Source organism: Lactuca virosa, chromosome 9, assembly GCF_052849685.1.
Source record: "Lactuca virosa cultivar CGN04683 chromosome 9, Lactuca_virosa_CGN04683_v6, whole genome shotgun sequence".
NCBI classification, from domain to species: Eukaryota; Viridiplantae; Streptophyta; class Magnoliopsida; order Asterales; family Asteraceae; genus Lactuca; species Lactuca virosa.
The window spans coordinates 165,475,145-165,547,233 of NC_136434.1; the positions used below are offsets into that span (position 1 = coordinate 165,475,145).

Below are 72,089 nucleotides of genomic sequence, written 5' to 3' on the forward strand. Positions count from 1 at the left end.
TTGCACCCTATTTAAAGGATCATTGGCCTCCCCCAGCCTCCCCTTTACTGCTTCTTGTCCCTCTCAAACCCTAAATCGTGTGTGTGTGTGTGTTCTTTGGTGTGTTCAAGCTTGGAGGAGGAACTTTGGAGAAGGAAACACTTGGGGAAGCAAGGAAATCAAGGCTAGGAACTCGTGGGGAGCTAAGAGATTCATCAGTTGTCACTATCTGGAAGGTATTAAGCTGTTCCTTTAGCTCATCTCTCTTTTAACCTCTTTTGGATGGGTTTTATGAAAGGCTCCCCATGTTTAAGCTAAGATCTGAAGTTGAAACTTCATATCTGGACTCCCTTTGACCTCTAGATCCATAAAGTCATCAGCCTTGCCTAGTAGGAGCCTTCCCTCAAGTGTGAGACTCCATTGCAAGCTTAATTTTGCCATTTAAGGGTCTTAAAGCTTTGCATGCATGTAAAGTTTGCGACTTTACGTGATAAACATGCCCTAGAAGCTTGGATCTGTAATCTGGAACCTTGCCATGGCTTAAAAAGCGTCTGCATGGATAAAGGTCTGCAAGGACTCGACGAGTTGGATGAACAACTCGGCGAGCCCGTTGAAGATGGTCATGAACTCGACGAGTTGGATGAACAACTCGGCGAGTCTGTTGAAGATTGCCTTGAACTCGGCGAGTCATTCGAAGACTCGGCGAGTCGGCTAGGGTTTCTCCTAATTCTTGGACACGTATGAACTCGGCGAGTTAAAGGGGAACTCGACGAGCCAATCAAGGATTTCACGACTTCTCGAGTTCAGGAAGGACTCGACGAGTCGGTGAACTGCACTCGACGAGTCGAGTCAACATGGACTGTTGACTTTGACTGTGAACTTTGACTTGGACCAAGGGTTGACCAGTTGACTTCTGAGGGTATTCTGGTAATTTGGAGATTTATGAAAAAGGGTTTTATGGTAACTATAGGTGGAGGAGCTCGTGCTGGTGATCGGGAGTTTAGCTTTCTAGTTTCAGACGACAGTTACAAGGTGAGTTATCCTCACTATACTAAGGGGTCTAAGGCACCAAGGCCGACCCATTGGATGTGTTATCCTAGCAGTATTGGATGTTGCGTATGAGTCAGTGTTGCATGATAGGGGTTATTCCAGTTAGGTGGATCTGTAGGACTACCTATGATGTTATATGATAATTGCATGCTCAGTAGTTATGTTATGTGTTACATGTTATATGGGATGGGTTGAGGTTGTATTGCTCCGTGCGGTAGCCAACAAACCCTATAGTATTCCAGATATGAGCTGAGGTCCGGTAGGCATTCCAGACTCATACTGAGGACTCGGTAGCATTCCAGATACGAGCTGAGGGCCCGGTAGGCATTCCAGACTCATACTGAGGGCTCGGTGGCAATCCAGATGTGAACTGAGGGCCCGGTAGGCATTCCAGACTCACACTGTGGGCCTAGGGGTATTCCAGTCTGTAAAGCTGTGGACCCGTTACGTGTTATTCGGTTTCAGTTTGTTATGACATGTTATTACTGATATGGTTATGTGGACTGTATGTGTATCGGTATTTTGGGGGTAACTCACTAAGCTTTCGGGCTTACAGTTTCAGTTTATTGTTTCAGGTACATCAGGGGATCGCGGCAAGGCGAAGGCATGATCGTACAGCTCCTCATATTATGTTTATGTTTCTGGGAATACTCTGATAAATAATATTTTGAAAACAAAGTTGTAATGTTTTGATGAACTTGACATGTTTTAAAAGTTTAAATTTGTTTGAAATTTTTGGGTGTTACAAGTTGGTATCAGAGCCTTGGTTTGAGTGAATTGGAGGAACATTCATGTGAATCCAGTCTCAAATCAAGGAAAGATTTTCAAAATGGTTTTAAATGGTTTTAAATGGTTTTCAAAATAAGTAAAGGAGGATGCAGGGTGTACGATCAGCCGGAGCCAGTAAGTAGACCCCAAAATACCATACAGTTATTTGATTATGTGATATGTTAGAACAGCATGCTAGAGGGAGGCTAGGAATCTTCAAGAATTGAATGATAGAATTGCGTGATTATATGATGCCTGCTAGCCTAGGGTTTTCCTTATATGAAATTGACATCATTACTGTAGTTTCTCAGTGTATGCATTATGGTTATACATAATTAAGATCTTATAGCCTGAGAATGTTTGATTTAGCATTATGTTCTGTTCTTGTTTGATTGGGAGCTTAGGCTAGGGTTGGATATTCGAAAGTCTATAGGGTCCAGCATTATGTATGGCTAGCATACACTAGTGCTGCAGGGTTGGTGAAAGTTTCAGGGATAGGTGGGTTATGTGAGAGGCCGGTAGGCCATTTATGAAATATTTAGCATTCCTCTAGGAGTGAGGATTGAGCGCTCGCCATGTTGTGTATTCAGTTAGGGGGTTGTGGTGATACTTGAGACAAATATGGGTAGGTGTGGAAGGTAGTAGGGGCCCATACTACTGAAAGCACAGGACCCATACGCGTAGCAAGGAAGTCACAACCCCTAGGGTTAGTAGGGAGTTGGCTCCCAGTTATTTATATGGATTATCGGATATCTTGTGGTATGTTTCAGAATGGTGATGACGAGGCGCTTCGTGGCTGGATACGGTTCGGGATCAGGATCAGGGGACAGAGGCCAGGAGGGGCCGACAGCACCTGAGCCGGTGGTGCAGATGGGTACAGAGGAGTTGGATGCCAGGATTCGAGAGATCCTGCATGATGAGGTTGCTGCTGCATTCCGGGCTCAGTTACCGGAGATGTTCGGGTCGATTAAGACCACCATGGTGGAGTATTTTGATGAGCGCTACGCAGCCCTTGCAGAGACAGCCGCCGCAGCAGCTGCATCAGCTGTATCAGCGGCAGGGGAGGAGTTGGTAGAGGTTTTCAGTACAGGGACTTCGATAACACGAAGCCCCCTACTTTTGATGGGACGCAGGATCCCATCAAGGCTATGAGATGGATTTCAGATGTGGAGGGGTGTTTCTTCACCTGCTCGTGTCCTGCTGACCAGAAGGTCAGGTGTGCTCTGAACCTGCTTAGGTCGGGGGCCAAGGACTGGTGGAGACTTGCGACTGGGTCGTACACTGATGATCAGAGAGCTCCTGTTACTTGGGAGCAGTTTGGGGACATGTTCCACGCCCGCTACATTCCGCGGGTTGAGCGGGAACGTTTGGCGCATGATTTTCTGAGTTTGAGACAGGATGGGGAGTCGGTGACGGAGATCACCCGGATGTTCACTGAGAGGGCGATGTTTTTCCCGGAGTTTGCTTCAGAGCAGGCTCAGATGACCCGTTATCTGAGCATGCTCAAGACGGATATCCGTCAGTTTGTGTCTACCCAACGATGTGATACTCTTCTAGAGTTGCAGGAGGCCGCCAGACGGCATGATTTGGAGATTGAGCAGCAGTTGAGAGAGCAGCGGCAGGCCCCGACACATTCTCAGCCGGCGCCGAAGCGGGGGTCAGCAGAGCCGCACTTGTGGGAAGTGTGGCAAGGGTCATTCTAGTGTGTGTCGAGTTGGTAGTGGGTGCCACAGGTGTGGCAAGGAGGGGCATTACGCGAAGGACTGTCGCCAGGCCGCCCCAGTTCAGGGTATGAGGTTATGCTATCACTGCGATCAGGTTGGCCACATGAGGGCCAACTGTCCACTACTTGCCGCCAAGCCGGCACAGGCTCCTGCGCCGGCTACGTTGAGGCTTACCGATGGGAGGCAGGGCAGAGCAGAGCCTCCGAAGGCTCAGGGACGCGTATTTCAGCTTACGGCCGAGGAGGCCAAGGCAGCACCAGATGTGGTTGCTGGTATGTTTCTATCCTTTATCTCATTTACTATATCTGTTGTATGCTTATCTGTTGTACCTATGGTTAGGTACGTTTCTAGTGAACTCCTTGCCTGCTTTGGTTTTGTTCGACTCGGGGGCGAGTCGGTCTTTTGTATATCAGACTTTTAGTAGGGAGTTCAGAGTGCCAGTAGGCGAGCTAGACTGTCCGTTGCGAGTTTCTATCGCCAACGAACACGGGGTTTCTGCTTCTTCAGTTTATCGAGGGTGTGACTTGGAGATTTTCGGGGTGTCCTTTCCGATAGATTTGATTTCGATCCCCATGTGGGAGGTGTGCGTGATTGTAGGCATGGATTGGCTCAGTCGGTTCGGTGCTATGATTGATTGCGAGGGTCAGCGAGTGGTAGTTCGAACCCCAAGTGGGGGAGAACTGATTGTATATGGCGAGGGCACCAGAGTGGGATCAGGGTTTTGCTTAGCTGCCAAGGCTCAGCAGTACATTCAGCACGGGTGTGCGGGTTATCTAGCGTATGTGGTGGATACACGAGTCAGGGATCAGATTTCGTTTTCCGACGTATCGGTGGTCAAGGAGTTTGCATATGTGTTTCTGGAGGAGTTGCCAGGGATACCTCCGCAGAGGCAGGTCGAGTTCAGGATCGACCTGGTGCCAGGTGCGGCCCCTATCGCTAAGGCGCCGTACCGATTGGCACCACCAGAGATGCAGGAGCTGTCGTCGCAGCTACAGGAACTGATGGGCAAGCAGTTCATTCGACCTAGCAGTTCTCCATGGGGAGCGCTGATTCTTTTTGTCCGGAAGAAGGACGGTTCGCACCGGATGTGCATTGATTACCGGGAGTTGAATAAGTTAACGGTGAAGAACCGTTACCCACTCCCGAGGATAGACGATCTCTTCGATCAGTTGCAGGGCGCATCTTGGTTTTCCAAGATAGACTTGAGGTCTGGGTATCATCAGGTCAGGGTCAGAGAGGAGGACGTAGAGAAGACCGCGTTCCGAACTCGCTATGGACATTACGAGTTCGTGGTGATTTCGTTTGGGCTCACCAACGTGCCAGCAGTGTTTATGGACCTGATGAATCGGGTTTGCAGGCCGATGCTCGATCGTTCGGTTATTGTGTTCATAGACGATATCTTGGTGTATTCCAAGACCCGAGAGCAGCATGAGGAGCATCTGCGAGAGCTTTTGGGAGTTCTGAGACGAGAACGGTTGTACGCCAAGTTCTCGAAGTGTGAGTTTTGGTTACGAGAGGTCCAGTTCCTCGGACATCTCGTTAACCAGGAGGGGACTCTGGTCGATCCGGCCAAAGTCGAGGCGGTTATGCAGTGGGAGATTCCGAAATCTCCCTCAGATATTAGGAGTTTTCTGGGATTGGCAGGGTACTACCGGAGGTTCATACGGGATTTCTCCAAGATTGCAGTACCCCTCACTCGTCTAACGAGGAAGGGGGTGGATTTCCGGTGGGGCCCCGAGCAGCAGAGGGCGTTTGAGACCCTCCGTCAGCGTTTGTGTGAGGCACCAGTCTTGACTCTTCCGGAAGGAGTCGAGGATTTTGTGGTGTTCTGTGATGCATCCATCACAGGTTTAGGGGCGGTCCTCCTGCAAAGAGGACGAGTGATAGCCTACGCATCGCGGCAGCTGAAGCCGCATGAGACGAGATACCCTACGCATGACTTGGAGCTGGGGGCGGTGGTGTTCGCCCTCAAGATATGGAGACATTACCTCTATGGGGTCCGCTGTACCATTTACACAGATCACAAGAGCTTGAGACATATCATGGATCAACCGAACCTGAACATGAGGCAGCACAGGTGGCTGGATGTAGTCAAGGACTACGATTGCGAGATCCTTTACTACCCTGGTAAAGCGAATGTGGTTGCGGATGCTTTGAGCCGCAAGTCAGCTGGGTCTTCCACCCCCGCGGTATGTATGAGGATAGCAGTGGATTCTCAGCTTGTGAGTTTGATCAGAGATGCCCAGGTAGAGGGCATGCGACCGGAGAATTGGAAGCTGGAGAGGATCAAGGGTGAGAATACCCGGTTCGTGCAGGATAGTCGGGGACTATTGACCCGTTGCGGTCGGATTTGGGTTCTGATGTCTGGTGGGGTTAGGCAGACGTTTATGGAGGAGGCTCATAAGTCTCATTTCTCTATTCACCCGGGGGCCACCAAGATGTAGCGGGATTTGAGTTTGAGCTATTGGTGGCCGTGCATGAAGCGAGAGATCGCTTGGTACGTCGAGAGGTGCTTGACCTGTAGGATGGTCAAGGCCGAACATCAGAAGCCGCATGGCAAGCTGCAACCCCTGGAGATTCCCATGTGGAAATGGGAACAGATCACGATGGATTTTATTACCAATTTGCCGAGGACGGCGAAGGGGTTTGATGCTATATGGGTCATCGTGGATCGATTGACCAAGAGTGCCCATTTCTTGGCTATACGGGAGAGCTCATCGGCCGAGAAATTGGCCGAAGTATACGTTCGCGAGATCGTGTCTCGCCATGGGGCTCCCGTTTCCATTGTCTCTGATCGGGATGTCAGGTTTACCTCCCGCTTCTGGCAAAAGTTCCATGAGGAGCTGGGCACGCGGTTGCACTTCAGCACAGCGTTCCACCCGCAGACAGACGGCCAGAGCGAGCGGACTATTCAGACCCTCGAGGACATGTTGAGGGTGTGTGTCATTGATTTCGGTGGGAGTTGGGATTCTCACCTACCGCTTGCGGAGTTCGCCTACAACAATAGCTATCATTCTAGCCTTGGCGCCCCGCCATTCGAGCTGTTGTACGGGCGGAGATGTCGTACCCCGGTTTGTTGGGGTGAGGTTGGTCACAGGGTCATGGGTCGGACAGAGGTGGTCTTGCATACTACCGAGAAGATTCAGCAGATTAGGCAGCGACTGCAGACCGCTCAGAGTCGGCAGAAGAGTTACGCCGACCGGCGCCGCTCCAAGTTAGAGTTTCAGGTCGGTGACATGGTACTCCTGAAGGTATCGCCCTGGAAAGGCGTGATCCGCTTCAGGAAGAGGGGAAAATTGGGTCCCCGATATATTGGGCCGTTCAGGATCATTGCCAGGGTTGGCAAGGTGGGTTACAGGCTAGAGCTGCCGGAGGAGCTTAGTCGGATACACATCACTTTCCATGTTTCACAGCTGCGAAAGTGCATTATGGATCAAGAGGAGGTGGTGCCGCAGGATGAAATTCAGGTTGATAAACGCCTGAATTACGTAGAGAGGCCTGTGGCCATACTAGAGAAGAAGATGAAGATTCTAAGGAATAAGGAGATACCTTTGGTGAAAGTACAGTGGGAGCATCGGAGGGGGTCCGAGTTGACGTAGGAGACGGAGGCTGAAATGCGGGAGTATTACCCGGAGTTATTCGTTGCAGCAGACTTCGAGGACGAAGTCTAGTTCAAGTGGGGGAGAATTGTAACGCCCCGATTCTCAGGTATTGATTTAATGTGTGAGTTCTTGATTTCAAGGGCTACTCGACGAGTTGATCTCCCTACTCGTCGAGTAGCAGCGGGTTGGTCCACGTATTTTAGTGACCTACTCGCCGAGTCCAAGAAGAGACTCGACGAGTAGGAGCTGGCAGATGAAACCCTAAGTATCGGGGTTTTGCACCCTATTTAAAGGATCATTGGCCTCCCCCAGCCTCCCCTTTACTGCTTCTTGTCCCTCCCAAACCCTAAATCGTGTGTGTGTGTGTGTTCTTTGGTGTGTTCAAGCTTGGAGGAGGAACTTTGGAGAAGGAAACACTTGGGGAAGCAAGGAAATCAAGGCTAGGAACTCGTGGGGAGCTAAGAGATTCATTAGTTGTCACTATCTGGAAGGTATTAAGCTGTTCCTTTAGCTCATCTCTCTTTTAACCTCTTTTGGATGGGTTTTATGAAAGGCTCCCCATGTTTAAGCTAAGATCTAAAGTTGAAACTTCAGATCTGGACTCCCTTTGACCTCTAAATCCATAAAGTCATCAGCCTTGCCTAGTAGGAGCCTTCCCTCAAGTGTGAGACTCCATTGCAAGCTTAATTTTGCCATTTAAGGGTCTTAAAGCTTTGCATGCACGTAACGTTTGCGACTTTACGTGATAAACATGACCTAGAAGCTTGGATCTGTAATCTGGAACCTTGCCATGGCTTAAAAAGCGTCTGCATGGATAAAGGTCTGCAAGGACTCGACGAGTTGGATGAACAACTCGGCGAGCCCGTTGAAGATGGTCATGAACTCGACGAGTTGGATGAACAACTCGGCGAGTCTGTTGAAGATTGCCTTGAACTCGGCGAGTCGTTCGAAGACTCGGCGAGTCGGCTAGGGTTTCTCCTAATTCTTGGACACGTATGAACTCGGCGAGTTAAAGGGGAACTCGACGAGCCAATCAAGGATTTCATGACTTCTCGAGTTCAGGAAGGACTCGACGAGTCGGTGAACTGCACTCGACGAGTCGAGTCAACATGGACTGTTGACTTTGACTGTGAACTTTGACTTGGACCAAGGGTTGACCAGTTGACTTCTGAGGGTATTCTGGTAATTTGGAGATTTATGAAAAAGGGTTTTATGGTAACTATAGGTGGAGGAGCTCGTGCTGGTGATCGGGAGTTTAGCTTTCTAGTTTCAGACGACAGTTGCAAGGTGAGTTATCCTCACTATACTAAGGGGTCTAAGGCACCAAGGCCGACCCATTGGATGTGTTATCCTAGCAGTATTGGATGTTGCGTATGAGTCAGTGTTGCATGATAGGGGTTATTCCAGTTAGGTGGATCTGTAGGACTACCTATGATGTTATATGATAATTGCATGCTTAGTAGTTATGTTATGTGTTACATGTTATATGGGATGGGTTGAGGTTGTATTGCTCCGTGCGGTAGCCAACAAACCCTATAGTATTCCAGATATGAGCTGAGGTCCGGTAGGCATTCCAGACTCATACTGAGGACTCGGTAGCATTCCAGATACGAGCTGAGGGCCCGGTAGGCATTCCAGACTCATACTGAGGGCTCGGTGGCAATCCAGATGTGAGCTGAGGGCCCGGTAGGCATTCCAGACTCACACTGTGGGCCTAGGGGTATTCCAGTCTGTAAAGCTGTGGACCCGTTACGTGTTATTCTGTTTCAGTTTGTTATGACATGTTATTACTGATATGGTTATGTGGACTGTATGTGTATCGGTATTTTGGGGGTAACTCACTAAGCTTCCGGGCTTACAGTTTCAGTTTATTGTTTCAGGTACATCAGGGGATCGCGGCAAGGCGAAGGCATGATCGTACAGCTCCTCATATTATGTTTATGTTTCTGGGAATACTCTGATAAATAATATTTTGAAAACAAAGTTGTAATGTTTTGATGAACTTGACATGTTTTAAAAGTTTAAATTTGTTTGAAATTTTTGGGTGTTACATCGCCCCTATGCTGGGCTGAGGTGGGTGACACTCAACTAGCAAAAGGGAAATCACCGGCCAGTGCTCTTATAGGACCCGAAATCATCCGTGAAACGACCGAAAAGATAGTCCAAATCAAAGCTCGATTTCAAGCATCGCGAGACCGACACAAGAGTTATGCTGACAAGCGGCGAAAGCCATTAGAATTTCAAGTCGGGGATCGCGTGTTGTTAAAGGTCTCTCCTTGGAAGGGAATGATTCGCTTTGGGAAACGAGGAAAATTGAACCCGCGATACATTGGACCATTCGAGATTCTTGCCCGGATTGGTCCAGTGGCTTACAAGCTGCAGCTACCTGCCGAGCTCAGCAACGTACACCCAGTGTTCCACGTCTCGAATCTGAAAATGTGTCTATCAGATGAAACCCTTGTCGTTCCTTTGGAAGAGATTGAGATAAACGAGAATCTCCTGTTCTTCGAAGAACAACAGTCGAGATTATGGATAGGGAAGTGAAGCGTACAAAGCAAATACGCATTCCGATTGTGAAGGTTCGATGGAACGCTAAACGTGGATCGGAATTCACATGGGAACGTGAAGACCAAATGAAACCAAAGTACCCTCACTTATTCTTTCCTTCACAAACCTAGTTTCAAAAGAATTTCAGGACGAAATTCCCTCTAACGGGGGGATGATGTCACAACTAGCATTTTAGCTAGGAAATTCTATTCTTGTGTAATCATTCAACGATTGTAAAACATATACTCTAAGTAAATATCACCCATAGCTCATTTAAATGCACCTATCATGTTCATCAAAGAGTTTGAAACCCTAAGAACCTTGGTTTAAGTCCATATTGGACTAGGATTCCTTATTGGGCCTAATGGACCAATAAACATTCAACTCAAGTATTTTGGGCTTGGAAACTCTATTTGGATTCTAAATGGACCCAAATTCACAAATCTAAAACATTTTGGACCATTTGGGCCTAGAATGATTCATTCTAACCCTAATGGGCCTTATTGGGCCATAACTAATCCAATTAACCCTAGTAAGCCATAAATCCATTCTTTTATGCCATTTTGGGCCGTAAACTACCCTAAAGGCCCAATTGGCCTAAAACTTCTCTATGGGCTTTAAAATTTCGAGTGAAGACCAAGATTGGGCCCAAATTAATTCACTTCCTCCTTCCTAATCCAATTCTCGTCCCATCATCAAAAAAAAAAAAAAAAAAAAGAGAAATGGCTAATTATCCAAGCCATGCCACCTCACTAATACATGGAGGTAATCCATGCAAATTACCCTCTAAACAAATACCCAATCCCATACATCTATGCACCTATCACATCTTAATCTCTCTTCCCTCTCTTTTTCTTCCTCTCGACCGAAGGTAAGCACACACACACACACAACATCAAACTCTCTCAAACACTCACACTAAACACTCCTTCCTTTCCTCTCAAATTTTCGAAGATCTAGGGTTGATCAAGAAGATTTCCACCAAAAATCATCATTTTCTTGGTAAGTCCTTACATATCCAAGTTATATAACTTCATTCTCATGTTAGATCACTCCTTCTAAGCAAATTTTTGATGATCATACTCCTAGAAACCTCCTAAGTTCGAGATCCACTCAAGAAAGCTTGTTAGGACCAAAAATCTCTTCATCACTTCTTCAAAACTGAAACATCAAAGCAAAGGTGAGTTCATACCCCCTTGTTTTCGGTTTTTACATGATTTTTTGGGGAGAATACAAGTAAAATGTGTAGATCTATGTGTTATATGCATGTCTACTGTGATTTCTTAGTTTATTTTGTAAAAATGTGTTAGATCTTAACAAATCTCGACATCTTAAGTAACATTGAGTAAAGATCCATGAACTAAGACACCTTATACATCATATTATCAAGTTAAAAGTGTTTATATGTTGAAGATATAAAAATTTAAGGCAAAAACCTTATTAAGGGTCAAAATTGTCAAGAAAACAAAAGATAAGGGCAAAAAGTGACATTTATGTTTTTATAAGGATCAAACAGGTCCTACTGGTATAAAAATGAATTTTTATGATAAACATGCTTTCCAAAGGGGCAAAAATGTAAATTTTAGCTTAATGGGCCAAACATTTGGGCCTCACGGTTTTGGGCCCAAATTTGCGAAAAAATGAAAGTTTTGGGATTAAAAATGTTATTTAACCAAAGTTTGAGTCATAAGTGTAAATAAACCAAATTTAGGGGTGAAAATAACATTTATTTCTAAATGGGACCAAAAATGTAACTTTTATCAAAATTGGGCCGAAAGTGTCAATTTTTACAAACAAGGGGTTGAAAATGCACTTTTCTGCAAAACTGGGCCAAAAATGTCAAAATATAAATTTTTGGACTAAACCCATGAATTTCTAAACATTTGGGACGAAATTACAATTTTTTATAAATTATGGACTAAAGTGTTATTTTTACAAAACTTTGGGCCTTAATTGAAAATTTTGAGGCTTATTGACCAAGAACGTCGTTTTTACAAAAAGAAGACTTTATATAATCAATTTGGTAAACCTCGAGTTAAATATAAACAACGAAACAATAACGAATGGACGAAATACATCGATAACAATTTTATTGGGCCTAATATTCACATTACATGGCCAATGGGCCCTAAAGGCCCATTCAAGTGTATATTGAGCCTAATAATTTCCATGACATGTTTATTGGGCCTTGCGGCCCATTTACATGGTAATTTGGGCCTAAGCTATGGGTCACATGTTTGTTGGCCCTTGGTGGTCCATTTACATGCCTATTGGGCCTAAATTACCCTCTTACATGTTTATTGGACCTTAGTGGTCCATTTACACGCTAATTGGGCTTGGACTGAAAATCACATGCTTAGTTGGTCGTAACTATACCTTTACATAATTATTGAACTTCGTATACTTATATATGTACCTTTGGATATGAAAACATACAACATACACGTAAACATTAAACTTTGTGAAAAACGTAACAAACGTGAAAGGTTGAGAATCTAGTGAGACTTGTCGGTTGGCACCTTTGAGTGTACAATCGTAGCCTGTAGTTATAACCAGAGTTTCCTGGAGGGAGAGCGGGAGTTTGTGTATAGATCTATACGGGGTGACCCCCCACGCCTTAGCTGTTCGCTACAGCTAGACTAGGCCAGTCTAGGGCGACAAAACCTTGAGCAAATACCGACATTTGGAAAAATGCCAAGACAGGCAACCTAGTCATTATCATGTATGGTTATAACGGCTCATATAGAGATCCAATACCAATTTAACATTTCGAAGATTAACCCGTCGAATATGTCAATACGAAATAACTTAAATGAATGATCTAAGAACCTCGACATTATTATAAATCAGAAAATATCGGATTTTCTGGGGAAATACTATTATTCAATTATCACTTACTTACAATACAAAGAAATCTAAACTGCATTCATATATGTTACTACTACGAAATTCACACATGCATCTATACTTGATTTTCACATCATTTTTAGACACTTTACGGAAAATATCGGATTTTCTGGGTTTTTAGAAAAGATACAAAGACTTTTATCTAAACATACTCATGAACTCACCAACATTATATATGTTGACCGTTTTCAAAATAACTTGTATTCTCAGGTAATCGTTAAGCAGGAAGATTGTGTGTATGGATTTATTTTGTGTAACATCACTCATCGTACTATTAAGACTTTCAATTTATGTAATTTATAACAATGTACTTGATGTGAACAATGTTGGTTGTTATATGTAATGTTGGTGATGAATGTGTTATGTTTCATGTATATTCATTGTGATGATAATTCAATTGTTAGTCACACGAGCCCCCGGACATTTCCGCCGTCTGGTTCAGGGGTGTGACAAAGGGTCATAACAAAATCCTCACTGAAGGACCGAGATACGAAGGACCGGCTCGAACCAGAGTCGAAAGGCACAAGAGCATATATTGAACTCGCTAAGAAGGTACATATCTCATAAATGTAAGCATACAAAATTTAACTTGACAAAATAATGGATGAATACATACCAGTAACAACGTCAGGAGTTGCACTGGCCTCCTGTACAGTAAGCTGAAACGCATAACCCTTGTCCATCTGGGCCTCGGCTTTCCCCTGACACCCGTCTAAGATTCGAAGGGTAGTCGGACTGGTGCCTACATTGGCTTAGAAGCAAGCAATGGATAGTTGGCCTTCACATGGCCAACCTGATCTTAATGGTAACAAATCGTGGATCTCGGTGGCGGAGCCTACTGGCGGAAATCCTTCACATAATGACCCTCCCTGCCAAATTTGGGGCACCCAGTCGCTGATCGGCAATCTCTCTCATGTACCTTCCTGCACTTGCCACAAGTACGGCCCATCTGACCTCTAGATCGTGAATCGGCGGGCTTGAACCGCTTTGCTTGTAACACCCCGACACCCAGGTATATTTAAAAAGCTTTTTATTCACTTTATTGAAGGAACTCGACGAGTTGGAGGCTCCAACTCGTCGTGTCGAACCTAGTTATCCCACGTGGTTTCTAATTCCTACTCGACGAGTCGGAGGACCCCGACTCGACGAGTAGAGGTTGTGCATGAAAACCCTATTTTTTAGGGTTTGCCCCCTATTTAAATAACCTTAACTCCTCTCCCCAGCCTCCCTTATGTAACACCCAAAAATTTCAAGACAAATTTGAACTTTTCAAAACATTTAAAACCCACGGTTATTACAGACATGTTTTCAAAATAGTCTATATCAGAGTTTTTCCCAGAAACATAAATAAAACATGAGGAGCTATACGATCATGCCTTCGCCTTGCCGCGATCCCCCGATGTACCTGAAATAATAAACTAAAACTGTAAGCCCGAAAGCTTAGTGAGTTCCCCCAAAATACTGATACACTGCACATAACACATATACGAATAACAGCATATACTGGGTCCACAGCTTTACGGACTGGGTTACCCCCTGGGCCCACAGTGTGAGTCTGGATTGCCTTACGGACCCACATCTCACATCTGGATTGCCACCGAGCCCACAGTACGACTCTCCCTCAGCTCTTATCTGGAATGCTCCCGGGTTTGCTGGTTACCGCACGGAGCCGTATCTCCTCAACCCATCTCACATAATATGTTGACATATAACATAACTAATGCACATACAGATAATCATACAGAATCACAGGTAGTCCTAAAGATCTACCAGACTAGCATACCACTGGCATACATTACTAGCTCAAACTCAACATATCAATAACTACTAGGATATCAAATCCAATGGGCCGGCCTTGGTGCCTTAGACCCCTTAGTATAGTGAGGGTAACTCACCTCGCAAGTAGCTCGGAAGATAGTGTCAAACTCCTCCAAATGTTACTCCAACTCCAACACCTATATTCACCAATGTCCTTTGCTATAAATATCCAATTTACCAAAATACCCTCGGAAGTCAACTAGCTAACCCTTGGTTAAATTCAAAGTCAAAGTCAACTGCCAAGGTCAACAGTCCATGTTGACCTCAACTCGTCGAGTACCCTCAGCTACTCGCCGAGTTCCTTGCATAACTTGCCAACTCGCCGAGTCACTCGTCTGACATGCCGAGCCCAAGGCAATCTTCATCGGACTCGTCGAGTCACTCTACTGACTTGCCGAGTCTATGACAATCTTCATCGGACTCGTCGAGTCGACCATGCCACTCGTCGAGTCCCTTCGGTCCTTCATCCATAAAGATGCTTTTTAAGCCATGCTAAGGCTCCATACTACAAATCCAACTTCCCAAGGCATGTTTAACACGTAAAGTTGCAAACTTTACGTGCATGCAAAGATCTAATGACTCAAAATGCCAAAACCAAACTTGAAATGGGGTCTAACTCAAATGGAAGGTTTCATACATGACAAGGCTAGAAACTTTATGAACCTAGATCCCAAGGAGGGTTCAGATCTGAAGTTGCAACTTCAGATCCAGCTCATACTCAACAATAGCTTCATAACCAAACCAAAAAACCCTAAACTTCATCCAAAGAGATCTAGAAAGAAATGAGGCCAAGATCATGAATTGATACCTCAAATGAAGCTAACTGAGATAGATTTTGTAGATCCACACGAGTCCCTTGCTGCTAGCTACTTGACCTTCAAGCTCCCTTCACAAGTTCCACCTTCCAAAGCTCAAAAACACACTCAAATGAAGCTCTCACACGAAATAGGGTTTGATGGACTCTCTAAAGGCTGTAAGGGACTAAGGGAGGCTAATGATTCCTTAAATAGGGTGCAAAACCCCGGAAATTAGGGTTTCACCATCCAGCCCCAACTCGTCGAGTCACTCTTCCGACTCGGGGAGTTGGTCACTTAAACACGTGGCCCCAAACCCGCTGCTACTCGACGAGTCAGGGCATCCAACTCATCGAGTAGACCTTGAAACTTGAAAATTAAATCCATAATATTAATACCTGAGGATCGGGGAGTTACACCTTATCAGCCTATCATCCAGAAGCAAACCTTAGCAAGCTAACTCTCCATTTTTGAGTGTGTGAGGCTAAAAGAGTGTATTTTGGTGCATTTCTTGAAGAGATTTGAAGACTTAGAAGCTTGGAGAGAGTAGGAACCTGTAGATCCAGCATCCACTTCATTTTGGCATTCATTTGAAGGTAAAAAGTCTTTACCTTAGCTTTCCATTTCATAGATCTTCTCTCATGCATGAATATGGTCATTTTAGGGGCAAAATGGGGTCATTCTCGGATTTAAACTTGTCTAGAAGATATGGTCTCAGATTTGGACTCCTCTAGGTCCCAAATTCAGAAAGCTATTAGCTTTATCTAGTAACCCCTCACCATGACCTAAACCTCATTCTAGACTTGGTTGTAGTATTCTAAGCCTTTAATACCTTGCATGGACGTAAAGTTCGCAACTTTACGTGGAATATGTGCCTTAGGAAGCTAGATCTACAAGTTGGAGCTTTGGAGTAGCTTAAAAATGCATGAATGGGAAAAGGAATGAAGGGACTCGACGAGTTACATGGTCAACTCGATGAGTCCGATAAAGATTGACAGTGGTTGGTTTCTGCATGGACTCGGCGAGTCAGTAAGAGGAGTCGACGATTCAGTTAGGGTTTTCCCCGATTTTTGGACACGCATGGACTCGACGAGTTGGTTGGAAACTCGACGAGTCAATTAGGGTTTTGGTGATTTTTGAGTTCTTAAGGAACTCGACGAGTTGCTAGCTGCACTCAACGAGTCGGGTCAACATGGACTGTTGACTTTGACTTTGACCAATGGTTAACCAGTTGGACTTTTGAGGGTATTTTGGTAATTTGGGATTCTGATGGACTCGTTCCTATGGTGGTTATACGTGGTTGAGTTCGTGGCTACGATTCAAGAGTTTGACATTACCACTACAGTTCGACATATGTGAGGTGATTTTCCTCACTATACTCAAGGGTCAAAGGCACCAAGGCCGGCCCTTTTTGGATTGTTATCCTGATATGTTATGCTAGTATGATTTGTTAGATCAATATCCTAGTAGATAGGATGGTATTATGTTGCTATGATCTGTTTGATTAGTATCGTGGTAGATAGGATGATGTTATGCTAGTATGATCTGTTAGATCGGTATCCTGGTATATAGGATGTTATTATGCTGTTATGATCTGTTAGATTGGTTTGTCTGGCTATAGACTGATGTAATTATCTGATATATGTGCACATATTTGATTGGTGGTTGAGGCTTATCTGCTTTGTGCGAGAGCCAATAGACCTGGGCATTCCAACCCGATGGTTGTGGGCCGTGAGTATTCCATCCCGAGGATGATTGGACTCGTAGTATGAGGGCATTCCAACCTGATGGTTTTGGGCAAGGGGTATTCCATCCCGAGGATGATTGGACCCATAATATGTTGGCATTCCAACCTGATGGTTGAGGGCCTGGGGTATTCCAACTCGATGGTTGACTGGACCCACAGTATGCTGTTTGTGATTATGTGTATATTGTTGTGTGTATGGGTATTTTGGGGGAACTCACTAAGCTTCGGGGTTACAGTTTCAGTTTTGGTTTCAGGTACTTCGGATGATCGCGGGAAGGCGAAGGCGTGATCGTACAGCTCCTCACATTTTATGATTTTGATTTCTGGGATACTCTGACATGAAACTATTTTGAAAACACTTTGTAATAATTAATGGTTTTTAATTGGTTGAAAAAGTTTTAAATTGGCTTGAATTTTTATGGATGTTACATTGCTGATGGCTTAGTCTAAACTGGGGTGTGCCTTTTCTCTCTCGTCTAGGTCTAAATCTCAATATCCCTCCTCCATGTGAATGAATGCATCTCAGAAAGGGAACGGTAGTGTTGTGTCAACACAAAATCACAGATCTCCACCTTGAGCATGCTCAAGTAGCGGGACATATGAACCCACTCTGAAGCAGCATACTCGGGGCAGAAAAGAACTATATTAGTAACCATCTTGGTGATCTCCATCACCGACTCTATCGTCTGCTTCAACGACAAATACTCTTGAGCTAACCCCTCCCTCTCAACCAATGGAACATACTCTGTACGGAACATCTCCGTGAACAGCTCCCAAGTCACTATGGCCTTCTCCGTAGAAGAATAAGCACCGGTCACCAGCTTCCACCAATCCTTCGCCCCCAAACGAAGAAGGTTCAAGGCGAACTTGACCTTCTGGTCCCCTCGGCATGATCATGTGAAGAATCAATCCTCCACATCAGATATCCACCTCATGGAGGTTATCGGGTCCTTGACACCATCGAACTTTGGGGGCTTCATGTTGTTGAAGTCCCGGTATTACATCATCCTTCTCCCCTAAAATATCGCATCAATAATGGTTGTAGTGGTTGCTGCAGCAGCAGCCTCTGAAACGGCGACATAACGCTCATCGAATAGCTCAATCATCACGGTCTTGATAGACCCAAACATCTTCGGGATCTCCTCTCTAACTGTCATGGTCACTTGGGTGGTGATCATCCCACGAATCTCATCATCCATTAAACCTGGCCTTTTCGGGCCGTCAACTCCTGATCCTGATCCTCTCGTGGTCACCATACTGAAAATAAACCATAACTCATCAGAAAATCACATTATATTCCATCACATCACTACTCGACCACCAAATCCTTGGAATTTGTAACTTCCTTAATACACGTATGGGTCATGTGATTTTAGTAGTACGGGACCATACTACCTTCTACACCTACCCGTATTTGTCTCGTAAGATTACCATGAACATCTCGGCCACAAAGCCTAAGCAACTAGAATACACATACATCCTATATTCACTCTCTCAAGAGTAGCAAACCATTCCATACGTTGACTTTCTAACAACCATACCTACTCATGAAACTTCCACTAACCCTGCAGTTGCCTTGTGTATGCTAATCATACATAACACTGGATTCGATAGACAGTCGAATAATTGATTCTACCCTAATCCCATAACCAGACAAGGAATAGGAAATAAGGATAAATAAAGCATTCTCAGGCTATGAAATTTTATTTATGTATAACCATGATGTACACACTAGGAAATTGAAGTAATAATGTCAGTCCCATATAGCATATCAAGAAATCCCCTTGGGCTATCAAGCATCATAAATGAAGCAATTGTATCATCTAATTCATGAAGATCACTAGCCTATAACTAGCATGCAATTCTAACATATCATCAATATAAACAAGTGTGGGTATCTTGGGGAATAACTTTCCTTGGCTCCGGTTGATTGTACACATCGCATCCTCTCCTTTGATTTAAAATTAATTATGAAAATACATTGCAGATCCATAGTTTGAGTCCAGAATCACACAATGGTTCATCCAATTCTCTCAAACTAGGGTTCTGATACCAACTTGTAACATCCTAAAATCCATGACAAAATTTTCCATTTTTAAAAGACATTTTCATAAAAACCATAAACTATCAAACATTTTTTTTTCAACCAAAACCATAGAAATCAGTGTATCAAAATAAACTATCAATCCCAAAAATCAGCAGGAGGATGTGTATGATCATGTTTTCACCTTTCCTCAATCATCTGAAGTATCTAGAAACATTGAAATAAACAACTGTAATCCACAGCTTAGTAAGTTCCCTCAAAATACCCCACACAACAATACATATACAATGCATGCACACTAGGCTCACAATATAACACTGGATTGCCCCAGGGTCCATAATCATCGAACTGGATTTTCCCTGGGGCCACAGTCCTCAGACTGCATTGCCCTCGGCCTACAACACAAGACTGGATTGCCCCAGGTTTGTTGGCCTACAACACAAAGTCGTACCGCCTCAACCCAACTACACTATGTCGAGATATGCAGATAGATAATCAATAACCATCAAATATAGGTAATCACATAGATCTACCAATCTAAGAGATCACTAAAGTATAACAACATCCTACACACAAGGACACATAATGCAGCACAAAGTACAAAGAGAAAACTCACCTTGCAGCTTAGTAGAAACAGCACCGATCACATATCCAAAAACCAGCACTACAGGTCACATATACAGCGAACATGGACCACAACTCAAACTACATCCCCAAAACCCTAAATTTGACCTAAAGTCAAAATTGGTCAAAAATTCAATAGTCCAATCAAAGTCAACACTCCAGAGGTCATACAGTCGGTCGCCATGTTGTGAACACCCATTGGTCACGTCGTGGCATAATGAAGACAAAATAATCTCGGATCAGGCCCTCGTCAGGTCGTAAGGACCAAGTTATCACGTCGTTAGGAACGCTCTAGACTAACTAATGCCTTAAGCTCTTAATCCTTTAATACCATAAAAATCATAGATTTTTAGACGTGCATGTCCCAACACAAGATATGTCAAAATGAAGGGAAAATGATCTAATCCTATGCATGAAATCCAAAACTCACTAATATTCAAGATCTGGGACAACGGGTAGCAAAGAAATATGAGATCCCACCACTCAAACTTCCATAAATGATGAGAAAAGTGAGCCAAACACTAGATATATTAAGCTTGAGCTAAAAAGGCGAGAAATTAAGGACTTACAAGAGTCCTAATGCAACTCAAGATGGTGATGGAGTGGCTAGCAAGCTGAAATGAGGCACCAAATGCCTTCTCTTCTTCTTCGAGGGTTCAAATCACCAAAAATTGAGCTCAAATATCAATATTTAAATATTAGGGTTTTTGGAGGGTGAATGGAGGTGATGATGGTTGAGGGTGAGCAAACCCTAGTCCTCACTTCCATTAAATAGGGGACAATCCCCGAAATCAGGGTTTTGGCATGCAAGAGCTGTCATGTCGTGACCCACATGTAGTCATGTCGTGACAACTAAATGGGATGCACGTTTCCAAAGGCACGGTCACGTCGTGACACCCAAGTGTTCATGTTGTGACCAAGGTTTAAATCCTTATAATTATTGATAACTCAAAAGAAATGCTTACCTGGAACTGGGTGTTACATTAAGGTATCCATGACGCGACGATGGTCTTCCATAATGAAGAATAAAAGTAGATTGTTATATGATTAATTAAGGTGATGGATCATGACGTGGTAAAGATAATACCACAACGTGGTAACGAAGAGTGAGAAGATGAGACCACGGCGTGACGAGAAGCTTACTACGACGTGGTTCTTAATGGAAAATGATTTAGAGTCCATATAGATATAAATTGAGTAGCATTAGCAGAATAAATGCCAAGAGTATAAAATACGAGAGTATGAATTAAAATAATGATATAACTCCTAAGTAAAGATAGCATGAGAAACTATAATGAGAACTTTAGATTGAGATAAGAGATGATTATATTAGAGAGATAAGATTGAAAAATAAAAGAGAGTGCAAGAGATGAAATAGAGTACAAGAGTGTGAGTATGAGTGATAATACCACTCTTGAGTCGAGACAACATGATCGAGATTGATTTAAAGAAGGAGATTGAATGAGTTATATTAAAAAAGAGAGAAATATGAAGATACAATGAGATTGAAGATAAGAACCTTTAACTGAGATCATGAGACTCATATAAGATCCATGATAGGTAATTGGATCTTATTGTGTAAAAGATCGAGATGAGTGAGAATTTTGATCGAGATGATAGACTTACATGATTGATCTATAAGAGGTGATTAATGATGGGTTAGGAGCATAACATCATTCATATGGTGTACATGCAACCCTAATTGCTTTGATCTAGGTTTTCTACTATGAACACAACAACATTGAATACCAAAGCATAAACCCTAGATCTAACATGCTATTATCGAAATTGACATAAGATTAGAGTTAGAAACTTTACCTTGATTGTTATGTAGCAATAACAATCACAATCCTTCTTGATCTTGACTTCTGAAAGCTTAGTGCCTCAAGTGTTGCACCTCTAATGGAGTCACAAACACTCAAGCAACATGATGACTTTAGGAGAGGGAAGATTTTCGGCCCTTAGGGTCTCTTAGAAGAATTGGCCGAAAATCCCTTAGTCATGGGGTCTATTTATACTTGTGGCTACTAGGGTTTTAGGTGGAAACCCTAATATGACTGCTTAAGCCTTAAGCAGCCCATGGACTCCTTCCTTAGAGCCCTTTGGATGAAATCTTATTGGGCTTCCCCATAGATTTCGTCCACTCCACTCTATGGAGTCCATCAGCCCATTTATACAGCTATCAAAGATTTGCATAACAATCCCCGATTATTTAACCAGTCTCTTTTGACCACCAAATTAATTCCAAATTAATTTCTGATCAATACTAATTAAATAATATGATTTCCAAATAACATATTAATCTTTCAATATATTAATAAAATCATTTTGAGTACGAATTTATTATTCATATAATAAATTCTACTCTTTCTCCTCTTGTCATCCTATCAAGTTGCATGAGTGAAGGCAACCCAAAAGGACCATGCTCATAATCGAGTCAAGTAGATACCAAAATAGTTATGGGCTTAGACACCTAATCCAACAATTAGATCATTTCATGTATACAATTGAGACTTACATATTTAGACTCATGAGAGGTGATTGGCTTTACTCATGCAAACGATACTTGTGATTGAGTCTCCGAGAGGTGACGAGGCCTAATCCTAATATGAGATCTATTGTAATTGATTTGAGTAATCCAAGTGATAGATCTGAGTAATTGATATTGATCGGAGTAATTGATATGAGTAATTTATTGAGATTGAACAGTGTGATTAGTATTGATCATAGTGATTAATCTGAATGATTGATTTTGATAAGAGTAATTGATCCGAGTAATTGGTTCAAGCAGTTTGAGTATTAAATTTGAATAACCAATAGCAACTAATCTAAGTAATTTATGAGCATCTGAGTAGATTAATCGTACTAGGATTTTATAGTCTGACAATGCTTGATTTAGCCTTATTTCTTGTTCCTTGTTTGGTTGTGAGCTTAGGGTAGGATCAACTATTCAACTTTCTATCGAATCTGGCTTTATGTACAATCATGATGCATACACTTAACAACTACAACAATAATGTTTATCGAAGTGATTGAGATCTGAGAAATTGCAAACTTACAAGAGAAACAATTTCCTAATTAAGTTTGGAAAAAGATCTTAGAACTGATCAGTTAAAATGATTGATTAATAATTCGAGTAATAATATTAATTTGAGTAATCTAAATGGTTAAATTGAACGATTGATATTAAGTAGAGTAATTAATTTGAGCGATTAATCAGAGTAATCTGAATGATTAATCTGAGTGATTTATAGATATTCGAGTGGATTAACTACATTGCGATTACTGTAGAGATTAACAAGATTAATTTGAGTATTATGTGAACTACCAAAAGCTATTGAGAAATGAGTGATAGTAATTGATATGTGATTTGTCATGGATCAACATGCGGAGTGCTTAATCAATATCCATTATGTGATGGACTTGATAAGTTTCTAGTTCATATATTTGATAATTATTGATATACTCGTAGCTTAGAAAATGATTCGTAAGTCAAGTACCAAACGATAATTTAGAAAAGGGTAAGAGGAAAATTACCAAACTTGAGTGGTAGTATGTGAAATAATACTAATTATGAAGAGGATAAATAACATTCTGAATAATAGTAGGAATATTGATGATCTTGATAATTGAGAAGAATGTTATTGATTAAGAGAAAATTGATTTGTAATGGTCGGACTATTTCCCTAGAAATTAAAACCGGTCATTACTAAAGAGTAAGATAAATAGGATAGTAAATTAAAGACGCAAAAAGTGTCTGAACATATGAGAAATATGTGAGTTGCTTAAACTAAGAGGAGGCATGAGAAAAAAAGAGTGAAGAGAAAATTTTAAATACAAGAGGAAGATGAGCTTTTAGTTGAGTATAAAGAGAAACGATGTATGATATTAAGTCATGTTTGTAATAAAAGTTGAATTACGTCTTTAAATGAGAAACATGTGATGAGTTAAGTAAATGAGTAATTATATTTTGAGACTAAGACTAATTAGTTATTGGAGAAGATTTAAGAGAAAGACTAATTTAAAATACTTATGAGCATTACATGATATAAGAAAAAGAGTAAGAGTGTTTAAGATGTTGATAAGATTGTAATTTGAGAGCCTACAAAGATATTTAGTTTGATATACCCTTACTTAGTGAGATTCCAAGGACAAAATATTTTAAAGGTGGGGAGAACTTGTAATACAGGTTTTTTCGTAACCATGTATCACTTCAGAAGATATAAAATGATATGAGTCGAGTAGGTGAAATAAAGCATAAAGTTGCTTTAAATTGGATATTTGTTTTCTAGAAAAATGGAGTTGAGAAAGTGATGGATATTTTAAAGAGGAACGTGTGGATATAAAGATCATCGAAAACAAAGTTCGTATGAGAAAGTTATGACCGTTTGAAGTTGAGATGAAATTACGTTGCTATTTTGAGAAAGTCAATGGAAGTCAAAGTCAACGATCAACTTTTAACCACCACAACATGGTCGTATGTTTGTCACGACGTGGCAATGAGTGAATCATCAATACACATGTCAGTCAGAGAACGACACAGGGCGAGATAGAGTTTATCCAATCACGATAACATGACAATAGATGTACCACGACGTGGAATGAGGCAAGTTACCAGGACACTTGGCGGGAGAGTGTGACATATGGCGAGACCGAGATTCAATTGATTTCCATGACATGCCACATAGATGGCCACGACGTGGCCAATGCAGAGTATAAATATATGAGTCTCGTGTCATTTGATAGATTATTGGCACACGGGATCGGAGATGCTACTCGGGAGTTGTTTGCGGGAGATTACTACGGTGAAATTATACCATTATACGGATGATACATAGTGGAGTTACAGGATACAGTGAGGTATCTTTTACCCGTTAAATTGTATTTACGATATTTGATTATTATTAAGATTTGATAGATTCGAGTGTATTCCGGGTATTCGTCATATGGTGTTGTTACGAACCCGTTGGTAAGATCAGTGAGTAAATCTTACGATTAAAGATTTAGTCGAGACTGTGAGGGTTATAAACCCTAGTATTTGAGAAATATCATTATGAGAGATTTAGCTAATGGCTTACAGGCTAAGCCTATTATGATCATATTATGAGATTTGATTAATTTGATGACAAGAGGTCTCGAAGGGTAGCTAGTAATGAATAATGACAAGTTTTAAGAAAACTTGTTATTTGATGATTAGGTGCTACCACATGACGAGCTAATAGACATCAAAGGATTGAAATCAGAACTGGAATAAGTCTGCTGACTAACCAGGTGAGTAAGGTGTTGTTTGTTTTTTGTCTGCAGATCTGCGTGACCTCTTCTGTCTGCGCCGCACAGACCACGCGCAGACATTAGCCTTTGCAGACTGTTTGTTTTTTTGAAGACTGCAGACCTAAAAATGTATGCGCGCCCTCTTCTTGGCGCAGATGTGGACCAGAGTCTTCTAACATCTTCAGACATCTTCTAGCCTAAAAAAACACATATATCTTTATTTTTTTAAGTTTTTTTTTAATTTATATTTTTTCCAACTTTATTAATGATAAACAATTTGAAAAAAAAATTACAATACTTAAAAAAACGTTCGACGACACAAACATGATATTTTTGACAAATTTATAAATAAAGATTTATTACAATAATAGTTGTTGAAGTTGTTTATATAAATATGAAAAAAAATGATAATATATTCTTATATTTTTTTGCCAAATTTTGTAAAACATTATTTAATACAATATCGTCAATTTCTCGGGAAAATATTTATGGTACGTTTTTAATGGATTTAATTGAAAAAATCGAAGTTTATTTCCATCAATCTATGTATCAAATTCTTTGATCCCTAATTATAATGTTTAGTTATAACTTTGCAACCAAAGTTGTTGGTTTTTATCAAATATATACGTTAATTCATATCATTTTTATTTTTATTTTTATACAATAACACATAAAAGTTGATCTAGGTTTGTTAGTTATTTATAACAAAGTCATAAAAATATTAAAAAATCACTTTGAAGTTAAAAAAACAGTTTATTTAGATTTCAGTTTATTTTAATAGGCCGCAGATGTTAAAAAAACAAACAGTCTTTTTTTTCAGACTGCAGACGTTTGGTCTACCTCTTCTACTGCAGAGATCTACAGATGTGGTACGCAGACTACAGACATTTTGTCTCAGAAAAAACAAACAGCACTTAACACTACTTTAACATCCATTGATGTGTTATCTGTGATATACATTACATGATTTATATGATTAATTATTAATGAGTAATTGATTGATATTGGAAAGATCGATCATTCTGATAGATTAATACTTGATTGAAAGATTGATTTTGATTGGTGGGATATATTACATTAAAAAATAGGTCATTTCTGAGAAATTACTTGTAATAGATTTGTGATATATGTGATATTTATGATGTTTATAATATTTGTGATATACTATATATAAATTATATAAAGATCTAAATAACTTTTTATTATTGAAATATTGAAGAGTATCGAGAAATAAATCATTATTGAGGGACTGATTATAACTAAAAGATTGATGCTTGATTAATAGATAAATTATTAATAGGATAGACTATTGATGAGATAGATCATAACCGAGAAATTGATTATTACAGAGAAATAGATTATGACTGGAAAAGAGATCATATAATTGAGAGATTAACTAGATTGAGAATTTAATTATGAATAAGATGGATCCTTAATGAGATAGATCATTCTTTAGATATATTATTGATAGATTATTGACTGAGGTATAAAGTCTAAATGAGATTATGATGGAGAGATGGATCATGACAGAGAGAAAGAGAAAGACACACAAAAGACACACACAGAGATTGATCACAACAGAGAAACAAATTATTGATTGATTGAAAGATAGATCATTGATTTAAAAGCAAATTAATAATGAGTAATTGTTTGGTTGATAAGCCAACAAACAAAAGGATAAAGATTTTTAATTTTATCTTATTCAAACATTAAAAACTATTTATTTAAGATCAATGTTAAATCATAATAAATTAATAATCATTATAAATAAATAATCATGAACACCTTTTTACTCTGAAAACAAATAAGTTTGATTAAATATATTTACTTGCTAATAAAATATTTAAAATATTTTTTGTCAGGAATTTTATATCATCAATAGCTACATTTGAACAATAATACTGTATCATCTTTTTCCTAACGAATCATATTTTACAAGAAAACACTAATACACATATTATAATCTTTAAAATTTAATGATTTAAATCAAAAGTAAAAATATATAAAACCATGATACATACAAAACATTTTATTTGTAGAATATAATAGATTTGAGATTTTTGTTATGACGGTGATTTTTGTTCATAAATCCAATAATTTAGAAGAGCGAAATAATGATTGTCAATGAAGTAATAATTTATGTTGGAAAAAAATTGTTTAATAGAAAAAAAGAAAGCTTCAAAACACGGAGCAATAAAATTTTTTAAATGGGCCTCATTTTTCACGTGGAAATTGGTATTCACACATGTGTTTTTTAAGTAGTGACGATTGTTTCATAGTGACGGGTCGGCACAAGAATCATGGGATTATGCAAAACGGGGAAATCGGCTATTAAAAATCAGTTGGTACGGATATATTCGTCAAGGGATCTCATTCGTCAATTAACATCCTCACATATTATATTTTTGCCCTGCAATCACCATCTTATTTTTACTCACACCACAAAAGAATAGAAATAATGAGTTATTATACTTTTATTTAATTTTAAATATATAAAAATAATATATCAATATTATACTTTATTAGTTTATTTCCAAAGAAAACTTTTGATATATATATATATATATATATATATATATATATATATATATATATATATATATATATATATATAAAAGAAAGACAAAAAAAGATGCGGTGAAACCATAACGTGCGACAAGCTTACCGCAATGGAGCAAGGGGGTTGGTGGGGGTGTTTAACGCACACCACGATGCATATCACATATCGTGGTGTACGGTATGAGGTGCATCGTGGGGCCTTAAAAAAATTTCAAAATTTTTACTACAAAATAATCATAAAACTTAAAAATAACCAAAAAAACCCATTATTTTTGCAGATAATCACTTGCGAAAATATGTCATCTACAATTCTTTTTTTTTAGCAATACAATGTCGTTTTGGATATTTGACTTCGGAAAATCTAAAGGTTTACTGTGAAAATCTAGGTAGATTTTCGCAGTTTAAATTGAAAATTTAGTTTTTTTTTTCGAACTTTAAATATTTATAACTCTTTCGAACGAAATGTGTTTGGGATGAATATTTTTCATTGTGTCCACTGTAGAGGACTATCTATGGATATATCACACTCCAAATTTGGATGTTAAGAACCATATTTTTTTAGCTCAAAAATAGGATAGCTGTGAAAAATATAAAAATAACCTAACTTTGAACCTTCATAACATTTTCATACGAAGTCCATTTGGGCTAAAAAAAATTATTTGTGTTCTTTGTAACAAAACTTATCCATGGACATATCACACTTCCAATTTGGAGTTCGGGAAGTCATACCTTTTTAGCTCCAAAATAGGCTCCTCACTGCAAAATATGAAAAGATCGTGTTGGATTTTATTCAAAATTTAGTTTCAAAAGCTCAAGAATAGCAACATAATCATTTTAAATTTGAACAAGATAAACAAGTTTATAACCACTAAATGATAATCTTGAAAACAAAGGAAAGATAACAACAACCATAGAAGGAAAAAGATAACAACCTTTGTTGACTTTGAGTTCTCAAGAGGAGGCTTAGAAGTTATAGAAGATGACAAAAGACTCAAACTAGAGCTCCTTTATATGTATCCACCTAGTAGGTGATAGCCACTAAAGATACAAGTCTTTTGTTGTATATAAGCTTCTTAAGCCTTTAAAAGCTAATATTAAATTATTCTTAAGGAGAAGTACGTATCAAACACCAACGTCTTTACTAGTTCCTCAAAAGAAAGCAAGAGGGGAGAGAGATGTTACAGTTTTTAGATAGAAAATGTAAGGAAAGATCAAACTCTTTTATAAGCCTTCCTTCTCTTTATATACTTGTACGTTGGGATAGTATTCGGTCCGAAACCAGACCGGAACTGAATAAACCATAAACTAAGAACCAAATACCACTATTTGGTTTCAACAAGTTTGGTTCCGGTTCTGGTTCCAGTTCGGTTCTACTAAGAAAATGTGTTATCTAAGAAGGTGTTCGGAACCGAAACCAGATCAGAATAAAAAAAACCAAAAACCGAATAAGACCGATTTACAGAACCGGGAACCGAACCAAATAGCTTAACCGTTCCTTATTCGGTTCTGGTTCAAGTTCAGTTTTCGGTTCAAATGCTCATCCCTACTTGTATGCATGTAACATGGACCATACTTTAATTTAGTGAACAAGTATGGCAAGTAGGGAAGCATGGAAATGTAAGAGGTTTGTCAACAAGCAACATCATACCCCCATGGGGGTCCCTGACCGAAGATTAGGAGAGACAGGAAGTAGAGTGACATTGACTCCATCTTATATCCTTACATGTACATGTGTTATTTATTTGAATGTCAATAGGTCCACAATAAATGTACACAACACATAAAACATACCTTATGAGTTATTTGTTGATTACTCTCTTAAAATTATTATTTTCATAAGATAATGATTTTCCAATTAAATGCAAAAGTTGATAATACGTAACGTCCCAAAAAAACAGGGTAATTTTTTCATTTTTAAAACAATAAATCATACAAACGAGTTGTTCCAAAACCGATCAAAGTGAATATATCATTTAAACATCAGTGTAATATCATTAATTGCGAATGCGGAAAACTCTGGGGGATGTTATGCAGTCACGTCGAGTTCTTCCCTTTCGAATCGAAAGTACCTGAAACCATAAATATGAAACCGTAAGCACAAAACTTAGTGAGTTCCCCAAAATACCACATACCAAAACTGAAAGATCTAGTATGTCCAATATTCATTATGGAATGATATTGCTAATAATATATGATCTTATAGAGTCACACCATATAGCAAGTTATCGTCAATTGATTATTTATTAGTATAATTTGATTATTAATAAATATATCAACACTTGTATTTAATTGGAAAATTATTATTTCATGGAAATAATATTTTACTAATTGGGAATTTATTATTTGTGGAAATAATATTTATTAGAGAAATAACAACTTATAAAATATATCATAAAGTATGATTATTTATAAGTTATATTTATCTTAATAAACTAGTTTAGTTTATATAAAAGGAAGTTTTATATAAAATAAGATATTTATATATTCATATTTATATCTTAATAAGCTAGTTACAATTTATATATAAAAGATAGTTTTATATAAAATAAGATATTTATATATGACTAGTTATATAAATGTATATGTTGGGAATTCTTTATAAAAATAATTGAATTTTTATAAAGATAACATGTATGTATATATAAACTAGTCATGAGACAACTTTTGTCTTCTTTTGTGCCTAGCCTTTTTCGAAAAATGAGAGGAGACCAAGCATGGTCTTATTTTGAATTGTTTAATCAATTCTACCATGCTTGTAAGAAGCATGTCCCATGCTTTTTCCTTTATGGTCTTTTCTAGCTTTTTGGCCATTATATAAGGGAGGGCATGGAAGGTTAGATGAGAGTTCTTGCAAGCCTCATTCTTCTTCTTCTTGGAGCCTAAAACCGAGAGCACCTTTGCTCTCTATGGGGCTGCTAAATTTCAAGCTTTATTAGCTCTTCTTCTCCTCCATTCTCTTGCATTTTGATGCTAGACAAAGTCCCTTTGTTGCTTCACCTTTGAACATATATCTGGTATATATTTCAAAGGCTTATGAACAACAAATTATAAGTGAATACTAGCATGTTTTGATGGTTCTACTCTTGCTTGGTGGATACTTCTAGAGAACTCTTGTTTTAGAGTTTCATGCCACACTTCATCAACTTCCAACCTCCCATGAGGATCAAAGTCTTCAAAGGTTGTTATACTTTCTCTTCTATGGTTGTTTTAATCTTTCTAACTCTTGAAAAATGATCATTGGTGGGTAAAATAGTTTTAGTTTTATTCAACATTTTTAAAGCTTCCGTTGTCATTTTTACCGGTTGTGAAACCAGAGTTTTGAATAAAAACCCAACAATTTAAACATCAGTGTAATATCATTAATTGCCAATGCGGAAAACTCTGGAGGATGTTGTGCAGTCACGTCAGGCCCTTCCCTTTCGAACTGAAAGTACATGAAACCATAAATATGAAACCGTAAGCACAAAGCTTAGTGAGTTCCCCAAAATACCACATACCAAAATATACAAGTGTCATGGGCTACCCCCGTGGTCTTTTCTTGCAATGCCTAGGGCTAAATCCCGGTCTTACATACAAGTGTCAGGGACCACATCCTGGTCTTTCATACAACTGCCAGGGGCCAGATCCTGGTCTTTTATACAATTGTCAGGGGCCAGATTCTGTTCTTTCGTACGATTGCCACGGGCCAGATCCTGGTCTTCCATGCAAACATCACAGAGACAACTAGCATTTTACATACAAGTAATGGGCCAACATTGTGTAACACTTGAATCCTAGTAAGTTTTTTTATTTCCCTTATTGTTATTAATGTTGCATTTTTGGTCCTTGAGTTGTACGCTGTAACGCCCGTGTTTTTGGGCTAAGCATTAGTAGATGATGTAATAGTCTAGGTCAACCAATGTAACTCATTTTAAAGTAATAAAGATGAATTACTTGAATATTATGTGAATTATGTGCTTTTATGTGCTTATTACTTGTTTATAATAATATAATAAATAAAGGACAAAAATAAGCGTCAAAAATAAAATGTTAGATAAGCCCGATATCAATAAAGAAAGTTGTAGTGGTCGTGACAAGGATTTCGGACATATGAAGAACGTCGAAATCCGAGTTATAACGAAGAAGTTGTGATCTGTCGAAATTTCACGACAGAACCGGCACGACACTGCGTGGCGAAAATAGTGGATTTACGATAGAGGATTTTTTAGCCTTGGTAATCTACACGAAAGTCGTAGTGTTCATAAAACCGAGAGCATGCATAAAAAGAACGCCCAAATCTGACTTCGTATGAGGAAGTTATGATTTTTCTAAGTTTCAAATCGACAGTGCACAGCCCGGAGTTCGAATATTAGATCGAGCGGTTTTTAGCTGACACAACCTACATGAGAATCGAAGATCTCGTCAATAGGAGCTCAACGATAAAAAGACAGACGAAAACGGAGTCCGTATGTAGAAGTTATGAGTTTTACACGGTCGTTTAACGGTGTAATCTTCTCATACTATTAAATTTAAAATTGGTCGATAATTAACCGACAAAGTCTAAACGAAAGTTGTAGAGTATGGTCCCTCCTACGCGTGGATATAAAGAACGTCGAAAACGGAGCTCGTATACGAAAGATATGAATTTTAGAAGTCGGAGGTGCAAATTGCGAAGCTGGATGCGAGGCTACGCCCAACGTAGGCTTCGGACGCCTAGCGTACCAAGTACGCCCCGCGTACAAGAACCTTACGCCCCGCGTATTGACTTTTTCTACGGTCCGAGATAAGCCACGTACCACCACCGAGAATCGGACACGTGTGTACGGAGTGAGGAGTACGCCCCGCGTAGAAGCCTCGGTACGCCCAGCGTACGTCCGAGGTCTCGCCTATAAAAGGGGACCGAGGGCAGCTAAGATTTCTGCTCATTTTCTCACTACTTTCTCTCTCTACTTTCTCTCACTACCTCCCTAACCCCCTCCTAAGTCTAGGTAAACCCCCTAGCACCCGAAGAAAGCCCCGGAGCGCTAGAAGACTCCGAGAAAAAGAGTTTTTCGATTTGAAACTCTACCCGCGAGGAGCCAGGTTTTCAAGCAAACTTCCCGGTTTCATCAAAGAAGATTATTTTAAGAAGCGAGGTGCTGTCCAAATCACTCTGTATCAGGTGAGTGTATAGTCACTTTCATCTTACACATAGATATGAAGTATTTTATATAAATTATGTGCTATGTATATATATATGTTATCTGTTTACCTGAGATGTTTGTTGGATGAAAGATCCGAACTTCTTTCTTTCAGATCTGAAACTTTTTCCTTTAGATCTACACTTTCTCATCTCAGATCTAAACTTCTTCTTCAGATCTAAACTGTATACTTTGAAATCTATGTTGGATGAAAGATCTGAACTTCTTTCCTTCAGATCTGAACTTTTTCTTCAGATCTAGACCGTATATGTATTTTATGCTTTGAAAGTTATGCTGGATGAAAGATGTAAACATTATTTTTCAGTTCTAGACTGTATAAATATTTTATGCTTTGAAAGTTATGTTGGATGAAAGATGTAAACATTGTTTTTCAGATATGGATTGTGTTTGTATTTTATATCTACAAATATGTTGGGTAGATGAAATAGATGATGTGTGTTAAAATGATGAGAGGCCTCGATGTTTACGATGTTTAAGATGATCCATTCGTCTAGCGGTGTATAGATGACGACCACGGACTTTTCTAGGCAGTCCAGTGGAACGTTAGCAGGCTCGCAACCTGTAGGTGTTTTTTGAAGATGTACTCCATCCCCCCCATGGTTGCTTTATTTGACATGTATTGCTGAGGAATCCCCTGAGCAGTGTTGTCACCCAGAAGAAAAAAATCCTTAGGCTAGGTCCTTTAGAATAGATGCTTTAGGGACGTAAAGTGAGGATAACGGGAATGGGTAATCGGGTTAACGATTTGATGAAAATAAATAATGAACTTATTATTGTGGGTTAAAAACCCTATATGCTCACCAGGCTCCCCAGCCTAACCCACTCAGTTTTATTGTATTACAGGTAGTGGCAAAAGCATAGTTGGATGACTTGACGAGAGATTATGGATTTGAGGCCAGATAGTGTTTTGTGGCCTAAGATGTTTATTTCTTTTTGGTTTATGCTTATGGTATGTATCGATGATTGACATCCCGAGTTTTTGTAATGTAATGAAAATACATTTCTTTAAGAAATGCTTTGATAAATTTATATCATATTTTGTTTTAGGAACAAATTTTGCAATACTTTTCTTAAGAAGTTACTCTGATTTTTATTAAAAAGCATAAACGAAATCGGTCTTTTCTGGCCGTAAAAATGGGGATGTCACATACGCGGGGAGTACCACATGGTACGCTTAACGTACAAGCTGTAAAGCGATTACGCGGGGCGTACCACATGGTATGCTTAGCGTACTCATGCGAGGCGGAATAGGGACTCCGGACACGTACGCTGGGTGTACGTGTATGTATGCAGGGCGTACGTGAGTCATTTAGAAACCCTAATTTTCGAGGTTGGTCACTATATAAACATCATTTTGGACCATGAAACCCTTATTTCTCAGCCTCCATTGTCCATATAGCCTCAAGCACGAAACCCTAAGCCTCTCCTTTGTGTTTTGAGCTCATTGTGTTCATTTTGGTGTGTTTTGGTTCATATTCAAGAAGCAGAAGCTTGGTTTATATTCAAGAAGCAAAGAACATACACATCAGTATAATGTAGTTAGAAACCTGCCTCAAATCAAATGTGAATCACAACAAGCAAGCACCAAAGCTCCAAAGATTCAAGACACTTCCCTTTTCCCTATATAAGTGTTTTAAAGTATCAATAAGCAACCTTAGCCTATAATCTAAACTAGTTAATCCATAGTTCCAATTCCAGCTCTTAACCCCAAAACAACACCATGTTCAAGACCTTTTTTGCTCTCCTTAAACCCCTTCAATACAGAAGATTATTTCATATTCATAAATTTTAGCTCAATACCTTTTCAGGGATATATTACACTAAGCCTAATTATTTTTCTATGATTTACTATGAATTTTACAAAACAACATATCAATGCAGCTAAATTCGGACTGGTCGGTGAAAATGACAATTTTCACCCTGGTTAGGGTCATCAACAAGTCAAGGAAAAAATCATGGAACCACTAGACTCAAAACAGAATGGAAAAAGAGCAAAACATATAATTTCCCAGCTTTGACTTTTTGGGTTAATTTAGCTTCTTAACCCATTAAGGCATCATGAAACGACCCATAAAGCTGGAAAGCAAAGACTTGACAGTGACAACAAAGCTTTGAATCAAAATGACCATTTACATTGCCACCCTCTACCCAAAGTATGTTGTTTAAACGAGAAAATCAAAGTAGAAGGCTATATTGATAAAAACATGAACTTAGAGTTTTGGTTTGCATTAAACCACTGGAAAATGACCTATAAGGGTAACATAGTTCTTGCCTTATACACGTTTAGTACTTATTGTTTTTTCTTGTAAAATAAGCCCTTTAACTTCTTGTTTTATACACATTTAGTTCTTATGATCGGCTACTCCAGGTTATAACCGGGTACTCCAGGTTAAGTTCTCACTTTGTACATATATAGTTCTTAATGGTTTTTTGTTGCAAAATAAGTCATTGTTGTTTGTGTACACATTCAGTCCTTATGACCGATTTTCTTTAGATTTTGCTTACGTGACATCCTACGTATGACAATTATTAATGAGGTGTTCTCATACATAGCTATTCCCTCACTCATATCAATAACCTAATTCACGAATCGGTTAAATAATGGTGGCGCCCTAGTTTTCTCCAAGAACAAGATGTTTTCGGCTTCAGTTTCATGTATCTCAATAGCATAAAATAGGATTCTTTGTGATTATTTCTCCCAACTCGAATTAGGACTTCGAAGACAAAATAACACCCTAAAAAAAGTTTAGAGTCTTCCCTAATTCCTTGGTATGTCGATTTTGACCATTTTTCTGCAAATAGGTTTTTTATTCTTTTCAAATTGACCCTGAATTTTGAAGATGAGTTTGCAGCTGCTAAAGAGGAGGTTTCATGTCCTTGCGTGTAACCCAAAATGATTCTATTATTATTATTAATAGTATAACCAACTATTATGAATTTGGAGACTATTTCCAACAATTGAAATCATTATGGCTATTGTATTTTATTCACCTGATGTAATGTAGTTGGTATTGCTATTGAATAAAATTTGTATTAGTATTAAATATAGTTGGTATTGTACTATCATAGTCACTAATATCAATAATACAATGTTATTACCAAAACCAGGACAAGTAATACATGATTCCAGTGTTTAGATGAGCCACGTATGAGAACACCTCATTAACGGTTGTCTCGTGTAGGATGTCACGTGAGCAAATCCTGAAGAAACCCATCATAAGGACTGAATATATACAAAAACAACAAAGCCTTGTTTTGCAAAAAAAAAAACAATATTAAGAATTAAATGTGTAGAAACTGAGAATTTAACATGTGGTAGTCAGTCATAATGACTGAATGTGGACAAAAACAGTAAGTTAAGGGACTTATTTTACAAACAAAAAAAAAACAATGAGGACTAAACGTGTACAAAACGAGAACTATGTTACCCTTATAGGTCATTTTCCATTAAACCACGCCCCAGCAACACCAATGACCCAAGGATGACGTTAGAAATCATCACCACCCACACTCATCATGGCAGTGGTGGCCGACGGTGGTGGTGATGACATTTCGACTAAAAATAGGAGGGTGGAACAAGGGAAAACGAAAATGGAATACCTTTATGGAGAATCCGATCCAAAAAAACCCTAGGTCGAGCCTTCCTCCTTCACTCATTCTACTTCTGGCAGCTAGAAGAGGTTGTGATGGTGGTAGCGGCTATTCTGGCAAGCGACGGTTCGGAGTGGCGGAAGGAGTGGCGAAGCAAAAGAGAAAACAGAGGGAAGTGTTTAGGGTTTGGTTAATCTTAGTTGCTATGATCGACAAGGAGGGAAACATGAGGATGGGAGTCCAACTCATACACAAAATCATACACAAAAGCACCATCTTTTATCTACTTGGCAAGAATAACCCCCATCTCCTAAATCGTTGCAAAAATACTTTCAAGATGCGACCAAAACCATGCCTACACACCAAAAGTCTTACTTTCCAAGGTTTCTAACTTCACAACTTCAGCCGCTCATCAAAAAAAGAATACCAAACCTTTAAATATTCACTTCTTAGTTGTTATTATTATTATTATTATTATTATTATTATTATTATTATTATTAATGGTTCTCTTTAAATTTTTAAAAAAAATGTTTCCTTTCTAGATTTATAAAGTACGACCAAAATAAATTAACGAGAAACAAGGTGTTACAGTCTAAGAACTTAGAACTTGCCTCCAAAAAGTAAGATTTTTTTTTTGTCGTTATCACTTTCAGATCCACAAATATATCAACCTAGGCATATGTCAATGCTTTCACTTCTTTCGGTTCCTAATGGATTTGATGAAAATATGATTTAATAGGGTATATATATAATTATGTCTCTTTTATTCAATAACAAAAACATTTTAATGGTCAGTCACGAAAATATAGCTTTTTCATCAAATCATATTTATTTTTAAAATATGTCATCTTTTAATTTATTTATTTTCTACTCCCTAAAATGTCATATTAAATAATTTTCTATTTTTTAAATGATTCAAACTCGGTCCTCTATTGTCTATTCCATTTCGGATCATGTTTCTATTCCATTTTTAACCCGCTTCATATCGCAATCCGGGTCTTCACCGACGACGACACCACCCACCGCTTCCGTCCTCCTCCGTGGCCACTACTCAGCCGTCTAAAAATCCTCTCCGGCTTACATAACCAGTCACAGATAAGAAACCACTCCCTTACATGCTCACATTCGATTCATAACCTAATTGAATGTTGCCGATAAACCCTAATCCCATATTCACCAAACCCCCAACTACCACCTACCTAACACCTCCCCCAACCCTCCTCCGCACCCGCGCTGCCTCCGATAACCTCAATTGGTCCTTCAGTTTCTCCGCCGCAGCTGACTCCACCGGAAAACTCAATAAAAATGACTTCGTTAGCCCTCCAACGGCTGTGGAGAAGAAGCGTACTCGTAACCTAGGTAACGATAGTAATTATAGTAGTACTACCAAAGTTAATGCGAAGGAGAGATGGTCGCGTGATCGTGAGAGTTACTTGACTGATGACGACGACCCGCTGCCTCTCCCGATGACGTATCCAGACACATCACCTGTGTCGCCTGATGTTATCGATCGGAGGCTACGCTGCGATCCATTGATTGAGGTTTGTTGTCTGTTCTCGATAAGATATTGATCTTCTTTTCATGGCTATCCGGTTTTGCGTCTGATGATACACGATAACAAGAAGAAATCTATCATTTTGTGTGTCGAATTCTCCTTTATGATTCTGTTAGATGGTACATTCATTGATTTTAACTCCATAACCAGTCATATCGCCCTTCCAGCATATGCATTGTGAAGAACAGTCTTCATTCCAAAATCAAAATCGTATCTTTTTAGCTGTATCTTTGCAAGGATTTTCATAACTTAATTTGGTACTAATTTCTGCAAGATTTATGTAGGATTGTAAGGAAGTAGTTTACGAATGGACTGGAAGATGTAGAAGTTGTCAAGGATCAGGATACGCGAGTTATTACAACAAAAGGGGTAGGGAAGTCACCTGCAAATGTATACCATGCCAAGGAATAGGTAATGTTACTATGTAATCACCAATTCCATTACCTTTCTTAACGCATTACACTATCAATTCCATTCCTTTTGTCATTCCATTTCATCAAGAAAGTTTGAATATGGATTCTTTTATGATACAGGTTATGTCCAGAAGATCACAGCACGCAAGGATATTGATGTAATGGAAGATTTGGAGAATGGAAAACCACCTTGACACCACCCACAAAAGTTTATATAGTTATTGTTTTATAATTCAGGTTTTGTTGTAATTCTTGTTAATTTATGGTGTACTTACAGATGGTGATAGAATAGAATGAGAACATACATTTGTTTCGAAATTATTTAAACAATAAATTATTTTTTATAGGCTTTTAATGTTTGACGTATTTACTATTTACAAAAAACCTTCTATTTTCCATTTAGTTAACATGCCATTTGTCATATTTTTTTATTAATAACTTATGTTAAGTGCATTTTGTCTTGATTTTATTAATTTATTCTCTCCATTTACATGCATTTTATTGAAGAAATTTGTAATTTCATTTACGTTAGATTGCAGGATATATAACATTCAGATTCTTGCAAAAAACAAAGGAATAACTTGACTTGTCAAATTAAGTGGCTTTAGTTGAAATATTCAGTGTCAAAATTATTCACTAAAGCCATTAAACTTAGACAATTTTTTCTAGATGACTACTTTAACTTGCTATCATTGAAAAAATTGTAAAACTTTGTTATTTTGATTGATGAAACTAAAATATAGTTATTAAACCATAAAAAATGCGCAAAACATAATGGCTTTTAAGCAAGTGTTATAACAAATAATTAAAGGATTAAAGACTTGTGTATATATAATGAACTTATAAGGCTGCTATCAATCTTTTACCAATATATGCCAGCAATATAACCAATTTGTTATTAGATATACCAATTTATGCATATGATAAATTGGTAGATTTCTAGTAACAGATTAAAACATGATTGTACAAGAGGAAAATCAACCATTAACAATGACTTAAATATAACAAAGTATGCTAAAACCCAAATATCATATCATTTTAGCCACAATAATACTAACCAATACTAGAAAAAAGAAAAAAGAAAAACATAGCTTTAAATTAACCAGGTGAATCAGAAGTTGATAACCCTACCAATAATCCCCACAAGAACACTTCCCTTCTTTAAAATGATGAAACCTTTTATTATCTCTAACAATCAATTCCCTCCCCACAATCCTCGACATAATCTTGATAGCATTATGACAATCACCACAAACACGAAGATTCTTTATAATCCTTAGAGGTGTTCTTGCAGGAGTAGAAATTAATCCATAAGCAATTGCCAATCTTTCACTATGATAAAGTAAAGCCTGTTCTTTAGCTTCTTGATCAATATCATGAAGAACATACCTGGTATCCGGGACATAACTCTGCTCTTTATTTGCAGCCCTAAACTTTTCTTCATCTTTGTATAAACTAGGGTTTCTAAACTCACCCACCCTGTTCTTACCTTCAAGCATGTTAATGGCAGAAAATTTCTTCGGAAGGGGCGTTGGAATCTTTTCTGGGTCAATCTTTGATGGATCAAGATTGATTAAGATCTCTTCAGCTCTGTCTTCAAGATCGATATCTCCATGGATTCGAGCATAGTTCATTACAGCTTCCCAGATTTCTGATGTGGGTTCAAATGGTAATGTCTGGATGTACTCCAAAGCTTGATCAAGGTGTCCAGATTTTCCAAAAATGGCTAAAACCCCTAAATAATGTTCGATTTTGGGGGAAATTCCGTATTCTTTTTGCATTGATTCAAAGTGTATGAATCCTTCTTCAATGGCTTCAGCGCCTGCACAAGATTCAAGAACAGCAAGGAAGGTTTCTTCGTTTGGTTGTAATCCATGGTTTCTCATCTGTTCAAACATTTCTAATCCATCATCTCCTAATCCGTTTGAGGCGTACCCGTGTATGATCAGATGCCAAGTGTCCATGGTTTTGTCAGACATATGATCGAACACTCGGCGTGCATCTACCATGCTTCCACACTTGCTGTACATGTCGATTACTTTGTGAGTCAATTGGATTTCACCTCTGTAACTCGATCTCAAGAAGTAATCATGGACTTTTTTAGCATCCTCAAGCTTGTTGAATTTCCCACATAACCCAAATAGAGCATTAAAGCATTCAGCATCTGCAAGTTGACCCTCGTCCATTAGTTCAATGGCTTCCTTAAGCTTTCCCTCTTTGCATATCTTTAACAAATCAACTTTCGCACCGGAAGCATGACTACTAGCTCTCTGTACTTGATCATTATTCCTAGCAATAGGGCTTCGTGGTATATGGGTTTCGCTAGGATTAGGGTTTTGGGGCGAGTAATTAGAGGGTTGATGTTGTTGGAAATTCTGTCTCTGAATTGGGGGTTGTGGAGGATAATTCTGACTCTGAATTGGGGGTTGTGGAGGATAATTCTGACGTTGATTGGTGTTCGTCTGGTAAAAGCTTTGTCTCCCATCATTTGAGGGATAATTTTGACGATGACTAGGGTTCTCCTGGTTAAAACTTTGCTGCCCCGCAACCGGCGGGTAATTCTGGCGCTGATTAGGGTACTCCTGGTGATAATTTTTCTGCCCGGCATTTGGAGGATAATTCTGACGCTGATTAGGGTTCTCCGGATAGAAGTTCTGCTGCGCAGGATTTGGTTGATTCGGATACCTCTGATTCCGATTATCCCATTGATTGAGGTTCCCTTGTTGATGATTGTGTTGTAGGTTCCATGGGTTAGTGTTTATTTGATCATTCGGGGGTGAATCGAAGCTGTTTGGGGCGGTCGATGTAGAGAGAGTTTTGAGGGAGTTGCGGATGAAAATGTAATGAGAAGAGCGTATAGAAGCTACCTTGAATGAAGAAGTAAGAGTGCCTCTGCGAATCGCCATTAGAGACGCCATTTTTCTGGGTTTTGAATGAAGTCGTTAAACCCTAACGTGGTTTATGAACGAAGTAGTGAAGCGAGTAGAGAGACGAATAAAACAACTTGGGCTCACAGAAACGGATCCTCTTATCGGGTCGGGTTATAGAAACTACAATAACCGTCCCTCTACTATTTGTCAAACATCAATTAAAACTTTGTATCAATTTCGTAGTATTTGATATGATAGAATTGAAAAGAACTAGAATGATTCATTCCATTCTTCAATAAAGGGTTGTTTTTTGTTTTTATTTCTTTTTTTTAAAGAGACTTTTTTTTTTCATAATGGAATGGGATGAATATACTACATGATCCATATTTACATATATAACCTTTATTTACATACATTTTAATTTAAATTTTCGTGATGTTAAGTCAATTATAACTTTTTTAAGAAAAAATATTTTCTGTTACAATTAGAGTTTAAATAAATATCCAAAATCAATTTGACTTCATGTCAAGAAGGCAAAAGGTCGGGAGATCATTTTCAAGTCAACGACTAGGCAACTCATCTCCTTATGCGTTTTTTCAGTTAATCGTCATAAAGAAGTATGACATTGTAGAAGCTTTTTCCAGTGCCAACGATTTATGACAGGGATATCACAATATGTATGTTAGACCTTATCGTATCTTAGTTTATCGTTATATCTAGATTAATTTGAATTCATTGTGATAAGAACAATATGTGATATATATTCTCGATTAATGAATGAATGATGGCCAAGTTGAAACCATTTATTTCATGGTATCAGAGCCGGCTTAACAACCTAAAACCATGTCTGGCGGCGGAGCAAATCCTCCATCACCGGTTGCAAAAATCGAATCTAATTCCCCCTTCTATCTTGGTCCTCAAGATAGACTAGGAGATTTTATCACTCCAACAAAATTACGTGGAGACAATTATGAAGATTGGGCTGGTGATATTCAGGCGGCGCTGGAGGCAAGGCGCAAGTTCGGCTTCCTAGACGGATCGATCACAGCATCGGTACCCCCCTGTACTCAATCCGACTGGCAGACTATCAACGCAATGTTGATTTCCTGGATAATGAACACTATTGATCCTGAGGTAAAGTGTTATTTATCAAAATACAGAGATGCAAAGAAACTTTGGGATACTCTAAAATCTCGATTTGCTGTAGTTAATGGCCCTAGAATACAACAGTTAAAATCATCTATCGCCAAATGTGAGCAGTCTAAAACCATGCATGTGTCGGAATACTTTGGCAAACTTACTGCCTTGTGGGAAGAACTTCACAGACATGAGCCGCTTATTATTTGTACATGCTATGAGGAGTGTACAACAGGTAGTAGACACGAAAACAGAATAGACACCGACATGCTGCATAAATTTCTCATGGGCCTACACTCAGATTATTTCTCTACTCTCTGATCAAGCATATTGTCACATGACCCTCTTCCCTCGTTAGATAAAGCGTTTCAATTAGTTGTACAAGACGAAAGGGTATGGACTGCTCAGGGAACTGTTGAAGAGAAACCACCAGAAGTTCTTGGTTTTTCAATTTGGGTTAACATGAATAAAGGTAGAGGTAGGGGAGGAGAAAAACCTGATAAATCTCATCTTCTTTGTAGCCACTGTAAGAAGACAGGTCATGAGTCTTCAAGCTGTTTTGAATTGGTGGGATATCTTGAATGGTGGGAAGACAGAAGTAAAAATGATGGAGGAGGACGTGGAGGTAGATCAGGTGGACGAGGAAGAAGTAATATTCGTGCAAACTCGTTATCTGTAGGTCACAACTCTCATTCCACAGTGGCTGGTCAAGCCGGTGGGGGCAACAATAATACAAGTCCTCTTCTCTTCACAGCTGAACAGTGGAAAGCACTTACAGGTCTTATGAGTACTTCAAAAATACCTGATGAGCGCTTAAATGGTAAGTTCCAAAAACGACTTTGGATAATTGATTCAGGGGCTACACATCATGTAACAGGTGATGCGACTTGGTTAACAAATATTCGCAAGATACCAGGATGTCTTGTGGATTTACCTAATGACAAAAAGGTTATAGCAACCCATGAGGGAAGTGTTCAATTATCAGACAAAATTACACTTAAACGTGTTCTTTTGGTTCCCAAACTAAATTGCAATTTGATTTCAGTTTCACGGTTAAATGATGATATGAAATGTATTGCTCAGTTTGACTCTTATATGTGTGCTATACAGGACCGGTCGAGGAGGCTGATTGAACGGGAGTTAGACAGGACAGATTGTACTACTTTGGCAAGGGAGACTCTATTTTACATATTTCAGCAAACGGGGCTACTTCAACCTTGGAACTCTGGCATAAACAAATGGGGCATCCTTATGAGAAAGTGGTGAAATCTCTTCCTACAGTTAGTAATCTTAGGGGTAGTTTGAATAAAGCCTGTGGTGTGTGTTTTCGGGCTAAACAGTCTAGAGACAAGTTTCCTTTAAGTTTTAATAAAGCAGGTAGAATCTTTGAAAAAGTTCACTGTGATTTGTGGGGGCTTTATAAACATGCTTCAAGTTGTGGTGCGCGTTATTTTTTAACCATAGTAGATGATTATTCTAGATCTGTTTGGGTTTATTTGTTGATTGACAAAACCGAAGTTTTTCAAATGTTTATGTCATTTATAGCTATGATCAATAGATAATTTTCTTAAAAGATTCAAATGGTTCAAAGTGACAATGGTACTGAGTTTAATTGTCTCTTTGATTATTTTGCTACCCATGGTATTTTATTTCAAACATCTTGCGTAGGAACCCCACAACAAAATGGTAGAGTCGAACGGAAACATAAACATATTTTGAACGTTGCTCGTGCTCTTATGTTTCAAGCCAACTTACCCATACGTTTTTGGGGAGAAAGTATTCTTACAGCTGCTCATCTTATAAACCGTACTCCTTCTCCTTTATTACAAAATCAATCTCCTTTTACACTTTTATTTGGCACTTTGCCTTCATATGTCACGATAAAAACCTTTGGGTGCTTATGTTTTGCTCACAGTCAAAAGGCTAAGGGTGACAAATTTGCTTCTCGTAGTCGAAAATGTATTTTTTTAGGTTACCCATTTGGCAAGAAAGGGTGGAAACTTTATGATTTAGACACCGGGGATTTCTTTGTTTCTCGTGATGTTAAGTTTTTCGAAGACATTTTCCCTTACACAGATATGGATCCCAACCATAAGACTGACACTCCTACTATCCAAGAAATTCCCTCTCATTTTGATGAAGAGGTTGAAAACCCGCCTTCCACACCGATAGCAGCTCCACAACCTGATCCAATCTCCCCCGGGTCATCTCACGGCTGACCTACGGGTTCACCCCCTGATTTCGATTCGGACAACATTACACCTAAGATGGGTCGAGGTTAACGTCTCAAGTTTCCTTCAGTTCCGCTTAAAGACTTTATTCTCAACCCGTCTACTACTCACAATTCGTCTCCCGTCAACCCATCTCCATCGGCTTCCTCAGGTACTCCTTACCCCCTAGCACATTATATTAACTGTGATCGTTTTTCTTCTAGTCATCAAAACTTTATAGCAGCTGTAGTCTCGGGTCAAGAACCCAAATCCTTTAAAGAAGCCATGACAGATGAACGTTGGAAGGCTTCTATGCAAGAAGAAATACGTGCCCTTGAAGACAATCGCACCTGGACCTTGACTTCTCTTCCGTCTGGTAAACGTGCTCTTGGAAGTCAATGGGTGTACAAGATTAAATATAAATTGAATGGAGATGTTGAGCGTTTCAAATCACGATTAGTTGTCTTTGGAAATCATCAAAAATTCGGGGTCGATTACAATGAAACTTTTGCCCCAATAGCCAAGATGACAACTGTTCGTGTTTTCTTGGCTGTTGCAGCTTCTAAAAATTGGGAACTTCATCAGATGGATGTCCACAATGCTTTTCTGCATGGCGATTTAACAGAAGAAGTATACATGCGTCTTCCTCCCGGCTTCAAAAGCTCCAATCCAAACTTAGTGTGTCGGCTCCGTAAGTCTCTTTATGGATTAAAACAAGCTCCAAGGTGTTGGTTTGCGAAGCTTGTCACAGCCCTCAAGAGATACAGTTTTAAACAATCTTATTCTGATTATTCTTTGTTCACTTACACTCAGGGACAGGTACAAGTGAATGTTCTGGTATATGTTGATGATGTAATCATATCGGGAAATAATTCCAATGCTATTTGCGCCTTCAAGAGGTATCTCAGCACGTGTTTCAAAATAAAAGACCTTGGCACCTTGAAATACTTTCTGGGTATAGAGGCTGCTCGGAGTCATGCGGGTATTTTCCTATGTCAACGCAAGTATACGTTGGATATTGTTACTGAAACAGATCTTCTTGGTGCTAAACCAAGTAGGTTTCCTCTTGAACAAAACCACAAACTTGGTCTTGCCAAGGGAACTGTCTTAGCCGATCCAGAGGCCTATCGACGACTTATCGAGCGTCTAATTTACTTGTCTGTTACACTCCCCGATCTCAGTTATTCGGTTCATATCTTGTCCCAATTCATGCAGGTTCCTAGAATTGAACACTGGGAGGCTGCCTTGCGAGTTGTTAAGTACCTAAAAGGCACTCCAGGTCGTGGTATCCTGTTACGAGCTGATAGTAAGCTCTCTTTGACTGGTTGGTGTGATTCGGACTGGGCGGCTTGTCCAATCACTAGAAGATCACTTTCTGGTTGGATTGTTTATCTTGGGGATTCTCCAATTGCATGGAAAACAAAGAAACAACACACTGTTTCACGGTCATCTGCTGAAGCAGAGTACCGGTCTATGGTTGCTATTACTTGTGAGTTTAAATGGCTGAAGGGCTTACTTTTGAGTCTCGGTATTCGTCATCCTCACTCTATACGCTTATTCTGCGACAATCAGGTCGCTCTTTACCTGGCTGAGAATCCTGTTTTTCACGAACGTACGAAGCACATCGAGGTGGACTGTCACTTTGTCCGAGATGCTATTGTTGACGGTCTGATCGCTCCATCATATGTTCATACCTCTGAGCAACTGGCTGATATTCTTACTAAGGCGCTTGGCAAAACTCAATTTGATTGTCTGACTGACAAGTTGGGCATTCTTGATCCCCATGCTCCAAATTGAGGGGGGATGTTAGACCTTATCGTATCTTAGTTTATCTTTATATCTAGATTAATTTGAATTCATTGTGATAAGAACAATATGTGATATATATTCTCGATTAATGAATGAATGATGGCCAAGTTGAAACCATTTATTTCAATGTACTAATGGTTTATGACATGTGTTCGAATTGTCGTTAGGTACACAGCCTTTTCCGGTGGAAATTTGGCTTCATCAATGATCAACTCTTAGCTTATACATCTTTGCTTTGAATATAGGTGGTATTTATTTCAAAATTCGGATGGGTATCATGTTGTATGTTTTTTTGTCGTCGCCATTATGTTGGTGGACTAAGGGGTTGTTTGTTTACCTCTTAATTGCAAAATTAAGAGGCAAGTTCTTAAATTTATAAAATGCATTGTTTGTTTGCATCTTATTTTTTACCTATTAAATTTCTAAATGTCTCTTAAATTTTCAGACGTGAGACCATGTCTGAATTTTAAAAAATAACGCGTTTTCCCTTTGTGCCCTAAACATTCGACCGTTCGTTCTTTTCACTATTCTTCACCAAACCAGCGCCCCACTTCTCCCTCTTCAGTCCGTCTCCAAGGTGTTTCACTCCACCAGCATCTTCGACGCCGCTGACGCTGCCGCCTCCTCTATTGACACCGGTTCCAGGTGAGTTTCTTTCTCGTTTTCCCCCAAAACTCGATAATAACATTTGGAGACTGTTTTTCTGGAATGTTTTGGTCTGAAAATCGATGTTGCTTCCCTTTGAAAATCGAGTATCAGATGCTATTTTCTTTTCTTCTCCATCTGAAAATCGAATTCAACATATTAGGGTTGTTTTGGTCATTTTTTTTTCCTGATGTGATATGTTATGGTCGTTTTTTATGTTCAATTGTATGTAGTGTGTTCTGATTTGCTTGAAAACAACGAATGAAATTATGTTCATTTGTTGTTATGCTGAATAGTTGGTTGAAATTAGATTTGTTGTTGATGTTATGTTGAAATGTTGATGTTGAAATCAGATTTGTTGTTGATGTTATGTTGAATAGTTAGTTGAAATCATATGTTCTTGATGTTATCATGAAATCTGATGCTGAAAACAGATGTTATGTGCTTTGTTTTGATGTGCATGAAAATTTTGATGTGCTTGAATAGTTGAAAATCTGAAAATCTGATTTAAAATCATATTATAGTTCCTGCAAAACTGATCTGATTTCTTGAAAATATATGTTTGTTTTGATCAAAGACATGGGAGAAAAGAAAGAAAAGAAGGATATAATTTGTTCGAAGCTTGAAGGTGTAGAATGATGACCAAAGCATACACGATATGGAATGGGGTGCATAAGGCAACAAATACATAACTAATTTGCGTAACTAGATTGCAAATCAATTGGGGTCAAATGCTTCAAATTAAATTTGTAGGACTTTATTTGAATTTCAGTATGATTTTGTGGATTTAAAAATATTTATATTTTTTTGGATTTGTGTTTAATTTTGATTTATGCTCAATTTTGATTTTATATGTTGTTTATATTTTTTTTATAATTATTTAAGAAATTGATTCTGTTATTTTATAAACAGACACTTGAAATCATTAAAAAATAAAATAAAATGGTAAAATAGTCATTTTTATAATTCAGCACAGCAATTCAGAGGTTCCAACCAAACAACATGTTAAACATTCAAATCTTAAAAATTCAAACCCTCTTACAAATTCAGACCTCTTAAAAATTCATATCTTAAAAATTCAGATCCTACCAAACAGCCCCTAAGTTGAATGTTATGTTGGATACTCGAAGGGCTTGGTCTGCACAACTAAGATGGAATATCTAATATGCAATTTTTAGTGGTGAGCGATGAGTATAAATATGTATATGCAAGCAAGTAGTACATCCAACGAAGATTTTCAAGTGCTTTGGGTCTATGATTCGTTATGAAAGGGGATGTGGAGGAGGATGTTAACCATTGCATAAACGTGACATGGTTAAAGTGGATGAATGTCATAGAAGCACTAGCATTGTGCGAAACCGAAGAGAAAACTTTATAGGTGACAGTAAAACCAAGTAAAGCCAACTCTGATATATGGATCAAAATGTTGGTTGTTTATGAAGAGACGTGAGAGGAAGATGTAAATCATGGAATGAAGATGTTATGTACTTGTAGGAGATCATTGTTGGAAAGATATTGAATACGGCAATAAAAAATTCGTTGGGAGTTATATCAATCACCAAATCTTAAGGGAAATGAGATTATGGTAGGCAGGGTAGGAGGGTGATGTCTATCACAGTCAATAATGTGAGGAATAAAAGACACTTGAGAAGAAAGTGAAGATAACATGAGATCAAACATGGAGTTAACGCTCTTTGATGACATGACCTAAGAGAAGAGGGGATGGAGCCTTAAAAGCAAGGTAGTGGATTAATATATGCCCTATTTTATTCTATATTTTTGTGGTTGTGTCGTACGACATTTAAATTCTTAAACCCCACCCAATTTATACCATTGTGGCTCTTATTTGTTTTCTATAGAAATAATCTCTCCAATTACCTTCAATGTTCCATTCCATCCAACAAAACAAACAATTAAAACATGATTTAGCATGTTTCTGTGGGTAAATCCTAACTGTAAAAAGGTACACATAGACGTGAGTTCACTTCATCATGAATTATGTACAACAAATCATGTGGAATTTTATACAACTTCAAGCTTTTTCATGAAATGTGCAAACTTATGAATACAATATACCTACAAAAACCCCATTAGAATTACAACTTTACAAAGCTACCCAAAAGAGCGCTAATACACACTTAAAATGAATATCACCATCATCACCACCACCACCACCTATTATGTACACATCAAACCTAAATGACTCTTGTACCCACCGTTTCCAAGACACAATCTCCACCGCAGTCAAAGGGCACTCGAGTAAATTCACACAAGAGCCTTTGCAGGGAGTCACTAACATCACAATGACCCCACTATTGTCCCATAAGCAAAACCAAAACTAATACATGTTTTCGCCTCTTGCTAATAAATATGTCTTCTTGTTTCTTGTTATAGTTTCACACTTCTGATGGCTTTTCCTAAAGAGGCTGAGATTGAGTTGTGCCTAAGTATTTATCCATGGAATCTTTTTTATGCTCCGGATCAAGGCTGTAGATGTCAATCACACCATGTTAATATAGAGATAATTTCAAGAAATAGCAACAGACTTTCATCTATAATTTATAATAAACAAATAAAGTAAAGTATGTTGCTATACCTATTTCTGACACCAAGAAGTGCAGAGTGGACTGCACGTGCGGCGGCAGAAGCCGGAGCTATGGCGGCTCCGGGAGCGGCCTGAACCGCGGTAGACAAAGCGGAGCCTACACCCGCCCCGCGTTGGTACTTTTTCAGGGGAGCCTGGACTAAAGCAGAGGCGGATCTTCCTATACCATCACTCATGGTCTCAAAAGCCTGTCACATGGATGAAATTGTTTCTTGTAAAAGGGTTTGAATCTTGATGTGCTAAAAAGACGAAAAAGCCCTTGATTACCTACCTGTTGTATCCCTTGGCGAGCATCTTTGGGTTGACTGGGTCGTCCATATGGGTTGACCCTGGTTTGTATAGGCCTTGGGATGGAAGTTGGTGGGGTGGTGGAAATTATTTCCTCTGCTTGGAGAAGGATGGCATGTACCCCTGCTGCCAAATGTGCCCCTAGTCCAATAGCTTCAAGTGAGACACTCCTCAAGAACCCAATTGTTCCTATACAAAATTTCAAGGATGATTCACTGAATAAAAACAAAAAAAGTTGTTTTTTTTTTTAGTTTATTATTTTACCTCTTTGCATGCCCTTGACTAATCTGCGATCTTTTTTATAGTTCTTTACAGGTAAAGAAACTAATTTTGCAGCACTTGAACCAATTGCAACTAGTGATCGAATTGGAGGAAGACCTTTCAGTAGTTTGTGAACCTGTAAAATATATAATATATATAAAAAAAAATGGAAGTATGTTGCTGTTTCTTGCATTTAGCATTGGAAAAAATAATAAAATTAAAACCTGATTCTGGGAAATGTCTTCCAACCATTGGCCAATAATGGTCTCACATACACTGCTCCACCCATAAACACCAACAGCTTGAACATTTTTCAGTTGTAACTCTACCCCCTGAAAATAATGTAATAAAATCACTATTAATTTATGTCAGATAAGAATATGCATACAAATTGGCAGCAAACATGTAAATAAATCAAGAAAGTTACCTTCCATTGAAATAGATTAACAAGTTCCACATATTTCCCATGGCCTACAGCAGGTAAGTCAACACGAGAAGGAATGTAGTCAACACGAACAACAACAGGTGTTATGCTAAATTTCTGAAACAAAGAGATTGCCAAGTATAAGTACTAAAAGAACAACAAACAGAATTTATTTATGTGTAAATATATATAGCTTGCCTGGAAATAAGGAAGTAATGCCTCCTCTGGTAAATCTATTTCAAATGTTTCTTGTGAATGATCAGGAGACGAGTTCTTTCCACCAAAGAAATTGATTAAGAATTCAAGTTGGCTTTGATGAAGATGTAATCGAATAGGAAGCACTGAAATTTGCAACCTGAAAAAATAGAGACATTGAAGAGATTAATGTCAACAAGCAAAAAGAACTGAAGAAGAAATAGAAATCTAAACTTACCGATATTCTTCAAGAGGAATTGAAGGATGTGGTCTAACAGATTCTAAATCAAATTTCAAAGCCCTAGAACGCGATTCCCGAGGGCGATCTTTTGATTGATAACACCCCAGAATCTGTCTCCATGGTGCACGATTGCTGACATCATCAAGGCAGAGATCTTGAATTGAAACAGAAAGCTTAGAGACAGTTATTTCACCATCAGGGAACATATCATATTGAAACCCCATCTTTGAAAGCTTAAACTCTAAGCCTATATCTTTATTCCTCATGCAAGAATTGGTTGTATATTGCCAGTGGGACCCACCATAGAGTGTCCACCTTACATCCATATTTTTCAAAACTACATGACCCTTAACTTTTTTAGAGGGCCCACTTTCAACAAAATGTTTGGATTTCGTTTTTTCTCCATTACCAAAAACATGATCCTCAACAATTGTCAAAAGTGAATCGCCATACCATCCACTTCCAACTTGCCCTTCAGTTTCCTTTAGAATTACCGTTTTGCCACTGGGATTTTGGTTGTTGAAGTACTCGTCTATGAACTCCGGTCCAGTATCTTCCAACCCAAACACCCGAAATGGGACTTTAACAGGTGGCACAAATTCATGATTTTCATTCAAGTCAAATGCTCCTTCAGATATTTCATCCATCAAGTTGACTGTATACGTTTCATGAAACTCAGAACTTGATGAAGCAGAATGGTGGCTTGAGCTTCTTGTTTTGTAACACTCTTGTGACATCTGGAAATCATCCCACCTTGTTTGCAAATGAACAATTGATTCTTCAACATCAGGAGCAAAAATCTGCTGGATTTGAGCAGCAAGACGAGCAAGTCCTGATGTAGAATCTTGGCAAGTTTCTAGAGCAATATGGGATTCATGACATTCCATTTCCCATTCATGTCCATTTACACAGTTCGTTCTTAAAACAGCTTCAATATGTGTTTCTTCTGCAACTTTTACATACCTAAATCTTCGAAGATTTTGCTCACTGTAAGATCTTTCAAGATTCTTAACACCAGATTCTTCACATAACAGTAGGCCTAAATCATGACCTTTGATTTCATATTCCTTTTGGACTGAATTAGGTGATGAAACATTTGAAAGTTTCAAACTTGATGATGCTAGAAAACCAGAAACACGAGGTTCAGAATCTTGTTGAGATGTAGGATTACTTGAGTATGGTTCATAGCTCAAACCAATATCAATCAAGTTAAGAACAAAAGAAGAGCCAGAATTTGTATCTTCCTTTTGGTCACTTTCGGTTGAATTCTGGCTGAAAAAAGATATGATAGCATCAAACCAATCCAAACGACCACCTATGGCAACTATAGTGGCACATCTGATGTTTATAGATACTTGACTCATAAAACTTTGTGGGTCCCACATGTGTATGATATCAGACCCTGGAAGCCTAGAAGACAGTATGTTTGAACCTTCACCATTTCCACGTCCCCTTGTGGAGTTTTCACATGAGATAAGAACAAAGTTTTTATCAGAAACTTCTGTAGTAGAACCCAAAAGATCTCCCTCACCATGACCCACCCAAAGAAAACTGGCCCCACGAATTCCCCCTGTATTTGACACAGTTAACAACTCAAAGTTTCCAACTTTTAATTTCAGATTACACCAAGATCCCGGAAGTTCATTCCGAATCGAGTCTTTCATTCCCTCAGTTGCTACTGAAATCTCCACAAGATTGCATTCCAGAAAGATCGATGATTGAGATAATGAGTGTTTTTGTGTAGTGGGAACTTGATTAGGGGATATGTGTGATAACCAATCGGTGATTTGGTGTGAAAGATTATGTATGTTTTGATATAAAGAACTGTTTAAATTGATGGTGACTGGAGATAAACGAGCATGAATGAAAAATGAAGAGGTTAAAACCATTTCTTCTCGTGTTTGAGTACTGAAGTCTTCTAAATCCTTGGTTGTGGTTACAAATGCAAACCCATGGCCTTTTCCTGTTGATTTATTCCTACTAGTGGTCCCATCTGAAGTAGAAAGAATCTTGGCTTTTTTTGTTATCCAAGGACCAGTCACAGCATTGTCTTGAAATATCATACTGAAAACTGATGGATGCCCTGTTTTATCAAATACCGATAATACCCTTTCCACACGAAATTTGAGATTTTGCATGTCATTCACAAAGTAGACTGATATATTTCCTACACTCAAGTGGAAGGAACGCGAGGGTGTGACACGAAATCTTTGACTTGATTTGACCTTCCCCAGGGGAAATGGAGAAGCAAAATCGATGACAATGAACTCATTCCATGATAAGTAGGTTTTATTTTCTTGATTTTGATTTGTCTCACATGGGAAACATAACACCATTCTTGCATCAAGAAGGGAGATGTTGCCTCTTAGAGCTTCTCTATGTGAGTGTTTTGGGGTGATATTGATATCACCACTGATCGATGCAGAAAGGTCCTTTTTGACATATATTTCACATGATTTTTCAATTTCTTTGAAAAGATCCAGCACTGTAGTTATCAGATGAAAGTTTATCCAGAAAACAAGTGGTGGAAGTTTTATAGAAAAAGATTTTGGCTGTGACTTGACATCTTGGGAAACAGAAGGTGTAATAAACTGGCATTGGGTGACACCAGAAGTTTTAAGAATCAAAACCTTTGCCACGTCATCACTGTAAATACCTCGATAACCTCTTTGTGAAACGTTTGCAGAATCACTTTGAACCTGAAAACTCAAAGGAGGACAAGCGCCTTCAACTGCAGCTTGCTTCTTTCTGATCAATAAATCTTGAGTTTTCACATATGAATTGGATGTATTGCTGAAATGGTCAGCTACCTCAATATGGTTGACTGTTGCTTCAAAGTTTGATTCTCGGGGACACACCTGTTACCTTATCAAATTTTAAACTTAGTTTAAAGGGAAATGTGATTTAAAAATAAAAGCCTACACACACAATCATTACCTGTAACATAAGCTGCATCTCATGAAAATCTGCATTTATATAATGGACACAAGAAGGCTTCTTGTCTTCATCCACAAAGGAAAACAATATTACAATCTGTGTGATCCTTGCCTTGAGACTAGTTTCAACATGTTTCTGTTCTGCATCACAAAGAAACAAGAATCATAAACATTGTACAGATACACAGTCAAACTGCTTACTTTCAGTTTCATTTTTTTCAAGAAATTGTTGAATTCGCACATACCAGAGGGGATATGAAGAGATCCAGAAGCAAGATTAGATGCAGCAGTTATGGCACTGAAAACAGAACATGTCCAATTCCACATCCCACTGTTCCCCAATGCAGATTGTGAAGTTCTCAATTCATCAAAGCATTCAAAGAATTGATCCACACTGGCATCAATATCTGGCTCTTCAGTTTTCGGGTCTTGGTTACTGGTAACAGGTGATGTCATCCAATCTGATATTAAATGTGACCCTCTAAGTAAAGCATCCAAATATGATTCTGTTTCAGGTTTCTGAGAGAGTTTATCAGATGAAAACTCTGATGAATAACCATGGAATGATGCATTGTAGTATACAGATTCGTTCGGTTTATTGTCCATAAAACTCTTGTGGTCGTTCTCCAGTTCCTCAAAAACATGCATTAAATACATAAAGCTTTTTAAGGAACTGGGTTGTAATCTTATTTCTAGAGGATCAATAAAAACATCAGCATCTACTTTTCTGATATCTAAAGAACCATTCTTCCATGGTATACTTAATTTTATCGTCCCTGAAAATCCTCCCTTTTCTCCTGTAATGACTGGAGTACATGGAAATGCTGATTTGTTGCCATTATCATCTAGCTGAAGAAACTCAAGAACTGCTCCATCAAATTTTAAAAAATTTGTCAGTTGACTTAGGCCAAGAAAACCATCAACTGTCCTTTGACAATCAAGGTCAGCATCTTCAGAAATTCCAGTTCCACATTGCACTTCACCAATTCGTAATACCAAGGTCCTGGAAAAGCCGTTTGCTTTTGGTTCTTCTGAGAATGGATCAAGGGCAACAATCATTTTTTTGATTTTGACATGAAAGCTTGTGAGCAACCATTTAACCATTTTAGCAATGGTTTTGACTCCTTCATGAATGTCCACAGAAGGATTTGTCATTGTACTGTTGACCAAATCTTGTTCAGGTGTCGTGAATCCATGACTGGTGTAGGTATTACTATCTTGACCAGAAGTAGAAGGTTCGTCTGCTGCTTGAGAACTTCTTTTCCTACCAGGAGCAAGGACAATTTCGAGTTCTTCAACCTCGATTTCACAATTTCTACGCTTCCATGGAAGTCTAACTGTTAGAGAACCTATGGATCCTTCTTTAACAACCAATACGGCTGCTTCACCAAACTGGAAATACAAGCATAAACCAGCACATGTGTAAGTGTTACGTATGGAATTTCCAATTACCCTTGAATATCAGTTCAAACTCTCGTTCTTGAACAAAATCATGCGATTCATATCAAAATTCCGTAAAACAAAGACAGGAAACTAACCTTCTTATTAATAAAATCGACGTTAAGTGCCAAATCAGAGAGCTGAATTGTGCCGTTGCTAAGCTGAACATCAAGCTGATTAAGATCGATGTCGCCAAGAATAAGTTGCCCTAATTTCTTCTTCAACAAAAACTTGCAGACCTTCTTTATGGCCAACCGATAAAAGACCGACTCCGCCGATTTGGCGAAGTTAGAAAGCATCTTTCTAAGAAATTTAATGTTTAGGGCTTCTGAGAAGAATTAGGGTTTTGGAAACAGAGAATTTGGTCGTGAATCCTGATTGAGAAAGGTCGAAGCTTTCGCGTCCATCCAAGCAGGAAGAGAGAGAAAGATTGGGATGAAAGTTTAATATAATGATTGTGTTGATTGAGAAGTAAACAGACAAATACAGGGATTTCCTCAAACTTCCAAGTCTCCTTGAGACTTGCTTCGAATCTTTCATGATCATCGGATAAATTAATATTTACATAAAACCCCCCTTTACTTATGTAGGTTTTGCCTTTTACAAAAGGGTCACTGTTACTTTGTTAGTGCCGTTAAAAAGCCCTCGAAAAGGAAATAAAAGTAGAGATGCTTTACAAAAAGACAATATTATTATTATTATTGAGCTTCAAGTAGAGATGATAATAGGATGGATATTGAGGACAAAGTTTTATATTTATTATTAAAACTGTATTTAAATTTAGACTTTATCTTTTCGGATCTACCGTATATCTATCGAGTATTCAGTTTATTATCTCCGTATGTTAATATTCATTTGTTAGAATTTCGTTATCTAAAATCCGATCATAATCTTTTTCAAATATGACTTAAATTTTGTTAACAATTATAAAAGTCCTAACAACTTTATTATCTAACAAAACCGTCAAAGAAGTCGACATGGACATGTCTAATAGACAGAAAGCAGTTTTTGAATGTCTTCGAGCACCTCATGCTTAGAATTTTCTACTAACTATTCTTATTGATGATACATATTCATTTGCACACACAAATGATATATATAATATATAATGACAATATAATAAGACCATAAAACTTTATGGAATTCACCACTAACATAAACTGTCACACCCCGGCTCGCGACGAAAGCGTCGAGGTTGCGACGTCGAAATTGGATCACAGTTAACAAACATACATTGAACGGTACAAAACTTAAATATCATTACATGCTTTACATAATTTCGAATATAGGAATTTCATCATCTGAAACTTCAAAACACAAGTTTACAACAAGTTCAGTTAAACGAAGGTTGACATAAAACGAAGTCTAAACAGATTGACCCACAACAATAAACAAAGAAAGATAGGTTATTCCATAACTCACGAGGTTTGAAGTCCAACTTCTAATTTTCTAAGAATACACGCGTTTAAAAATACCTCAACAAAAATTGTTGGTAAATTCTATAGGTTTTGACACATTGTAATTCTATAATCAAAAGTGTTTTTATAAATTTTTAAGTGGTTGACCAGCTTTTATAAAAAGTGTACTTTTCTAACCAAAAGTATACATACATATATATATATATATATATATATATATATATATATATATATATATATATACATATATATATATATATATATATATATATATATATAGAGAGAGAGAGAGAGAGAGAGATTATAACCCGTGATAACCACAGTTATAAAGGTAATTAAACTTTCATAGTAAAAACTCAAAATTATTAATCAATTATTTTATATAAATTATTTTAAATAAATTGTTGATTAAAATATATTTTTTAGTTATATAAAATTATAATCGTTGATTTAAATAAATAAGTAACTTTATAATATGTATTAATTTTATTTTAATTTTTATTATAATTTTATTAATTTAATATAAATAGAGTGGAAAATTTAAAATTTGAAATAGAGAATAATAGGTTAACAAGTGGCATGACATTAATTAGGAGGCCTAAGAGTAGAAGGTATGGGGCATGTTGCATCTCGTTGTTGCTGAGGTGGAGCATCCTCAACGTCGTTAAGATGCATGAACACCACCCCTTCTTCTTGTTGTATCTAGTTGTGTTGCTTCTTGTTGTGGCCATGACTAGATGAAACAAGATCATCTATTGGTTGCACACATTATCTATCTCTATCTCTCTCCTCTTAACGGGTGTTATAACACCATGAACACCACCCCCTCTTCTTGTTGCTTCTTGTTATAACACCACTTCTAGTTGCGCATACCTAATAGTCTAATAGGGTGACACATACAAAAGGAGAATCAATCTATTTTTTTTATTAGAATAAGGAGATATATATTCCGGGCTTATATAGATTATTACTTGTTTAATTCCAAAAGTATAAAACAAATATATAAGTATTTCAAACTTATATAAGATATTATTTTTTTCTATAACCAATAGTATAAACACGAAACAAATATATATGTGATTCAAACACATATAAAATTTTACTTTTTCTATGACCCAAAAAGTATAAAAAATAAACAAAATAAGTACAGACCTGACTTAGGTTTGATTGTACTTCTAATCTTATACAAGTATGGATATTGATTCACTTATGAAATATAAGTTGGAATCAAAATGATTTCGTGTTGTATAATCTTAAGTATTTATTTTACTTGATAAATATTTACGCTTCACCCAAGTTCTAAGTATAAATCCTTATACTAGATACAATCTTATTTTAACTTGTATTAGTATTTTTGTTGAGAACTTCGGGGATATGAAAATTTTATAACCGAACTATATGACTTGAATTCGTCTCTGTGAAGCACAGTGAAAAAAAAAGTGGTGTTGTAGTCCCAACGACGCTTCATCAACCTCGTGAATAAAGAAATAAATTAAGGAGTTATCATCCGCTTTGTCTCGTCAGACGAAGGTTGTAGCTAGCAACTACATACATGGGTGTCAACCCATATAGATCTATACACAATATTCTCCGCTCTTAAAGATTAACGGTATTTACAGAGGTATTTTACTAAGTTTGTGTTCTTAGTTTGATGAATAATAAAACTCTCATAGAGATCCCAAGCTGGTTACAACTCAACTTTACAATTGCTTATGTTTGGAAACTTTAACTTTGTAAGATCTAATAAATCTTAAGTGTAAAGTTATTAAATTTTCCTACTAAAAACCGGACAGCATAACGACTACGTTTCGATTAAAAACCAGATTTCAACTCAAATGAAATCGACCAAAATCGAACAATCTAAACTCGTACAATCCTAGTAGCTTAAACGACCGTGAGAAAATAAAGCACTTTAAAAGTGTACATAAACAAAGCAAACAATATAACGAACACATATAACAATTCTTTTCACATTCTTTTGATATATAAATGTATATATACAATCATTCATGTAACGGAACGTGTGTGTGTGTATATATATATATATATATATATATATATATATATATATATATATATATATATATATATATACACCAAATGATAATAAAATATGTACATATAATTTGTACACAAAAATGTATATATATATATATATATATATATATATATATATACACCAAATGATAATAAAATATGTACATATAATTTGTACACAATTATATATATATATATATATATATATATATATATATATATATATATATATATATATATAATATTTTTGTGTACAAATTATATGTACATATTTTTGTTAGCCTAATAAGATTTTGGGCTTTATCTTGTATTGGGCTTTATGATTGGGTCTTTTAGCTAGGAAACCCTAATTAACTTCTCTATTTATTATGTATTTCCCTTTCATTGTATTTGTACTTCTTATTTGATAATAATAATATGAAACCCTAGCCGTTCTATATTTTGTTAGTTTGTACTTTCGTTTACATGGTATCAGAGCTCGGTTGATCGTGTCACACCCCCAAACCAGTACGGCGGAAACGGTTGGGGGCGGATGACTTCATGTACGGTTTCATAACAATTGAATAATAGAGATCAAAACATTTTCAACCATTGCATTGAATATTTAATATGTTTACATTGTACTCAAAAACATTGTTTACATGAGATCAAATGCATATGACAAAAGTAAATAACGTGATGCGACGACGTCCCATCCACCAAAAACTCTTGTGATTACTTGTTTACTGATTTCCTGAGAATACAAGTGATTTTGAAAAGTGTCAACAATTAAGTTGGTGAGTTCCAGAAAATCCAATATTTTCTTTAATATGAACTGTAAGTCTAATTCCCAAGACTAATAATGTAAGTAATGTTGTATTGGTCGTGTTATGAAGTTTTATCTTTATATAAAGCTACTTGAATGTATGTAAACCTCGTTGTAAGTCTTAAAATCCCAAGACTAAAAATGTAAGTAATGTTGTACTGAAAAGTCGTGTTATGAAGTTTTATGTTTATATAAAGCTACTTGAATGTATGTAAACCTCGTTGTAAGTCTTAAAATCCAAAGACGAAAAATGTAAGTGATGCTGTACTAGAAAGTGGTGTTAGTAAGTTTTATCTTTATATAAAGCTACTTGAATGTATTTAAGCCTCGTTGTAAGTCTTAAAATCCCAAGACTAAAAATGTAAGTGATGCTGTACTGGAAACTAGTGTTAGTAAGTTTTAGCTTTATATAAAACTACTTGAATGTATGTTAACCTTGTTGTAAGTCTTAACCCAAGACTAAAATGTAAGTAATGTGGCACTGGAAAATAGTTTTAGTAAATTTTTATCATTTTGTGAAACTATTTGATTGTACGCTAGCCCGTAAGCCAAATGTTTTGTCAATACTCTATGTGAGTTATTATAAGCATATGTTGATCATTTTTATGTAAAATGACATATACTTCTATACAGTTATTTTTGTATATTTTCATTGATACATAGGTTATTTTATGTATACAACATGTTTATATATAAACTATAATCATTTTATGTAACAAGGTGACATAAAATGATATATATATATATATATATATATATATATATATATATATATATAACTTGATTAAATGTGATAACCGTTAATTATGAATGTAAAATAATTGTGAATATTAACGAATAATATAAATGAACGTAAATATAAATGTAACATAAACACGGGAACGTAAATAATAACATAAACGTAAACGAGTATGTAAATGACGTAAATAAATGCGTAAATGTAAACAAGTATGTCAATAAACGTGAGAAATGTAAGTAAACGTAATTTAAAATACAAATAAACGTACGACATAACGTATGTAACACCCCGATGATGAGGTATTTTCAATTTTAACCTTGAGTGTGAAAGAACATTGCATTTTGGCCCTTAGGTTTGAAAGATTGCAAGAATGGCCCATAGTGGCATTTTGGTAATTTTCACCAGGAGGTAGTACGCTGAGCGTACGTTGTGTACGCTAGGCGTACTGGGGCGAACCCTAGTACGTCGGGCGTACACCGCGTACGCAGGGCGTAGGTGGTGGAACTTCAAACCCTAATTTTTAGGGTTTTGCCCATATATAAGCATCGTTATCTCTCATTTCTCATTCCCTCACCAGCCTCCATCTGAGAAAAACGAATCCCAAGCTAACCTTAAGTGAGAATTGTTCATATTGAGCTTATCTTTGTGTTTTGTGGCTTTCTTGAAGAAAAAGAAGGTGGTGAGAAGATCTTGGAGCTTGGAAGCAACTTGGATCTGAGATTATCACCTTGCTAGTAACCTCTAGAAGGTAAAAAGTTCACAACTTGATCACTCCATCTTGTAGATCTATCCATTTCTTCATTTAGGGCACTTTTGGTCCCAAATATGGTGACTCTTGAGCATGGCATGTTCTTAGCCAAATAAGTCGTCCTTTCAGACCTTATAAGGGGTCTTGAGTCATAAAAAGGTGATCTTGATGCTTAGTTTTTCTCCATGCATGCTCTAGAAGGTCTTAAGGCATTAAGATGTTGAAATTTTGTTTATTAAGAACTTAATGGACATGCGAAGTCATAAGGTTGGAAACTTTATGACTCTTAGTGGTATTTTAGCCTTGGATCTGAAGTTTGGACTTAAGAGCTTAATGCATTAAGCTCTTATTGAGAAAAGAAGATTCTTGGCGTACGTCGTGCGTACCCCAGCATACGCCGCACGTACATAGTCAAACTCCCGACTCCAGTCAAGGTAGGAGTATGCCCAGCGTATGAGCTGAGTACGCCCCGTACTCAGCTGAGTGGACCAAGTGGATTTCTTGACCCGTTGACTTTGACTTTGACATGGGTTGACTAAGTTTGACTTAAGGGTATTTTGAGCTATAATTGAGCCTTAGACTCTATCTGTTGAATAGGTGACTTGTAGAGCCAGTATTTAGAGCAGCATCTTGTTCAGCTATTCGTCAGACTGTCAGGTGAGTTTTTCTCACTGTACTTACGGGTCGAAGGCACCAAGGGCGGCCCATTAGATTAATATCTTGGTTACCATATGTGTTATGATGTAGTGATCTATTAGATCTATATCATGGTATATATGATGTTTCTATGTTGTAGTGATCTGTTAGATTTGTATCCTGGTATACAGGATGTTGCTATGTTGTGGTGATTTGTTAGATCTGTATGACTACCTGTATATGCTAGCTATTGATTGTTATGGTATATGTTGTATATGTTGATATGTGATGGTATATTGGGTTGAGGCGGTCCTGCTTTGTGCTGAAGGCCAAGATACCTAGGGCGGTCCGGATAAACTGAAGGCCTGCGAGGCAGACCAGTCAGGCCGAAGGCCCAAAGAGCGGTTCAGATAGGCTGAAGACCCGGTGAGGCAGTCCAATCATGTTGAAGGCTCTGTATGCATGTTGTTGTTTATTATGTTTATGTGGTGGTACTTTGGGAGAAACTTACTAAGCGTTGGCTTACATTTTTAGTTTTGTTTCAGGTACTTCAAAGATCCGTGGCAAGGCGAAGGAATGACTGTACACATCCTTGGTTTTATGTTGTTGATCTTGGGAGACCATGATTTTAAATAATGTTTTGGAAACAATGGTTTTGTAAACACTTTTTCTTAGTAAATGAGTTGTTTTGAAAAGTTTAAATTTGTTATGATTTTTGAGATGTTACAACGTAAACGTAAATCTGCGTGTATTCTCCCCCGAAATATTTAAAAGATAAAAAGGGGCCGTAGAAACTCACCCTTGAAGTATGCGCTCGATTTGTTCAAAGTTGGTTCATTTTCGAGAAGCTTGAAGCGAGAAACCGCAAAACAACCATTCTTGAACTTTGAAATACTTGCGAGACTATTTGTAACAAATTAAACTAAAGGGATTATTTTTATAATGATTTAAATCAAAAAGGTTGTTTTTAAATCTTATATAATGACTTGAAGGGCTAATTTGGTCAATAACTACCAAATAAAGGTTTGTTTTGATCATGATAATACAATAAGGGGTTGTTCTTGTCAAACCAATATGTTAGGAAGTGTCAAAAATGTTAGGAAGTGTCAAAAATGTTAATTTATTAAATCTTGGTCTTTTAATGTCATCTCTGACACATATACATATACATATATGGTTGCACACAAATTTAAAATATAAGACTATTTTTATCGTTAAAACCCATATCAACTAGATTGGATTTATTTATTATTCCAGAATTGTATTACCAATAACAGAAACCATGTCGAGATTAATTATTTAAGGTTTCATGTTCAAGTTGGTGAAATTCTATGGTTTTTACGAAACCAGTTCCTCATTTGAGTATAATAGCATTCAAAATGGACTTGGAAGAGAATCATAAGTTTTTTAGTTCAAAATACATATCTATTAAGCATAATACCATTTAAACTTGCTAAATAAACACTAACGTATTTTACAATAGGTCTAAGTTATAATAACGTTCATGACGATGGACATACAATTGTTGACCTATTTACCCAATTGTTACATAAACCATTTCAAACATTTTTGACATGTATGCCATGTTGGAAAACTATTACCAAGTACTTACCTCAAGAAGTTAGGTTATTATAACTTCTAACCTTGCCTTTTCCTTTATCCAACTCCTTTAAGCCTATTGAATTTTCCAATATAACCATTCATCAATCAATACGTGTATTCCGTGTTGATTATTTCTATATGACCAATGTCACAATTATACCTTATGATGCCTTTCAAATATATTCATATGGTGTCAACATTCCTTTTCTTATATTGTATGATCCTTTTCATAAAATTATTCAAGCTATACAATTCCATGGCTAAGGGTATAATTTAATCCTTGTCCAATGTCCACATTTGATTCACTTTGTACAATAGGAATATGTTTCAACATAATTTCAATCCATTGTGTTATCTTAACTAGTAATTAAGGGTACAACTCAATAAATACTATAACACTCTTTACTTGTACAATTCTATTTTTATGAAATGTGAACCTTTGACATCAATAATCTTGTATCTGTATCCCAAGTACCATTTATCTCATTTGTTCCTTTTTGATGGGTCTTATTTCATACCATGACATAATCATAACATAAATATCTAAAAGCATGTTAATACTATCATAAAACATGTTTACTTACTCTAACCCATGTTTATTTCAACTCATATCCAACATACAAGATATTTAGTAAAATCTATGGTTTATAAAAATGCTTCAAATCTATTAAATACTAACATGTAAAGTTTATAGAAAGCTTATATACCTTTAACTCAAGAGTATTATGCTTAATATTGGATTTCTCCTTTGAATCCCTTTGTTCTCTTCAATTGACCATACATAGTAATCGCACCTCAAGATACACACACTTAATTAAGGTTGGTTTTTGGAAGATAATAGTAGAAAATACTAGGGGTGTTGATCGGATAAATTTTTCGGATTTCGGGTAATTCGGGTAGTATGGGTTTGGTTAATTCGGGTATTACCCGAAAATAAATGTAATGAAGTAAATATATCATGCTCTATTAGTCTTATCTGTATAAACAAACGAAACATAAACGAAGTTACTCAAACTTTAAACATTGAGATTTTTTAATCAATAATACTTGAAATATCAAGTAATCTTTAACAAAAATAATATCATTTAGGTTATGTTTGGCGTACTAGCTGAAAAGCTACATGATAGTTGAAAAGCTAGTTGTTAAATAAAAGCTAGCTGATAAAAAATGACGTTTAGCAAAACTAGTTGAAAATCTAGCTAAAAAATGTGACATGACATAAAAGGACATTTAAAAGAATGTGTTTTTATAATTAATTAAGGGGTATATTTGGAAAAATTTTAAAAAGCTCTTAAAAAGCTAGTCTAAGTAGCTTTTTAAAAAAGCTAGCTTATAAGCTACTTTTTGGCTTGCCAAACACGACAACTTAAAAAAGCTCAAAAAATTAGCTAGCTTTTCAGCTAGCTGTGACGCACCAAACACAACCTTAGAAGAAACCAAAATGCAAGAAGCTAATACCCTATTTTCGAAATCATTTACAAGAAAATCACTTACTTTGAAGTTTGAAGTCTAAATCGGGGAGTGTTGGTGACGACTTGATGACCGGTGACGACGAGTTGAGTTAAGTTTGAAGTCTACTGGAGATGTCTCTTTGTCTTCGTAGGGTTCGATACTTCGATGGAAGACTCAAGAAATAGACAAGTTTTTTTTTTTATTGAAATCAATGATCGGGAATGAGGATAAAGTCGTAAACAACATATGGATAAGTGTGGATATTACCCAAAGGGCCATTTATTTTTTTTAAATAAATCGGGTATTTCGAGTATACCCGAAACCCTATACATATACCCTGTACCCAGTCAAAAAAAATCGGGTAACCCGAATACCCGACCCAAATTACCCGAATTCAAAACGGGTTAGGTAGGGTAATCGGGTATCTTCCATGTATCCATTCTTTTCTCCAATTATGCGACCAAGTAGAAAGGCAAGAACAAAGTTATTATGTCTGCGTGACATAAAACCTTAATGAATGGGACTTCATTGCAAATGTTTTTTACATTACTGAGTTCACCCTTGTATTAGTTGTGTGTGGCTTTCACATGTTAAAGTACCAGGCCAAACCACACCATTCATTATTTACGAAATGACAAAAATTCCCTTGACAAGTCTATGCAACTCTAAGACCATCTCCAACCCATCTTCATTTTTCCCCCATAAATGGAGTAAAAAATGGGGTAAATAGTGTTTCATCTCCAACCCTACTCCATTTTCTATCCCATTTTTTTACCCAAAAAAGTATATTCCTAGAATATTCCATTTTTATAACTTATATATATTGTCAAATACACCCCTCTACTAATTAGATTTTAACAAATATATATTATATTTTTTCATTACAAAAACATTTCAAATTATATTATAATAAATAAAATGTTTATATATAATAAATTTAAATTAATTATTACTTTATTATAAATAATTATTAAATAAATAAGACTATATTTATAATAAATATATCAAGATTACGATCATATTTGTTTACTATATTTTATAAATTATGTTACTATGATTCAAGTTTTTAATATATATTTAATTTTTTATATGAATTCAATAAATAAATATTAAACTCTATATTTATGATTAATTAATATAAATTAGTATATAACATGGTATTATAAATATTAAATATTGCATTTAAATTATAATTAGTAGATAAAATAAACTAGAAATGTATAAAATAAAAATGAGAGAGACTAAAATTGGCAACCAAACTTCAACTCCATTTTTGGAGATATGAATAGCATTCCCCCAAATATGGGGGAATACTATTCATATCTCCAAAAATGGAGGTGGAAATGGGGTAGGGTTGGAGAAGAATGAGGAAGAAATGAGAGAAAAAAATGAAGTTTGGGGGTGGGTTAGAGATGCCCTAAAACCATCTCCAACCCACCTCTATTTTTTCCCCAAAAAACAGAGTAAAAAATGGGGCAAATAGTGTTTCATCTCCAACTCTACTCTATTTTTTACCCCATTTTTACCTTCAAAAAGTATATTCCTATTATATTTCATTATTCCAACTTACATAGATTGTCAAACACACCCATCTACTAATTTAGTTTTAACAAATATATAATCTATATTTTTTTCATTACATTAATATTAAATACAAAAGATTATATTTATAATAAACTTATAAATAAATATTATACACGCATTTATAAAAATATTCCACATACACACTTTTAAATAAATATTAAATAAATAAATAATAGTATTGTCACTTGTTGGTTTTTATTAGATTATTATTGTAATATATAGGTTAACAACATGTTTTATAGGATATGTTATCGTGTTTGTAATATATATTTTAATTATAAGTTTTTGTAAAATACGTTATCGTTTTTTAAAATTTCAATATGTATTTAATTTTTTATATGAATTTGATAAACAAAAAACAAACTTTATATTTATAATTAATTAATATAATTTAATATATAACAAAATATTATAAGTATTAAATATTATATTTAAATTATAATTAGTAGGTTAAAATGAACTAGAAATGTATAAATATATAATAGAGGGACTAAAACCGACAACGCAAAGTTCATCCCCATTTTGGGAGAAATGAATAGTATAACACCATATTTGGTGTAATACTATTCATATCCCCCAAAATGAGGGAATAAATAGGGGAGGGTCGGAGAAGAATGGGGAAGAAATGAGGGAAAAAATGGAGAATGCGAGTGGGTTGGAGATGCTCTAAGGTACTTCCAGTTCTGTCATGCTATTTTGGAAGCCCATAGCTTTCTCATTTTAAGGGCCCGTTTGTTTGCATCTTAATACCACTTAATAAGGGGTATGTCTGAATCGGTAAGATTCAGACCATTTATTTACATCTTATTTTGGGCTCTTAATCTGAATTTTACCACTTACCGATTCAGATTTGCAATCCCATCTGAAATTAAAAAAGACGCCCTAATCCTTTTGTGTTTGGCTCCTTCTCTCACTTCAATCGCGTGGCTTCCATCGCCATCTCCAACCACCGAAGATCTTCCTCCCTATCGTCATCTCCTGTCACCGTCTCAGCCCACCCTATCGCCCCGTCGCAGCCCTCGCAGCCTCGCCATTGTCGACTCCAGCAGCAGCATCGCATCAGGTTCGTTTTCTTCTCTTTTCTCCTCTTTTTTTCTCGTTTTTTTTTCTGATGTTGCTTCAAATCAGATTCGTTTTCTTCTCCTTTTCTCGTTTTCTTCTCTTCCTCCCTATCGCCATCGTTTTTTTTTTCTGATGTTTTTTTCTCGTTTTTTCCCCTGCTGTTCTTCAAAATCCGTTGTTGTCTTTTGTATGTGAAATTTATAATCGGAAATACCTTCATTGAATTCTAAAATTATGTTGATTGCTGAAATATGAGACTTGATTTCTAGTTGCTGAATTGTGATTGATTTGTGCTGTTATGTGAAAATTGTAATGCTGAAATATGTTGTTCATTTGTTGAAATATGTTGCTGATTTGTGATTGATTTGTGTTGTTATGTGCTCATTTGTGCTGATTTTGGTTGTTTATGGTTAGATTTTTGCTGTTAGATGCTAATTATGTGCTGATTTTTGTTGTTTATGCATTAATTTTTGTTGTTAAGTGCTGAATTATATTGTTATGTGCTGATTTGTATTGTTATATGCTGATTTGTTATTGAAATGATACTAGACATGTCACAAAAGAAGCCTAGGATTAGTTGGAAGGTAGAAGCTATTGAAAAAGCTTTTCTGGAAGCATGTTTGGAAGAAATTACAGTTAATGGTAGGGAAGGGGGTGGTTTGAAAGCACTCTCTTGGAGGATTGTAGCAGAAAAATTAGCAAAAGAACATAATTTTTTTGTGGACCAAAAGCAAATGAAGAATCGTTGCGATTACTTAAAGTCAAAGTTTTCAGCTTGGTTGCAGTTAAAAAACAAAATCGGGAATGTTTATAATCCCGTAACCAACACCTTTAATCTTTCAGAAGAAGAATGGCAACTAGAAATGAAGGTATTTTGCATTTTTATAATAAAAAATTATTATTAGGCTTTAATAATCTAATATAATAATAAAAATTATTATTAGGCTTTAATAATCTAATAGGTGCGTTAGATGGAACTCTTGTACATGCAGTCGTGCCTGTTGATCAACAAACTCGCTACAGGAGAAGAGGGAAAGGTGAATGCTTTCAAAATGTTTTAGGAATTTGTGATTTTGATATGATATTCACATTCGTATGGGCCGGTTGGGAGGGTATAACACATGATTCTCGAGTTTTGAAAGAAGTTGCATTTAACCCGACTTCAGGCTTTCCGTTCCCTCCTACAGGTTTGTAATTCTTTTTAAATTTATTGTAAAATATGATTTTAAATTTCTATATATAATACTTCCTTCACTCATGTGTATAGATAAATATTACCTTTGCGATGCTGCATACACCAACACTCGTGGATTTATGACTCCTTACCGCAACACGAGGTATTGGTTAGCCGATTTTCGACGACGACGTGCATTAACTAAGGAAGAAAAATTCAATAATGCACATGCGCAACTCAGAAATGTTATTGAACGTGCTTACGGTGTTTTGAAGGCGAGATTCCCAATCCTAAAGCGAATGACTCCTTTTCCTTTTTCAGTGCAAAGAGATATAGTCATTGCTTGTTTTGCAGTCCACAATTTCATAAGGAAATGCGATATTCATGATGAGTTATTTATGGCATTCGAGGAGAACAATGGTCAAGCACAAGGGAGAGAGAATGATGGCCAAAACGTAGACGATATGGAATGGGGTTCACAAGGCAATGAATACATAGATAATTTGCGTGACCAGATTGCGAATCAATTGGGGCCAAATTAAATTTGTAGGATTTTATTTGGATTTTAGTATGATTTTGTGGATTTAAAAATATTTATGTTTGATTTTGATTTATGCTAAATTTGGACTTTATATGGGGTTTATATTTTTTTAATACGTATTGAAGAAATTTATTAGGCTATTTTCTAAACCAACACTTGAATTCAATAAAAATTAAAACAGAAGGGTAAATTGGTCATTTTAATAATTCAGCACAGCAATTCAGAGGTTTCAACCAAACAGCATGTTAAACATTCAGCTCTTAAAATTTCAGAACCTCTTAGACGTTCAGATCTCTTAATAATTCAGATCTTAAAAATTCAGATCCTGCCAAACAGCCCCTAAGTCTAATTTACCTAATTCTTTTTGCATAGTATTATTCCTTGTGATTTTAGCTACATTTTATCCAACAAGTCTTCTATATATTTAATCGATGTATGCATTCTTCCATTTCTTTACAAAACTTAATATACACTTATTTTATGCTTTATTACTGTTACATACAACCTTAATAAAGGGTTTTAAGCAATTTGTCAATGAATCAATCTCAGTGTCAATGATTAAGCTAATTGCATACAATACTATAACTGATAAAAGTTGAGAATTTCACAGCAATATTGTTTATCATGATTTTCAGATTAAGGGTCTGTTTTGGATGTGTTTTGAGGATTGATTATTGCATCTTAGAATTACAATTATCAATTTTGAGGATTAATAGGATTTGTGGTAGCTTTCATATACTTTTTTTGGTATTGTTTCTAGAATCAATCAAATTGTTTACTGCTCGTTTAGTTGTGTGATCCAATAAGTTTATATGTGAGTTTATGGAGTCACGATAACGTCATTATGTTGTCTGTCTCTTGGAAAGGTCACTTATCAAACTCTTCTATAAAGGTTTCCAATTTGATTATTTTTAAGTTGAAAGTTTAGGTTTTGACTTCATATAAATTATATATAGATATTAAATTTATCCATCCTTAGCTACAGTAAAGTAAAGTGGCTAAGGAATGGCAAAAATGGTCCTTTAACTATAAGTGAACAGCCACTTTTCTTTTGTCTATTTCGGCCCTCTCCTACTTGCAATTGTCTAAATTGGTCCCTTATTTATATTTATATGTTGAATTTCGTCTGCTTTCTGCTTTTCTTTGTAGGAGGTCCTTTTAGGCCATTTTTGAAATTAGAGCTACACACGTGTTAGTCCTGTATGCCTTTCACCGCCAATCAAATTAAGATCGGTGTCATTCATCTTCACCGCCTATCTCTCACTTACTTTACTTTGCTCTCACATTTTACTTCCCGTTGTTTCCACCACCGCTCACTTTATCCTCCCCAAATCGAGTCTCCTCCCTTCTTCTACCTTCTGCTACCTCCACCTTCCACAAATCTTCTCCCTTCCACCGACTTTGTGCCTCCCCTTCGTCTCAAAAATCATTCCCAGCCTCTCCACCGCCGTCTCCCACTGTTCCACATCCCGTCTTCCAGCGAGTAAGAGCCTTGCATCGATGTACACCTGGTGATATAACCCCACCTTCGTTCTGGTCATTCTGACATCGATACACACGCGTTTGATTTTCCAATTTTGTTATACAGATTGCCATCGCCTCGACTCCTTTCATCTTCTTCCGTCTCACCTTTTTTTTTCTCTCACTTTGCCTATCGTTCTCAACGGCTTCCCTTTGGAATCGATGACCACCGCCTACATCCTCCTTACATCACCATGGCTCCATCGGCAAAAATCATCAATCGCATTCGCCTCCACGTTCACCCCCAAAACCTGAACCACCGGTCATCTCTGGCGTTACCCCACCCGCTGCTAAGAGAACCCTCCGACGAGACCTCTCAAAACCCTAACCTCAGCTTCGTCATGACCATCGTCATCTTCAAAGGGCACATTATCTCTTGCAAAGGAAGCTATCGGCCCTCATAACACACCTCCTTTGATTTCTTCACTCCATTTACCATATGGTGTCCTTCCTCTTATCATCTGCTTCAGCAACAAATCGAAACCCAAAATAATCCCAATAACCTTCCAAAAAAACCAGCAGTCGACAGCTACATCACTCTATATGAGCCCTAATTTCTTCACTTTTTTGGATTTCAGAATTGAATAAAAGCAATATATGCACACGAGTTTTCAGGTTAATTTAGAATCCTCTGTTCTATTTTTCTTTGTTTTGAACTATCTGGGTATATCAATCCACTTCCTCTTCTGGTCATCGTTTTCCTTTTTCTGGGATTTGTCGGTTCACTGCTTCTTTGGGTGAATCACTTCTTTTGGGTAAACAAGTTATCAAGACGCCGATCCCTTCTACCCTTCAGGTACTTACTTTTCTGTAGTTCCTTCTATTCCTATGTGCAACCTCAAATTGGTATGCTAGAAGATTACAAGAACGAACTGCAGGTAAGTTAACTGGTCTATTATAATTTTTCACTTTTTCCCCTTATATTTGTTCCAGACAAACTCTATTTTCATTCAATTTTAGGTTTTGATTGTTTGTTTTTCATGTTTTACCCTAATTTCAGGTGCAAATAATCATGACGAAGGTATCGCGAAGCAATTGATTCCACCTCGCCTCCGTTAACACATGGCCGAAATCTTATCGATTTTTGTAAAGATTACATAAATAAAACAAAAACTAATTTGTAGTTATGAAATGTCATTTCACTCATCAGTGAAAGAAAATTCAACACCCTTCTCCTATGGAATGCAAATCAACCCATACCCATGAGAAAGAATCACATTCCATTCCATAAAGCTACTCTATTCCATTCCCTCTGTTTTCAGGTTTCCTCTGGACAAATTGTTGTCATTGAAACGGTTGCTCTTAGCTGTATTCATTCTGAAAGTGTCTTAAAAGGTAAGTAACCAACTCAAATTTCTCAAAATTATTCAGAAAGTGTCTTAAAAGGTAAGCAACCAACTCAAATTTCTCAAAATTATCAATAATTACTTCTAAATTTTTTCACATTTTCCATAGGTTTCTCTACCAACGGATGTGGCATGTTTCATATAACTTTGTAGATTTTGATTTTTGTCAGATTTGACAAGATAATTTCA

General features: G+C 37.3%; 3 protein-coding genes and 1 long non-coding RNA gene across 4 annotated transcripts; 2 read left to right on the forward strand and 2 right to left on the reverse strand.

Annotated features, from left to right (window-relative positions):
- Positions 1–37,131: 37,131 nt before the first annotated feature.
- SCO2 (protein disulfide isomerase) lies at positions 37,132–38,529 on the forward strand. The gene is made up of 3 exons (XM_079070378.1): positions 37,132–37,747; positions 38,046–38,172; positions 38,295–38,529. Exons 1-3 carry the CDS (start codon positions 37,352–37,354, stop codon positions 38,366–38,368), a joined length of 597 nt encoding a protein of 198 aa, XP_078926504.1. The 5' UTR covers positions 37,132–37,351; the 3' UTR covers positions 38,369–38,529.
- Positions 38,530–39,135: 606 nt separating this feature from the next.
- LOC145137733 (Tetratricopeptide repeat (TPR)-like superfamily protein) lies at positions 39,136–41,151 on the reverse strand. Its single transcript, XM_079071871.1, has one exon. The coding sequence runs from the start codon at positions 41,090–41,092 to the stop codon at positions 39,302–39,304; it is 1,791 nt and encodes a 596-aa protein (XP_078927997.1). The 5' UTR covers positions 41,093–41,151; the 3' UTR covers positions 39,136–39,301.
- A 5,558-nt stretch (positions 41,152–46,709) lies between these two features.
- Positions 46,710–47,696, forward strand: LOC145138387 (uncharacterized). The gene is made up of 2 exons (XR_013721509.1): positions 46,710–46,845; positions 47,423–47,696. It is a non-coding gene; the product is annotated as an uncharacterized LOC145138387 (long non-coding RNA).
- Positions 47,697–48,795: 1,099 nt separating this feature from the next.
- On the reverse strand, positions 48,796–55,763 carry ATG2 (autophagy 2). Its single transcript, XM_079071642.1, has 11 exons — positions 55,334–55,763; positions 54,041–55,187; positions 53,797–53,936; positions 50,857–53,717; positions 50,622–50,778; positions 50,427–50,540; positions 50,224–50,331; positions 50,003–50,135; positions 49,722–49,927; positions 49,442–49,638; positions 48,796–49,332 (listed from the first exon to the last, which is right to left on the reverse strand). Exons 1-11 carry the CDS (start codon positions 55,532–55,534, stop codon positions 49,263–49,265), a joined length of 5,334 nt encoding a protein of 1,777 aa, XP_078927768.1. The 5' UTR covers positions 55,535–55,763; the 3' UTR covers positions 48,796–49,262.
- Between the last annotated feature and the right edge of the window lie 16,326 nt (positions 55,764–72,089).

Bases quoted from the DNA above. Each gene is read 5' to 3' on its own strand.
- ATG2 (XM_079071642.1), bottom strand. From the start codon at position 55,534: ATGCTTTCTAACTTCGCCAAATCGGCGGAGTCGGTCTTTTATCGGTTG. The intron at 53,937-54,040 runs GTATGTGCGAAT...TTTGTGATGCAG, and splicing joins ATCTCTTCATATCCCCTCTG to AACAGAAACATGTTGAAACT. The intron at 50,136-50,223 runs GTTTTAATTTTA...TATATTTTACAG, and splicing joins AAGACATTTCCCAGAATCAG to GTTCACAAACTACTGAAAGG.
- LOC145137733 (XM_079071871.1), bottom strand. From the start codon at position 41,092: ATGGCGTCTCTAATGGCGATTCGCAGAGGCACTCTTACTTCTTCATTC.
- SCO2 (XM_079070378.1), top strand. From the start codon at position 37,352: ATGTTGCCGATAAACCCTAATCCCATATTCACCAAACCCCCAACTACC. The intron at 37,748-38,045 runs GTTTGTTGTCTG...AGATTTATGTAG, and splicing joins GCTGCGATCCATTGATTGAG to GATTGTAAGGAAGTAGTTTA. The intron at 38,173-38,294 runs GTAATGTTACTA...TTTATGATACAG, and splicing joins TATACCATGCCAAGGAATAG to GTTATGTCCAGAAGATCACA.